The sequence below is a fragment of the Bos indicus genome, chromosome 19, assembly GCF_029378745.1.
Source record: "Bos indicus isolate NIAB-ARS_2022 breed Sahiwal x Tharparkar chromosome 19, NIAB-ARS_B.indTharparkar_mat_pri_1.0, whole genome shotgun sequence".
Lineage (NCBI taxonomy): Eukaryota > Metazoa > Chordata > Mammalia > Artiodactyla > Bovidae > Bos > Bos indicus.
The window spans coordinates 42,501,077-42,571,487 of record NC_091778.1 but is presented as its reverse complement, the minus strand read 5'-3'; the positions used below and the strand labels follow the sequence as shown (position 1 = coordinate 42,571,487).

General features: G+C 41.2%; 9 protein-coding genes across 16 annotated transcripts; 8 read left to right on the top strand and 1 right to left on the bottom strand.

The window, feature by feature from the left end:
* The first annotated feature begins 3,101 nt into the window (after positions 1-3,101).
* On the top strand, positions 3,102-3,731 carry LOC109573472 (keratin-associated protein 4-7-like). Of its 3 annotated transcripts, none has more exons than XM_019980703.2 (2): positions 3,102-3,238; positions 3,356-3,731. In XM_019980703.2, the coding sequence occupies exons 1-2, from the start codon at positions 3,102-3,104 to the stop codon at positions 3,729-3,731; spliced, it is 513 nt and encodes a 170-aa protein (XP_019836262.1). The 3 variants fall into 3 exon arrangements, with proteins under 3 accessions (XP_019836262.1, XP_070630522.1, XP_019836261.2); XM_070774421.1 differs by having other exon boundaries at positions 3,102-3,268; XM_019980702.2 differs by having other exon boundaries at positions 3,102-3,731.
* Positions 3,732-8,284: 4,553 nt separating this feature from the next.
* LOC109573473 (keratin-associated protein 4-7-like) lies at positions 8,285-9,271 on the top strand. 2 transcript variants are annotated; one of them, XM_019980705.2, is made up of 2 exons: positions 8,285-8,421; positions 8,518-9,271. In XM_019980705.2, the coding sequence occupies exons 1-2, from the start codon at positions 8,285-8,287 to the stop codon at positions 8,882-8,884; spliced, it is 504 nt and encodes a 167-aa protein (XP_019836264.2). In that variant the 3' UTR covers positions 8,885-9,271. The 2 variants fall into 2 exon arrangements, with proteins under 2 accessions (XP_019836264.2, XP_019836263.2); XM_019980704.2 differs by having other exon boundaries at positions 8,285-9,271.
* Positions 9,272-14,176: 4,905 nt separating this feature from the next.
* On the top strand, positions 14,177-15,105 carry LOC109573457 (keratin-associated protein 4-7-like). Of its 3 annotated transcripts, none has more exons than XM_019980689.2 (2): positions 14,177-14,313; positions 14,410-15,105. In XM_019980689.2, the coding sequence occupies exons 1-2, from the start codon at positions 14,177-14,179 to the stop codon at positions 14,774-14,776; spliced, it is 504 nt and encodes a 167-aa protein (XP_019836248.2). In that variant the 3' UTR covers positions 14,777-15,105. The 3 variants fall into 3 exon arrangements, with proteins under 3 accessions (XP_019836248.2, XP_070630521.1, XP_019836247.2); XM_070774420.1 differs by having other exon boundaries at positions 14,177-14,343; positions 14,431-15,105; XM_019980688.2 differs by having other exon boundaries at positions 14,177-15,105.
* Positions 15,106-21,117: 6,012 nt separating this feature from the next.
* On the top strand, positions 21,118-21,747 carry LOC109573289 (keratin-associated protein 4-7-like). Of its 3 annotated transcripts, none has more exons than XM_070774419.1 (2): positions 21,118-21,254; positions 21,372-21,747. In XM_070774419.1, exons 1-2 carry the CDS (start codon positions 21,118-21,120, stop codon positions 21,745-21,747), a joined length of 513 nt encoding a protein of 170 aa, XP_070630520.1. The 3 variants fall into 3 exon arrangements, with proteins under 3 accessions (XP_070630520.1, XP_070630519.1, XP_019836012.2); XM_070774418.1 differs by having other exon boundaries at positions 21,118-21,284; XM_019980453.2 differs by having other exon boundaries at positions 21,118-21,747.
* Positions 21,748-34,986: 13,239 nt separating this feature from the next.
* Positions 34,987-35,615, top strand: LOC109573559 (keratin, high-sulfur matrix protein, IIIA3). The gene has a single exon (XM_019980805.2). It carries the CDS (start codon positions 35,024-35,026, stop codon positions 35,420-35,422), a length of 399 nt encoding a protein of 132 aa, XP_019836364.2. The 5' UTR covers positions 34,987-35,023; the 3' UTR covers positions 35,423-35,615.
* A 5,433-nt stretch (positions 35,616-41,048) lies between these two features.
* On the bottom strand, positions 41,049-41,636 carry LOC109573397 (large ribosomal subunit protein uL22-like). The gene has a single exon (XM_070773443.1). It carries the CDS (start codon positions 41,602-41,604, stop codon positions 41,050-41,052), a length of 555 nt encoding a protein of 184 aa, XP_070629544.1. The 5' UTR covers positions 41,605-41,636; the 3' UTR covers position 41,049.
* Positions 41,637-42,956: 1,320 nt separating this feature from the next.
* Positions 42,957-43,571, top strand: LOC109573561 (keratin, high-sulfur matrix protein, IIIA3-like). The gene has a single exon (XM_019980807.2). The coding sequence runs from the start codon at positions 43,004-43,006 to the stop codon at positions 43,400-43,402; it is 399 nt and encodes a 132-aa protein (XP_019836366.2). The 5' UTR covers positions 42,957-43,003; the 3' UTR covers positions 43,403-43,571.
* An 11,742-nt stretch (positions 43,572-55,313) lies between these two features.
* Positions 55,314-55,843, top strand: LOC109573546 (keratin, high-sulfur matrix protein, IIIA3). Its single transcript, XM_019980791.2, has one exon. The coding sequence runs from the start codon at positions 55,361-55,363 to the stop codon at positions 55,757-55,759; it is 399 nt and encodes a 132-aa protein (XP_019836350.2). The 5' UTR covers positions 55,314-55,360; the 3' UTR covers positions 55,760-55,843.
* A 12,971-nt stretch (positions 55,844-68,814) lies between these two features.
* KRTAP2-1 (keratin associated protein 2-1) lies at positions 68,815-69,342 on the top strand. Its single transcript, XM_019980785.2, has one exon. The coding sequence runs from the start codon at positions 68,862-68,864 to the stop codon at positions 69,240-69,242; it is 381 nt and encodes a 126-aa protein (XP_019836344.1). The 5' UTR covers positions 68,815-68,861; the 3' UTR covers positions 69,243-69,342.
* Positions 69,343-70,411: the final 1,069 nt, after the last annotated feature.

Sequence of the window (70,411 nt, the reverse complement as noted above, 5' to 3'; positions counted from 1 at the left end):
ATCACCAACTCCCGGAGTTCATTCAAACTCACGTCCATCGAGTCGGTGATGCCATCCAGCCATCTCATCCTCTGTCGTCCCCTTTTCCTCCTGCCCCCAATCCCTCCCAGTATCAGAGTCTTTTCCAATGACTCAACTCTTCGCATGAGGTGGCCAGAGTACTGGAGTTTCAGCTTCAGCATCAGTCCCTCCAAAGAATACCCAGGGCTGATCTGCTTCAGAATGGACTGGTTGGATCTCCTTGCAGTCCAAGGGACTCTCAAGAGTCTTCTCCAACACCACAGTTCAAAAGCATCAATTCTTTGGTGCTCAGCTTTCTTCACAGTCCAACTCTCACATCCATACATGACCACTGGAAAAACCATAGCCTTGACTAGACTGACCTTTGTGGGCAAAGTAACGTCTCTGCTTTTCAATATGCTATCTAGGTTGGTCATAACTTTTCTTCCAAAGAGTAAAAGTCTTTTAATTTCATGGCTGCAGTCACCATCTGCAGTGATTTTGGAGCCCAAAAAAATAAAGTCTGACACTGTTTCCACTGTTTCCCCATCTATTTCCCATGAAGTGATGGGACCAGATGCCATGATTTTCATTTTCTGAATGTCGAGCTTTAAGCCAACTTTTTCACTCTCCACTTTCACTTTCATCAAGAGGCTTTTTAGTTCCTCTTCACTTTCTGCCGTAAGGGTGGTGTCATCTGCATATCTGAGGTTATCGCTATTTCTCCTGGCAATCTTGATTCCAGCTTGTGCTTCTTCCAGCCCAGCGTTTCTCATGATGTACTACTCTGCATAGAAGTTAAATAAACAGGGTGACAATATACAGCCTTGACGTACTCCTTTTCCTATCTGGAACCAGTCTGTTGTTCCATGTCCAGTTCTAACTGTTGTTGTCCAGTTCTAACCTGCATATAGGTTTCTCAAGAGGCAGGTCAGGTGGTCTGGCATTCCCATCTCTTTCAGAATTTTCCACAGTTTATTGTGATCCACACAGTCAAAGGCTTTGGCATAGTCAATAAAGCAGAAATAGACGTTTTTCTGGAACTCTCTTGCTTTTTCAATGATCCAGTGGATGTTGGCAATTTGATCTCTGGTTCCTCTGCCTTTTCTAAAACCAGCTTGAACATCTGAAGTTCACGGTTCACGTATTGTTGAAGCCTGGCTTGGAGAATTCTGAGCATTACTTTACTAGCATGTGAGATGAGTGCAATTGTGCAGTAGTTTGAGCATTCTTTGGCATTGCCCTTCTTTGGGATTGGAATGAACACCGACCTTTTCCAGTCCTGTGGCAACTGCTGAGTTTTCCAAATTTGCTGGCATATTGAGTGCAGCACTTTCACAGCATCATCTTTCAGGATTTTAAATAGCTCAACTGGAATTCCATCACCTGCACTAGCTTTGTTCGTAGTGATGCTTTCTAAGGCCCACTTGACTTCACATTCCAGGTTGTCTGGCTCTAGGTTAGTGATCATACCATCGTGATTATCTTGGTGGTAAAGATTTTTTTTGTACAGTTCTTCTGTGTATTCTTGCCACCTCTTCTTAATATCTTCTGCTTCTGTTAGGTCCATTTCTGTCCTATATCGAGCCCATCTTTGCATGAAATGTTCCACTGGTATCTCTAATTTTCTTGAAGAAAAAAAATTTCTCTTCAAGAAATTTAGCATAATGCATAGTAAATACTCTACAAATGATAGATATTATTCCTCACCTTATTGAAGATATATGAAACTTATCCACTTACTATATATGTTGATTTTAGTTCTTCATTTAAAAATAACATAGGAAGCTCAGTCCGGTGCTCTATGACAACCTAGCGGGTGGGATGGGATTGCGGTTTGAGGGCGGCTCTGATGGAGGGGACATATATATATACTTATGGCTGAATCACATTGTTGTACTGCAGAAACCTACTCAATATTATAAAGGAATTATCCTCCATTTAAAAAATAAAGACTTAAAAAAATAACTGTCATTCTTTTGAAAATGAAAGTCGCTCACTCGAGTCCAGGTCTTTGCAACCCAATGGACTACCCAGTCCATGGAATTCTCCAGGTCAGAATACTGGAATGGGGGTCCTTTCCCTTCTCCAGGGGATCTTCCCAACCCAGGGTTGAACCCAGATCTCCCACATTGCAGGTGGATTCTTTTCCAGCTGAGCTATCAGGAAAGCCCTTCATTTAACTACTGCCAAACTGTTTCTTATGGATGTGTTTCATACAAGCATCAACAGGAAAAAGATGAGGAGTTATCTGTCAAGTTCTCTTACTACCCAACAGAATTCTTGGATCCATATTTTTGAAGGCTTAATAATGCCAAACTTCTTTGTAATTAATGAATGCTTTTATAATGAAATATCTGTGTACATGTCTGACAACTAAAAGATAAATCAAAACAGCCCATTCTAGTTGCTTAGCCTGGGAGGCATACAGCAAAAATGTGTTTCTTCTATTTAAAAGCTGTGAGTACTGCTAAGGGCTTGAGATGGTGTGAAATCAGACACAGAATTTGAAAATTCCTTGTAGTCTACCTATCTTCCTGACCATCCAAGATGCACACTTAAGATCACATTCATCCATATTATTTCTGGGACATCCTCCCCCAAACATCTTTCTTTCTAATTCCTTTCCAGTGTTTCACCTGACCAGCACTTGTTCCCCTCACCCTTGACAACAAAATATACATGAGCCATATAAGAAATTTTTCTCTCTGAAGTTCAGAGAGCAGTGATAGGAGGGAATATCACATTCCAAAAAAAGATGCTAGAGTCAGATGATAAAAGCTGTATAGGACAATGAACCAACCAGTAGAAAAGGTGACACCCAAAAGAAAGAACTGGGACAGGGCTTTCAATTGGACACACAGGCACTTACCAGGAAAAGGAAAGGTATTATTTTCTCCATTTTGGACTACTGCATGAGACACACACAATTATGTAATTAAATGATCAATTTTCCTAGGGGGTTAAACAATAACAAGGAAATGATGTAATGGTAGCAGCTCTTCAGCAGGATATAAAGGGGGCTGGGGACCAAGAAGACTCTCAGACTCAAGAAGCTCACTTTCCTGGAAACTCACCCAGATCCTCCACCCTCTGACACCATGGTCAGCTCCTGTTGTGGCTCCGTCTGCTCTGACCAGAGCTGTGGCCGAAGTCTCTGCCAGGAGACCTGCTGCCAGCCCAGCTGCTGCCAGACCACCTGCTGCAGGACCACCTGCTGCCGCCCCAGCTGTGGTGTGTCCAGCTGCTGCCGCCCTGTCTGCTGCCAGCCCACCTGCCCTCGCCCCACCTGCTGCATCTCTAGCTGCTACCGCCCCTCCTGCTGTGTTTCCAGCTGTGGTTCCAGCTCCTGCAGGCCTACCTGCTGCATCTCCAGCTGCTGCAGGCCCCAGTGCTGCCAGCCTGTGTGCTGCCAGCCCACCTGCTCTCGCCCCGCCTGCTGCATCTCTAGCTGCTGCCGCCCCTCCTGCTGTGTTTCCAGCTGTGGGTCCAGCTGCTGCAGGCCTGCTTGCTGCATCTCCAGCTGCTGCAGGCCCCGGTGCTGCCAGTCTGTGTGCTGCCAGCCCACCTGCTCCCACATCTCCAGCTGCTGCCGCCCCTCTTGCTGTGGCTCCAGCTGCTGCCTGCGCCCAGTGTGTGGCCGGGTCTCCTGCCACACCACTTGCTATCGCCCCACCTGTGTCATCTCCACCTGCCCCCGCCCCGTGTGCTGTCCCTCCTCTTGCTGCTGAATCTCTGCTTTGAGCATACTGCTTCCTCATTTCCTCCCTCCCCACAAGTGCAGAGATTCTTTTTAAAATGTGGAGGAGTCAAGAGAACTGGTCCCTTGAATTTCATAAACAAACACCAGACATACTGAGCCCACATTCTAACTTCTGTCCAAACTCCCTCCCTTCTAAGTAAGAACACTCAGAATGTTCAAGGAAATTACATTCTCCCAACACTCTTCCCTATTTTTTTAGGACATATGTTTTTCATGCCTTAGGAATTGTCTCCATCACTTGTGGGGCCACTGATTTTTATCTCTCTGACAGGGAAATCCAATGAAGGTTTTTTGGTGTACTCTCTGTTAAAGATTTTCTTATGTCTTGTTATTTCCATGAACCTAAATAAACGTCCTCCTAGTGACACTGAAAATTGAATTTGATTGTTACTCTCTTTCTTTTTTTAAAGTATTTACATTTCATTCCAAAGTAATTGTATTTGCCTGCACTGCCAAACAGCACAAATTAATCAACCTTCAAGAGAGGTCAAATAACACTGGTCACTATTAGTTATGTTCAGAAAATAGATAAATAATCACTTTCTAGTCTTTATGGGGCAAAAGGGTGAAACTGTAGTGATAAAGCATCTATGAATATAATAACAGGAGGAAAGTTTTGGAAAGATTGAACACAATTCATGAGTTTTAACACCACCACCTTTCAGGGTTTTTTGCACTTATTAAAGCAACGGATAGATGTATTTTCTGCTTTGGGTCACATGCCACGAGTGCTTCGTCCACATACACAGTGAAAATGCTAGTCACTCAGCCGGGTCCAGCTCTATGTGACCCCGTGGATTGTAGCCCAGCAGGTCCTCTGTCCATGAAATTCTGCAGGCAAGAATACTGGAGTAGATTGCCATTCTGTTCTCCAGGGGATCTTCCTGCCCGAGGGGTCGAACCCAGGTCTCCTGCATTGCCAACAGATTCTTTATCTTCTGAGCCACAGTGGAAGCCCCTACATATACAGTGGAGTTCTGCTTTATTTTTGTAGCCAGAGCTTCAATAGATTTGATTTATTATTATTATTCAGACTATTCCGTTTATTCTGCTTTATAGAGGGGCTACTTTCAGTGCCCGGAAGGTAATATAAATGATTGAAACAGACTTTATGACAGTTCCTAGGTATTGCTGGAATGTGTGATTTTATGTTCAAGAGAAAAAAGGGAACTTTCTAGTGCCATGCTTAGATGTCCACTGAAACTTTTTCTTAGACTGATTTCTCCAACTGTCCACTTCTGCTCACTTCCCTTCTCTTTCCTTCTACAACTGCTAATCTCACAAGCACTTCTCAATAAATATCCTGTTTACATATTTCAATCTCTGGGTCTGCTTCCTAGGGAACTCAAACAGTCCCCCAAAGCAATTGGTAATTCATAATAATTAATCTGAGAGCTGGAAAGACTGCCTGAAATGTAGTTTTCATCTTTTAGTATATAATATGTACGAGCTTAAACATAAATATAGAAAGCTTATGAAACTGAATCTGTAGCGAGAACTGTGAATTTTATCTAAATTACATATATTCTTTTCTAAAGGTCTTATGTCACTTATACATAAACACATGGCTTTTTAAAAAATTTAAATAGCACAGAAGAATGTGATCAAAATTTAGTTTCCTATCATTAGGCTTTGGCAATCCCATTCAAAACCTAGTTTTACAAATGGAGATACATTCTTATTGAATGCATGTGTATGACATTTATGTCTTTATTCACTAACCCAGCTTTAGCTGTACATTTTTTTGTTCTGATGTTTACTCAAATATTATTTTTTGGCCTTCAGGAAATGTTAATACATTCCTCCAATACCAGGTAAGTGTATTATTTTACAGATTTGTTTACATATTTTTATATTTTAGCACAGATCTGTGAATTCATTTTCCCATTATATTTTATGAAGAAATCGTGCTAAATGCATAGGAAATCCATCAGTTTTCTATATCAGCCAACTTCACTGCTGACAATAATATTCAGTTGATTCTGTGGGATTTTCTAGACACACAGTCATGGCGGCTAATAGCCCCCAGCCTCAGGTAGGTCGCCAGATTCATTCCGCAGTTACCCACAGTGTAACCGCATTATTATAGACGTATGGGCTTTCCTTTCATTCCTGTCTTGCTTTCCCACTTCCTCAGGTGTACTTCCCAGAATCGCCCCCCAAAGTAAACTACTTGCACTCACATCTTTGTCTCAATATATACTTTTAAACCAGGGATGGTCGCTAATTCTCACAAAAGAGAGCTAAATTGGAATGTCCAGAAGTGAAGAGAACCAGTGTCAACATATGTATTCACCTCCTTTCTATCATATCTGCTTCTGTGTTAATACAGTATATGTATGTATGGTGTCCTATAAGTAAGTTGGATTCTGTGCATCAAATTTGAACTTCCACAAATGTGTTTTATCAGATGACACGTTGCTTGCCACTTAAACAAATGTGGTTTTCCTCAAGTATAACCATGATCCCTTTGTTTGGAATGTTTCTCCCACTTTTCTCAACCAGGCAAAACAGACATATTTTTTAAAGGACCATTACATACCCTTAATTTATCCAAAAGCCTTCATTCACTCGACAAACATTTGTCACTAATATGCTCTGTCCCAGGAACAAAATTAAATTTTATAGTTCATGCCCTCAGGGTGTCTGCATTGCAGAGAGTGCTAAATTCAGAGCACAATGCTGTGACAAATTATATTTGAACAGGGTAGGTAATCATTTGGAGGAAGCATACAGGGGAAACCTGGGTTTTGAGAGAGGAATAGGAGTTTGCAGAGATAACGATAAAGATGAAACATGGAATGAAGCAGCTTCAGCAAAGGGTTGCAAGCTTTATTTTTCACCCCTTCTTCAGCTGTCCTAAAACAGCTTAACTTCTGTTTAATCTTACAGAAGTTTTTTTTTTTTTTCTTTTCCTTTTAACGTTTCTATGCTTCTTTGGCCTGTTGCTTAAAGAAGTAGTAAGAAAACACATTATATTATATGCAGCATTACAGATTCAAAACAAATATAAGGTATTCAGCACAATGCTCAGTGAACTCAGCACAGAGTCTAGTGAGTTTAGCATAATGAATAGTAAATATTCTACAGATGATAAATATTATTATTCTTCACCTTTTATTGAAGATGTGTGGAACTTTTCCATGTACTATATATGTCAATTTTAGTTCTTCAGTTAAAAATAACATAGGAAGCTCAGTCCTATGCTCTATCACAACCTAGAGGGGTGGGATGTGATTGGAGTGGGAGGGCAGATCAGAGGGAGGGGATATATATATATACTTATGGCTGAATCACATTGTTGTACTGCAGAAAGCTACAAAACCTTGTAAAGGAATTATCCTCCAATTAAAAAAATAAAGACTTAAAAAAATAACTGTCATTCTTTTGAAAATGAAAGTCACTCAGTCATGTCCAGCTCTTTGTAACCCCATGGACTATACAGTGCATGGAATTATCCTGGCCAGAATACAGGAATGGGTAGTTGTTCGCTTCTCCAGGGGATTTTCCCAACCCAGGGATCGAACCCAGGTCTCCCACATTGCAGGCGGATTTTTTCCCAGCTGAGCTATTAGAAAGCCCTTCTTTTAACTATTGCCAAACTCTTTCTTATGCATATGTCTCATTCAAGCATATACAGGAAAAAGATGAGGAGTTATCTGTCAAGTTCTCTTACTACCCAACAGAATGTCTTGGATCCGTATTATTGAAGACTTAATAATTCCAAACATGTTTATATATAATGAATGCTTTTGTAATGAAATATCCTGTATACAAGTCTGACAACTAAAAGATAAACCAAAATATCCCCTTCTGGTTGCCTAGCCTGAGAGACATACAGCAAAAATGTGTTTCTTCTATTTAAAAGCTGTGAGTACTGCTAGCAGTGCTTGAGACAGTGGAATGAAATCAGACACAGAATTTGAAACTTCCTTGTAGTGTAACTATCTTCCTCACCATCCAAGATGCCCACATAGGATCACATTCATTCATATAATATGTGGAACACCCTCCCCCCAAACATCTTTCTTTCTAATTCCTTTTCATGTTTAACCTCACCAGCACTTATTCCCCACAGCCTTGACAACAAAATATGCATGAGTCATATAAGAAATTTTTTCTCTCTGAAGTTCAGAGAGCAGTGATAGGAGAGAAGATCACATTTAAAAAAAAAGTGTTAGAGAGTCATACGACTAATGCTTTCTAAGCATTGAACCAACCAGGAATAAAGGTGACACCCACTAGGGAAGGCTAGGACAGGGCTTTCAATTGGATACACAGGTGCTTACCAGGAAAAGGAATGGTATTATTTTTTCCATTTTCGAATACTGGATAAGAAACACACAATTATGTAATTAAATGATCAATTTTCCTAAGAGGGTAAACAATAACAAGGAAATAATGATGTCATGAGAGCAGCTCTTCAGCAGGATATAAAGGGGGCTGGGGACCGAGAAGACTCTCAGACTCAAGAAACTCACTTTCCTGGAAACTCACCCAGAACTTCCACCCTCTAACACCATGGTCAGCTCCTGTTGTGGCTCCGTCTGCTCTGACCAGAGCTGTGGCCGAAGTCTCTGCCTGGAGACCTGCTGCCGCCCCACCTGCTGCAGGACCACCTGCTGCAGGACCACCTGCTGCCGCCCCAGCTGTGGTGTGTCCAGCTGCTGCCGCCCGGTCTGCTGCCAGCCCACCTGCCCTCGCCCCACCTGCTGCATCTCTAGCTGCTACCGCCCCTCCTGCTGTGTTTCCAGCTGTGGTTCCACCTGCTGCAGGCCCCAGTGCTGCCAGCCTGTGTGCTGCCAGCCCACCTGCTCTCGCCCCGCCTGCTGCATCTCTAGCTGCTGCCGCCCCTCCTGCTGTGGGTCCAGCTGCGGTTCCAGCTGCTGCAGGCCTACCTGCTGCATCTCCAGCTGCTGCAGGCCCCGGTGCTGCCAGTCTGTGTGCTGCCAGCCCACCTGCTCCCGCATCTCCAGCTGCTGCCGCCCCTCTTGCTGTGGCTCCAGCTGCTGCCTGCGCCCAGTGTGTGGCCGGGTCTCCTGCCACACCACTTGCTATCGCCCCACCTGTGTTATCTCCACCTGCCCCCGCCCCGTGTGCTGTCCCTCCTCTTGCTGCTGAATCTCTGCTTTGAACATACTGCTTCCTCATTTCCTCCCTCCCCACAGTTGCAGAGCTTCTTTTTTAAATGTGGAGGATTCAAGAGAACTGGTCCCTTGAATTGATAAGCAAACACCAGACATAATGAGCCCATGTTCTATCTTCTCTCCACAGTCCCTCCCATACAAATGAGATCACTCAGAATCTCCCAGGAAATTACAATTTCTAAACACTCCTCCCTTTTTCTTCAGGATATCTCTTAATCATGCTTAAGGAATTTGTCTCCATCACTTGTGGGTCCACTGATTTTTACCTCTGATATGGAAATACAATGAAGATTTTTTGGTGTACTCTTTGGTAAAGATTTTCTTATGTCTTGTTATTTCCATGAACCTAAATAAATGTCTCCCTATTGGCACTGAAATTTGAATCTGATTGTTAGTCTCTTTCTTTTTTAAAAAGGATTTACATTTCAACCCAAAGTAATTGAATTTTGCCTGCACCTGCCAAACAGCACAAATTAATCAACCTTCAAGAGAGGTCAAATGATACTGATCACTACTAGTTACGTCTAGAAAATAAATTAATCATTTTCTAGTCTTTATGGGGAAAGGAGGTGAAACTGAAGTGATAGAGCATCTATGAAGATAATAACATGAGAAAAGATTTGGAAAGATTGAGCACAATTCATGATTTTTAACAACACCACCTTTCAGGGTTTTTTCACCTACAAAAGCGGCAGATAGATAGATTAGTAAAGTCTATGTATTTTCTACTTTGAGTCACATACAGTGAGACCTTCGTCCACATATACAGTGAAAATGTTAGTCACTCAGCTGGGTCCAACTCTATGCGACCCCGTGGATTGTAGCTCAGCAGGCTCCTCTGTCCATGAAATTCTGCAGGCAAGAATACTGTAGTGGGTTGCCATTCCATTCCTCTGGGGATCTTTCTGCCCCAGGGATCAAACCCATGTCTCTTGCATTGCGGGCAGATTCTTTATCTTATGAGCCAACATGGAAGCCCCTACAGGTATACAGTGGAATTCTGCTTTATTCTGGTAGCCAGAGCTTCAGTAGATTTGGTTTATTATTATTATTACTATTCAGAATATTCAGTTTATTCTGACTTACAGTAGGGCTACCTTCAGTGCCAGGCAGGTGATATAAATGAATGAAACAGACCTGGTGACAGTTCCTTGGTATTGCTGGTGACTGTGATTTTATGTCCAAGACAAAAAAAGGGACCTTTCCAGTACCATGCTTAGATGTCCACTGAAACTCTATCCCAGCTTGATTTCTCCAACTGTCCACTTCTGCTCACTTCCCATCTCTTTCCTCCTAGAACTACTAGTCCCAAGAGCACTTCTCGATAAATACTCTGTTTGCTAATTTTCACCTCTGTGTCTGCTTCCTAGGGAACTCAAACAGTCCCGAAAAGCAATTTGTAATTCACAACAGTTAATCTGAGAGCTGGAAAGACTGCCTGAAATGTAGTTTTCATCTTTTAGTGTATAGTAAGTAGAAGCTTAATCATAATCCAAGAAAACTTATGGAAATGAATCTGTAGAGAGAACTGTGAATTTTATTTAAAGTACTTTTATTTTTTTATAAGGATTTTATGTCACCTATACACACACATGCTTTTTTTTAAAATTTTGAATAACACAAAAGAATGATCAAAATAGTTGCCCATCATTTGTCTTTGCCAATCCCATTCAAAACCAATTTTTACAAATGGAGATACATTCTTATTGAATCTTTTTGTATGACATTTGAGACAGTAAGGAGAGGGAGAGGGTGGGATGATTTTGGAGAATGGCATTGAAACATGTATAATATCATATAAGATATGAATCGCCAGTCCAGGTTCAATGCAGGATACAGGATGCTTGGGGCTGGTGCACTGGGATGACCCAGAGTGATGGTTTGGTTCAGGATGGGGAACACGTGTACACTCATGGCAGATTCATGTTGATCATGTATGGCAAAACCAATACAATATTGTAATTAGTCTCCAATTAAAATAAATAAATTTAAATTAAAAAAAATAATAAAATAAAAATTTTGAATAACACAAAAGAGTGATCAAAATAGTTACCCATCATTTGTCTTTGCCAATACCACTCAAAACCAATTTTTACAAATGGAGATACATTCTTATTGAACGCTTTTGTATGACATTTATGTCTTTATTCAGAAACCCAGCTTTACTTGTACATTTTTTTTGTTCTGATATTTATTCAAATATTATTTTTTAGCCTTCAGGCAATGTTAATACATTCCTCCAATACCTGGTAAGTATATCATTTGACAGATTTGTTTACATATTTTTTATATTTATTGTTGAGAACTGTGAATACATGTTTCCTGTTAGATTTTATGAAGAAATATTGCTAAGTGCATAAGAAATCTATCAGTGTTCTAAGCCAGTCAACTTCACTGTTAACAATAATATTCAGGTGATTCTTTGGGATTTTCTAGACGTATAATCATGGTGGTGAATAGCCCCCAGCCTCAGGTATGTCCCCGGATACATTCCTCAGTTACCCACAGTGGCAACCTCATTATTAACCCAGACTTACGGGTTTTTCTTTCGTTCCTGCCTTGCTTTCTCATTTCCTCATGTGTACATCCCAGAATCCACCTCTTCCCCCCGCCTCCGCCAAGTGAACTACTTGCACTCACATTTATGTTTCAATATCTATTTTGGGTGCAATTGAAACAAAGACAATAGACGTTCAGCAAATATTTTTTGTTGATTGATACTAAACCAGTGGTGGTGGTTAGTTCTCCCAAAAGAGAGCTAAATTGGGATGTCTGCAAGTGAAGAGAACCAGTGTCAACACTTGTGTTCTCCTCCTTTCTATCATATCTGTTTCTTTGTTAATGCAGTATATGTATCCATGGTGTCCTATAAGTATGTACGATTCTACGGATCAAAGTTGAACTTCCACAAGTGTGTTTTATCAGGTGACATGTGGCTTGCCACATAAACAAATGTGGTTTTCCTCAGGTGTAACCATGACCCCATTGATGGAATGTTTCTCCCACTTTTCTCTACCAGGAAAAAAGACATATTTTTTAAAGGACCATTATATACCTGTAAGTCATCCAAAAGCCTTCATTCACTCGACAAACATTTGTCACTCATGTGCTCTGTCCCAGTAACAAAAATAAAATTTATAGTTCATGCCTTCAGGGTGTCTGCATAACAATAGTGGAATGACAGAAAGTAACTGTGGTGCATCAGAGTGCAAAAAAACAGAGCACAATGCAGAGACAAATTGCATTTGAACAGGGTAGTTAATCATTGGGAGGAAGCAAGTAGCGTAAACCTGGGGTTTTGAGAGAGGAATAGGAGTTTGCAAAGGTAATGACAAAGATGAAACATTCCAGGAAGATGACATGGCTTCAGAAAAGGTTTGCAAGCTTTATTTTTTACCTCTTCCTCAGCTGTCCTAAACAGCTTACTGCTACTGCTAAGTCACTTCAGTCGTGTCCGATTCTGTGTGACCCCATAGATGGCAGCCCACCAGGCTCCCCCGTCCCTGGAATTCTCCAGGCAAGAACACTGGAGTGGGTTGCCATTTCCTTCTCCAATGCATGAAAGTGAAAAGTGAAGTCGTGTCCGACTCTTAGTGACCACATGGACTGTAGCCCACCAGGCTCCTCCATCCATGGGATTTTCCAGGCAAGAGTACAGGAGTTCTGTTTAATCTTACACAAATTTTTTTTTGCTCTTAACGTTTCTATGCTTCTTCGGACTATTGCTTAAAGAAGTAGTAATAATACACACTGTACTATATTTTGCTTTAAAGATTCAAAACAAATATAAGATATTCAGCACAATGCTCAGTGAACTCAGCACAATGCCTGGTAAATTTAGCATAATGCATAGTAAATACAAATGATAAATATCATTATTCCTCACCTTTTATTGAAGAGGTATGGATATATGTTGATTTTAGTTCTTCATTTAAAAATAATATAGGAAGCTCAGTCCGGTGTTCTCTGACAACCTAGAGGGGTGGGATGGGATTGGGGTGGAGGGCAGATCAGAGGGAGGGGACATATATATACTTATGCCTGAATCACATTGTTGTACTGCAGAAAGCTACACAACCTTGTAAAGGAATTATCCTCCAATTAAAAAATAAAGACTTAAAAAAATAACTGTCATTCTTTTGAAAATGAAAGTTGCTCAGTCATGTCCAGCTCTTTGTGACCCCAGAGACTATATAGTCCATGGAATTCTCCAGGTCAGAATACTGGAATTGGTAGCCATTCCCTTCTCCAGGGGATCTTACCAACCCAGAGATCGAACCAAGGTCTCCCACATTGAAGGCAAATCCTTTACCAGCTGACTTATCAGGGAAGCCCTTTTTTAAACTATTGTCATGCTGTTTCTTATGCATGTGTCTCATTCAAGTATCTACAGGAAAAGGATGAGGAGTTATCTGTCAAGTTCTCTTACTACACAACAGAATTCTTGGATCCATAGTTTTGAACGTTTAATCATTCCAAACATGTTTATATACAGTGAATGCTTTTAAAATGAAATATCCTGTGTACAAGTTTGACAACTTAAAGATAAATCAAAACATCCCATTCTGGTTGCCTAGCCTGGGAGACATACAGCAAAAGTGTGTTTCTTCTATTTAAAAGCTGTGAGTACTGCTAAGGGCTTGAGACAGTGGAGTGAAATCAGACACAGAATGTGAAACTTTCTTGTGGTCTACCTATCTTCCTGACCATCCAAGATGCACACTTAGGATCACATTCATCCATATTATTTCTGGGACATCCTCCCGCAAACGTCTTTCTTTCTAATTCCTTTCCAGTGTTTCACCTGACCAGCACTTGTTCCCCTCACCCTTGACAACAAAATATACATGAGCCATATAAGAAATTTTTCTCTCTGAACTTCAGAGAGCAGTGATAGGAGGGAATACCACATTCCAAAAAAAGATGCTAGAGTCAGATGATAAAAGCTGTATAGGACAATGAACCAACCAGTAGAAAAGGTGACACCCAAAAGAAAGAACTGGGACAGGGCTTTCAATTGGACACACAGGCACTTACCAGGAAAAGGAAAGGTATTATTTTCTCCATTTTGGACTACTGCATGAGACACACACAATTATGTAATTAAATGATCAATTTTCCTAGGGGGTTAAACAATAACAAGGAAATGATGTAATCGTAGCAGCTCTTCAGCAGGATATAAAGGGGGCTGGGGACCAAGAAGACTCTCAGACTCAAGAAACTCACTTTCCTGGAAACTCACCCAGATCCTCCACCCTCTGACACCATGGTCAGCTCCTGTTGTGGCTCCGTCTGCTCTGACCAGAGCTGTGGCCGAAGTCTCTGCCTGGAGACCTGCTGCCAGCCCAGCTGCTGCAGGACCACCTGCTGCAGGACCACCTGCTGCCGCCCCAGCTGTGGTGTGTCCAGCTGCTGCCGCCCGGTCTGCTGCCAGCCCACCTGCCCTCGCCCCACCTGCTGCATCTCTAGCTGCTACCGCCCCTCCTGCTGTGTTTCCAGCTGTGGTTCCAGCTGCTGCAGGCCTACCTGCTGCATCTCCAGCTGCTGCAGGCCCCAGTGCTGCCAGCCTGTGTGCTGCCAGCCCACCTGCTCTCGCCCCACCTGCTGCATCTCTAGCTGCTGCCGCCCCTCCTGCTGTGTTTCCAGCTGTGGGTCCAGCTGCTGCAGGCCCCGGTGCTGCCAGTCTGTGTGCTGCCAGCCCACCTGCTCCCGCATCTCCAGCTGCTGCCGCCCCTCTTGCTGTGGCTCCAGCTGCTGCCTGCGCCCAGTGTGTGGCCGGGTCTCCTGCCACACCACTTGCTATCGCCCCACCTGTGTTATCTCCACCTGCCCCCGCCCCGTGTGCTGTCCCTCCTCTTGCTGCTGAATCTCTGCTTTGAACATACTGCTTCCTCATTTCCTCCCTCCCCACAGTTGCAGAGCTTCTTTTTTAAATGTGGAGGATTCAAGAGAACTGGTCCCTTGAATTGATAAGCAAACACCAGACATAATGAGCCCACGTTCTATCTTCTCTCCACAGTCCCTCCCATACAAATGAGATCACTCAGAATCTCCCAGGAAATTACAATTTCTAAACACTCCTCCCTTTTTCTTCAGGATATCTCTTAATCATGCTTAAGGAATTTGTCTCCATCACTTGTGGGTCCACTGATTTTTACCTCTGATATGGAAATACAATGAAGATTTTTTGGTGTACTCTTTGGTAAAGATTTTCTTATGTCTTGTTATTTCCATGAACCTAAATAAATGTCTCCCTATTGGCACTGAAATTTGAATCTGATTGTTAGTCTCTTTCTTTTTTAAAAAGGATTTACATTTCAACCCAAAGTAATTGAATTTTGCCTGCACCTGCCAAACAGCACAAATTAATCAACCTTCAAGAGAGGTCAAATGATACTGATCACTACTAGTTACGTCTAGAAAATAAATTAATCATTTTCTAGTCTTTATGGGGAAAGGAGGTGAAACTGAAGTGATAGAGCATCTATGAAGATAATAACATGAGAAAAGATTTGGAAAGATTGAGCACAATTCATGATTTTTAACAACACTACCTTTCAGGGTTTTTTCACCTACAAAAGCGGCAGATAGATAGGTTAGTAAAGTCTATCTAATTTCTGTTTCGGGTCACATACAATGAGTCTTTCGTCCACGTACACAGTTGATATGTTAGTCACTCAGCCGTGTCCAACTCTATGCGACCCTGTGGATTGTATCCCACGAGGCTCCTCTGTCCACGGATTCTGCAGGTAAGAATACTGTAGTGGGTTGCCATTCCATTCTCCAGGGGATCTTTCTGCCCCAGGGTTCAAACCCAGGTCTCCTGCATTGTGGGAAGATTCTTTATCTTCTAAGCCACCATAGAATCCCCTGTACATACAGTGGAGTTCTTCTTTATTCTGGTAGCCAGAGCTTCAGTAGATTTGGTTTATTATTATTATTATTATTATTACTATTCAGAATATTCAGTTTATTCTGTCTTATAGTAGGGCTACCTTCAGTGCCAGGCAGGTGATATAAATGAATGAAACAGACCTAGTGACAGTTTCTTGGTATTGCTGGTGACTCTGATTTTACGTCCAAGAGTAAAAGGGGACCTTTCCAGTGCCATGCTTAGATGTCCACTGAAACTCTATCCTAGCCTGATTTCTCCAACTGTCCACTTCTGCTCACTTCCTTCCCTTTCCGCCTAGCAGTACTAATCCCAAGATCACTTCTCAATAAACACCCTGTTTGCTAATTTTCATCTCTGGGTCTTCTTCCTAGGGAACTCAAACAGTCCCGAAAAGCAATTTGTAATTCACAACAGTTAATTTGAGAGCTGGAAAGACTGACTGCAACGTAGTCATCATCTTTTAGTATATAATAAGACTTCCCTGGTGGCTCAGATGGTAAATCATCTGTCTACAATGCAGGAGACCCGGGTTCAATCCCTGGTTTGGGAAGATCTCTTGGAGAAGTAAATGGCAACCCACTCCAATATTCTTGCCTGGAAAATCCCATGGACGGAGGAGCTTGTTAGGCTACAGTCCATGGGGTTGCAAAGAGTCAGACAAGACTGAGCGATAATATATAAGTACAAACTTAAACATAAACATATAAAACTTATGGAACTGAATTTGTAGAGAGAACTGTGAATTTTATCTGAAGTACTTTTATTCTTTTCTAAGGATTTTATGTCACTTATACACAAACACATGCTTTTTTCAAAAAAAAATTGAATAACACAAAAGAATGTGATCATAAGTGAGTTGCCCATCATTTGTCTTTGCCAATCCCATTCAAAACCAATTTTACAAATTGATATACATTCTTATTGAATCCTTTTGTATGACATTTATGTCTTTATTCACAAACTCACCTTTTTTGTACATTTTTTTTCTGATGTTTAATCAAATATTATTTTTTGGCCTTCAGGCAATGTTAATACATTCCTCCAATACCAGATAAGTGTACTATTTGACAGATTTGTTTACATATCTTTTTATATTTATTGCTCAGATCTATGAATTCATTTTGCCATTACATTTTATGAAGAAATATAAAAGTGCATAAGAAATCTATCAATTTTCTAAGATAGCCAGCTTCACTGTTAACAATAATATTCAGTTGATTCTGTGGGATTTTCTAGGCATATAACTGTGGCAGCTAATAGCTCCCAGCCTCAGGTAGGCCCCAGATTCATTCCTCAGTTACCCACCATGGCAACTGCATCATTGACTCAGACTTTTGGCTTTTTCTTTCTTTCCTGTCTTCCTTTCCCACTTCTTCACGTGTACTTCCGAGAATTGCTGCCCCAGGTGAACTACTTGCACTCACATCTTTGTTTCAGTATCTACTTTGGCTGCAATTCAAACAAAGACAGTAGATGTTCAGCAAATATTTTTAGCTGATTGACATTAAACCAGTGATGGTGGTTATTTCTCAGAAAAGAGAGCTAAACTGGGATGTCTGGAAGTGAAGAGAACCAGTATCAACATTTGTACTCACCTCCTTTCTATTATATCTGTTTCTGTGTTAATACAGTATCTTTATCCATGATTACCTGTAAATAAGTTTCATTCTATAGATCAAATTTGAACTTCCTCAAATGTGTTTCATCAGGTTACACGTTGCTTGCCACTTAAACAAATGTGGTTTTCCTCAAGTATAACTATGATCCCTTTGTTTGGAATGTTTCTCCCACTTTTCTCAACCAGGCAAAACAGACATATTTTTTAAAGGACCATTACATACCCTTAATTTATCCAAAAACCTTCATTCACTCGACAAACATTTGTCACTAATGTGCTCTGTCCCAGTAACGAAATTAAATTTTATAGTTCATGCCCTCAGGGTGTCTGCATCACAGAGAATGCAAAATTCGGAGCACAATGCAGGGACAAATTGTATTTGAACAGGGTAGTTAATCATTTGTAGGAAGCATTCAGGGGAAAGCTAGGGTTTTGACAGAGGAATAGTAGTTTGCAAAGATAATGACAAAGATGAAACATTCCAGGAAGATGAAGCAGCTTCAGCAAAGGCTTGCAAGCTTTATTTTTCACCCCTTCTCAGTTGTCCTAATATAGCTTAACTTCTGTTTAATCTTACACACAAGCTTTCTTTTTTTCCTTTTAACATTTCTATGCTTCTTTGGCCTATTGCTTAAAGAAGTAGTAAGAATACACTCTATATTATATGCTGCATTACAGATTCAAAACAAATATAAGATATTCAGCACAATGCTTAGTGAATACAGCACAATGCCTAGTGAATTTAGCATAATGAATAGTGAGTACTGCACAAATGATAAATGTCATCATTCCTCACCTTTTATTGAAAATGTATGGAACTTATCCACATACTATATATGTTGATCTCAGTTCTTCATTTAAAATAACATAGGAAGCTCAGTTCAGTGCTCTATGACAACCTAGAGGGGTGGGATGGGATTGGGGTAGGAGGGCAGCTCAAAGGGAGGGGACATATATATAATTATGGGTCAATCACATTGTTGTACTGCAGAAACCTACACAACCTGGTAAAGGAATTATCTTCCAATTAAAAAATAAAGACTTAAATAACTGTCATTCTTTTGAAAATGAAAGTCATTCAGTCGTGTCCAGCTCTTTGTGACCCCATGGACTATACAGTCCATGGAATTCTCCAGGTCAGAATACTGGAATAGGTAGCCATTCCCTTCTCCAGGGGAACTTCCCAACCCAGGGATTGAACCCAGGTCTCCCACATTGCAGGCAGATTCTTTTCCAGCTGAGCTATCAGGGAAGCCCTTGTTTTAACTATTGCCAAACTGTTTGTTTTCATACCATTCATGGGGTTCTCAAGGTAAGAATACTGAGGTAGTTTGCCATTCACTTCTCCAGTGGCCCATGATTTGTCAGAACTCTCTACCATTACCTGTCTGTCTTGGGTGGCCCTACACAGCATGGCTCATAGTTTCATTGAGTTAGACAAGGCTGTGGTCCATGTGATGAGATTGGTTAGTTTTCTGTGTTTGGTTTTCAGTCTGTGTGCCCTCTGATGGAGAAAGATAAGAGGCTTATGGAAGCTTCTTGATGGGAGAGACTGACTGAGGGGAAAACTGGTCTTGTTCTGATGGGTGGAGCCATACAATTTTCTGTTGATTGGCAAGGCTATGTTCCCTCTGTGCTATTTACCTGGGGCCAAACTATGATGGAGGTAATGAAGATAATGGCTTCCTCCTTCAAAAGGTCCCATGCACACACTGTTACACTCAATGCCCCCAAGTCTGCAGCAGGCCACCGCCAACCCACACCTCTGCCAGAGACTCCTGGACACTCACAGGCAAGTCTGGGTCAGTCTCTTGTAGTATCACTGCTTGTTTCTTCTGGGTCCTGGTGCACACAAGGTTTTGTTTGTGCCCTCCAAGAGTCTGTTTCCCCAGTCTTGTGTAAGTTCTGGTGGCTCTGTGGTGGGGTTAATGGCGACTTCCTCCAAGGAGACTATGCCATACTTCCTCCAAGGGGGCTATGCCAGGTCTTCTGTACCCAGAGCTCCTGCCCCTTCAGCAGTCCACTGCTGAACTGTAACTGCTCAGGAGACACTCAAACACAGTTCTGTCTCAGTCTCTGTGGGGTCTTTAGGTCCTGGTGTGAACAAGGTATGTTTGAGCCTTCTAAGCATCTCTAGCATGTATGGACAGTGATTCTAAATGCAATTTTGCCCCTTCTACCATCTTTCTGGGACTTTTCCTTTGCCCTTGGACTTGAGGTATCTCCTTAAAGTCGTTCCAGTGCCACACAGCCACCACTACAGCATCAGCTACCATCTTGCAGGTGCTTCTCTGTCCTTGGATATGGGGTATCTCCTCACAGTCACCCCAGCACCACATAGCCAATGCTCCAGGGCTTACGGACTTGCTGGAGCTGCTGCGTGCCAAAGAATTGATGCTTTTGAACTCTGGTGTTGCAGAAGACTCTTGAGAGTCCCTTGGACAGCAAAGAGATCCAACCAGTCCATCCTAAAGGAAATCAGTCCTAAATATTCATTGGAAGCACTGATGCTGAAGCTGAAACTCCAATACTTTGGCCCCCTGATGCGAAGAACTGACTCATTTGAAAAGACCCTGATGCTGGGAAAGATTGAAGTCGGGAGAAGAAGGGGATGACAGAGGATGAGATGGTTGGATGGCATCACCGACTCAATGGGCATGAGTCTGAGTAAGCTCCAGGAGTTGGTGATGGACAGGGAGGCCTGGCATGCTGCAGTCCATGGGGCTGCAAAGTGTCAGACATGACTGAGTGACTGAACTGAACTGACTGAATCTGTTTCTTATGCATGTGTCTTAGTCAAGTATCTACAGGAAACAGATGAGGAGTTATCTGTCAGGTTCTCTTACTACCCAACCGAATATCTTGGATACATATTTTTGAAGGCTTAATCATTCCAAACATGTTTATATACAACGAATGCTTTTATAATAAAATATCCTGTATACAAGCTTGACAACTAAAAGATAAATCACAACATCTCATTCTGATTGCCTAGCCTGGGAGACATACAGCAAAAATGTGTTTCTTCTCTTTAAAAGCTATGAGTATTGCTAAGTGCTTGAGACAGTGGAGTGAAATCAGACACAGAATTTGAAACTTCCTTGTGGTCTAACTATCTTCCTGCTCATCCAAGATGCCCAGGTAGGATCACATTCATCCATATTATTTGTGGGACATCCTCCCCCCAAATATCTTTCTGTCTAATTCCTTTTCAGTGTTTCATCTGACAAGCCATGTTCCCCTCACCTTTGACAACAAAATACACATGAGCCTTATAAGAAACATTTCCTCTCTGAAGTTCAAAGAGCAGTGATAGGAGAGAATATCACATTCCAAAAAAAAAAAAAATGTTAGTGTCATATGACTAATGTTTCATAAGACATTGAACCCACCAGGAGCAAAGGTGACACCCACTAAGGAAGAACTGGGACTGGGCTTTCAATTGGACACACAGGAGCATACTAGGAAAAGGAATAGTGTTATTTTCTCCATTTTGGAATACTAACTGAGAAACACACAATTATGTAATTAAATGATCAAGTTTCCTAGGAGGGTAAACAATAACCAGGAAATAATGATGTCATGATAGCAGCTCTTCAGCAGGATATAAAGGGGGCTGGGGACCAAGGCAACTCTCATACTCAAGAAACTCACTTTCCTGGAAACTCACCTAGAACCTCCACCCTCTGACACCATGGTCAGCTCCTGTTGTGGCTCCGTCTGCTCTGACCAGAGCTGTGGCCGAAGTCTCTGCCTGGAGACCTGCTGCCGCCCCACCTGCTGCAGGACCACCTGCTGCAGGACCACCTGCTGCCGCCCCAGCTGTGGTGTGTCCAGCTGCTGCCGCCCGGTCTGCTGCCAGCCCACCTGCCCTCGCCCCACCTGCTGCATCTCTAGCTGCTACCGCCCCTCCTGCTGTGTTTCCAGCTGTGGTTCCAGCTGCTGCAGGCCTACCTGCTGCATCTCCAGCTGCTGCAGGCCCCAGTGCTGCCAGCCTGTGTGCTGCCAGCCCACCTGCCCTCGCCCCACCTGCTGCATCTCTAGCTGCTGCCGCCCCTCCTGCTGTGGGTCCAGCTGTGGGTCCAACTGCTGCAGGCCTGCTTGCTGCATCTCCAGCTGCTGCAGGCCCCGGTGTTGCCAGTCTGTGTGCTGCCAGCCCACCTGCTCCCGCATCTCCAGCTGCTGCCGCCCCTCTTGCTGTGGCTCCAGCTGCTGCCTGCGCCCAGTGTGTGGCCGGGTCTCCTGCCACACCACTTGCTATCGCCCCACCTGTGTCATCTCCACCTGCCCCCGCCCCGTGTGCTGTCCGTCCTCTTGCTGCTGAACCCGCTGTCTTGTGACCACTCTCTCCACTTACCTCTGTCCCACATATGTAGATCCTTTTTTGTGCTGACCCATAGGACTCATGGAGTCTAGCTGACATCACTCAGTTAGTTGAATCTCATGATTACAGTGGGTCCACCACTGTTCTTCTGACTCTGTGAACATATTCTGGCTCATTTATAATTCTTCCTTGTCATATTTTCCTTTCTATATCAGCACCAAGTAAGAATTAATTTGCAATCCATCAGATAAGAAATTATCTCAGTCCTCTCAATGTTTCATTCTTCCTGATATTTTGGTCATGATCTGCAGGTGGTCCACCAGGTGGCTATTATCTGCAGCCGCTGAGTGGCACTGACTTGACACCCTGAGATCAGGGGTGGGGGGGTCCAATTTACCCTTTATTTTCTCCTCAAGTGAATTTCTTTTGTTTTGTCATGTCTCTGCTTTCTAATAAACTTCTCTGCACATAAAAATTCACTGGTATTTTTTCCTATTATTTTCATGATCATTTTACTTACTAACTAGACAATTTATATTGTATATGAAGATACAGGAAGAATAACCCATGTTGAAATCACTTTGACAATAGATGCTACATCAGATATAGATGATTTAAGATTTTAGAGCAAAACTGGCATGTATGTATATGTGCATGTGCATGTGGCTTAATATACTAAATTAGGGCAGAGTAAATCAAACCACATTATACCCTTTAATAGCACTAGCTCCCTTTTGGGAAAAAAGGATAAAATTTCTGAGTGTGGAGTACATGTCAAAGAAATTTTTAAAAATTGCCTGTAAAGAATTTAATGTATTCAATTCCTTTCACTTAATAAACAACATTTCCAAGTTATAATCATAGATGGGTTATATGTTCCATTGAGTTCAGTTGAGGAGATACCATGTTTCATTGTATTAAAAAAAAAAAAACATTTTATTAAGGTCTGATTGCTGTATTAAAAAGTTATATATGTTTAATGAATACAACTCAATGAGTTATATATTACTGTATATTTTTCAGCTTTTATTTTATTTTTTAAAATTTAAATTTATTTATTTTAATTGGAGGCTAATTACCTTATAATATTGTATTGGTTTTGCCATACATCAACATGAATCCGCCACGGGTGTACACGTATTCCCCATCCTGAACTCCCCTCCCACCTCCCTCCCCGTACCATCCCTCTGGGTCACCCCAGTGCACCAGCATCCTGTATCTTGCATCAAACCTGGACTGGCGATTCATTTCTTAATATGATATTATACATGTTTCAATGCCATTCTCCCAAATCATCCCACCCTCTTCCTCTCCCAGAGTCCAAAAGACTGTTCTATACATCTGTGTCTCTTTTGCTTTCTCTCCTACAGGGTTATCGTTACCATCTTTCTTTTTTATTTTTTTTATTTTTAAACTTTACAATATTGTATTGGTTTTGTGTTACCATCTTTCTAAATTCCATAATATGCGTTAGTATACTGTATTGGTGTTTTTCTTTCTGGCTTACTTCACTCTGTATAATAGGCTCCAGTTTCACCCACCTCATTAGAACTGATTCAAATGTATTCTTTTTAATGGCTAATACTCCATTGTGTATATGTACCACAGCTTTCTTATCCATTCATCTGCTGATGGACATCTAGGTTGCTTCCATGTCCTGGCTATTATAAACAGCGCTGCAATGAACATTGGGGTACATGTGTCTTTTTCAATTCTGGTTTCCTTGGTGTGTATGCCCAGCAGTGGGATTGCTGGGTCATAAGGCAGGTCTATTTCCAGTTTTTTAAGGAATCTCCACACTGTTCTCCATAGTGGCTGTACTAGTTTGCATTCCCACCAACAGTGTGAGAGGGTTCCCTTTTCTCAACATCCTCTCCAGCATTTATTGCTTGTAGACTTTTGGATCACAGCCATTCTGACTGGCATGAAATGGTACCCCATTGTGGTTTTGATTTGCATTTCTCTGATAATGAGTGATGTTGAGCATCTTTTCATGTGTTTGTTAGCCATCTGTAAGTCTTCTTTGGAGAAATGTCTATTTAGTTCTTTGGCCCATTTTTTGATTGGGTCGTTTATTTTCCTGTAATTGAGCTGTAGGAGTTGCTTGTATATTTTTGAGATTAGTTGTTTGTCATTTGCTTCATTTGCTATTATTTTCTCCCATTCTGAAGGCTGTCTTTTCACCTTGTTTATAGTTTCCTTTGTTGTGCAGAAGCTTTTAAGTTTAATTAGGTCCCATTTGTTTATTTTTGCTTTTATTTCCAATATTCTGGGAGGTGGGTCATAGAGGATCCTGCTGTGATGTATGTCAGAGAGTGTTTTGCCTATGTTCTCCTCTAGGAGTTTTATAGTTTCTGGTCTTACATTGAGATCTTTAATCCATTTTGAGTTTATTTTTGTATATGGTGTTAGAAAGTGTTCTAGTTTCATTCTTTTACAAGTGGTTGACCAGATTTCCCAGCACCACTTATTAAAGAGATTTTCTTTTCTCCATTGTATATTCTTACCTCCTTTGTCAAAGATAGGTGTCCACAGGTGCATGGATTTATCTCTGGGCTTTCTATTTTGTTCCATTGATCTATATTTCTGTCTTTGTGCCAGTACCATACTGTCTTGATGACTGTGGTTTTGTAGTAGAGCCTGAAGTCAGGCAGGTTGATTCCTCCAGTTCCATTCTTCTTTCTCAAGATTGCTTTGGCTATTCAAAGTTTTTTATATTTCCATACAAATTGTGAAATTATTTGTTCTAGCTCTGTGAAAAATACCATTGGTAGTTTGATATTTTTTAGAAAATATGCCAGATCTGGATGGTGTGCTGTGTTTCTGAGTATATCTCTCAGAGTTTTCCTTGTAATTCAAATGTCTCCTCACTTAACAAATGTCTCTTCACTTAACAAATGTCTCCTCACTTAACAATTCAAATGTCTCCTCCTCCTCACTCACTTAACATAACTTAAATATCTCCTCCTAGGAGGTTGGAATTTCAGAGTTCACTTTTTAACGATTCTTTTAATTGATGCTAATTTGTAGTTTTGAGTAGTTCTCAGTTGGGGTACACACTGACTCAGGGTGGGGGGCACATTGATACTGAATTCTACAAAGAAGATTGAAACCTGCCCAATGAGTAAGTAATGGCAAGATTTCCAAACCCCTGATTTAGAATTTGAAATAGCAACACCTTTGGATAATGTCCACTCCAGTATTTTTGGGTTTCCTTGTGGCTCAGCTGGTGAAGAACCCGCCTGCAATGTGGGAGACCTGGGTTTGATTCCTGGGTTGGGAAGATCCCCCGGAGAAGGGAACAGCCCCCAACTCTAGTATGCTGGTCTGGAGAATTCCATGGACTGTAGAGTCCATGGGGTCGCAAAGAGTGGGACACGACTAAGTGACTTTCACTTTCACATTTGGATAGTGTCAGAAATTACTTTCCAAAATAATGTTCTATGACTTGTCTATAAAAATATTTTAAAATTGAACTAAAAGTTAAAGCATCATTATAGCATCAAACATTCTCAACTACTAAAACACTTTCTATGCTGGCTACTTCCAGGATGAGGAAAGTAAGGGGAGCTCATCTGAAGGAAACACACAGACCACCTTCTTCACAAGGGTAATTATCACTAGAAATAAACTGAATATATATCGTCTCAGTTGCCAGTTGCTATATTACAATCCATGCCAAAGTTTAATAGCCAAACACAGCAACAATTTTTTATTTCTCACAATTCTGTGCATTGACTGGGCATTCTGATGATCTTTCCTGTTCTCACTCATACCACTGTGCTGATCTCAAAATTTAACTGGGATTCAAAGTTCCAAGATTTACATGTCTGGTAGTTGACTCTTCCAGGAAGGAAAGGAAAATGCTTGAAGACTTCTTAAGGCTTAGATTCCAGAACTCATATAACACTATTTCCACTGTATGCTATTGGTCAAAGCAAGTCCTAAGGCCAAACTAGACACAAAGAGTAAGGAAACAAAATCTACCTCTTGATGGGAAGAATTGCAAGACATGCTGGCCAGTTCAGGGCTGAGGCAGAATGCGGAAGCTCTACTAAGTCAATGTCAGTCCTGAGGATCCCTTCCTTCCTGTCTTCCACTTATTTGAATATAAATAAGAACATTGATTCATGTAGGTGATATGGATTCCCACCTCTATGAATTACAATGAGAAAGTTTTGGCTGCAATTATTGGCAGAGATGGGGCTCCATGTAATGACAGCTCTTCATATTTAAGAGAAGAGAAATAAGGAAAATTAGAACTTCCAGACTGCAGAAGGGCCCCAAGTGTGCACCTGACATTAGTTGCTCACGGGTTGTGAAAATTTGTCACCTTCCTAGTAACAAAATCACTGCAGATGGTGACTGCAGCCATGAAATTAAAAGACGCTTACTCCTTGGAAGAAAAGTTATGACCAACCTAGATAGCATATTCAAAGCAGGGACATTACTTTGCCAACAAAGGTCTGTCTAGTCAAGGCTATGGTTTTTCCTGTGGTCATGTATGGATGTGAGAGTTGGACTGTGAAGAAGGCTGAGCACCGAAGAATTGATGCTTTTGAACTGTGGTGTTGGAGAAGACTCTTGAGAGTCCCTTGGACTGCAAGGAGATCCAACCAGTCCATTCTGAAGGAGATCAGCCCTGGGATTTCTTTGGAAGGAATGATGCTAAAGCTGAAACTCCAGTACTTTGGACACCTGATGCAAAGAGTTGACTTATTGGAAAAGACTCTGATGCTGGGAGGGATTGGGGGCAGGAGAAGGGGACGACAGAGGATGAGATGGCTGGATGGCATCACTGACTCGATGGATGTCAGTCTGGGTGAACTCCGGGAGTTGGTGATGGACAGGAAGGCCTATCGTGCTGCGATTCATTGGGTCACAAAGAGTCGGACACGACTGAGCGACTGAACTGACTGACTGAGTAACAAAAGAGACTGTATGACCCCTATACACTTGAGATTTGATATGATGGAAAAAGCCAAAAGAGATTTTTTACTTAAAAAAGCAAAAGTGAAAATGTCAAGAGGGAATGCTGCTCTTGCAATCTGTCCCACCTTCTCCTTCTCCCACTGTGCCCGCAAGTCCATTCTCTATGTCTGCATCTCTATTCCTTCCCTGCAAAGAGACAATAGCATTGACATATATACACTACCATGTGTAAAATAGGTAGTTAGTGGGAAGCTGCTGTATAGCACAGGGAACTCAGCTCCATGTTCTGTGAGGACCTAGAGGGCTGAGATGGTGGGGAGGGAGATTCAGGAGGGAGAGGATATATGTGTACATAGAGCTGACTCACTTTGTTGTACAGCAGAAACGGACACAACACTGTAAAGCAATTATAGTCCAATAAAAATAATAATAACTAACAAAACTACAAACTACCAGCCAAAAAAATAAAGGTCAAGTGGCAGAGAGTGCCATCTCTCTCACTTCTTCTATCAAGAGACTAAGACTATTGAAGCTTTGCAGAAGACATGGAAAGAGACTCTGACGCAAAAGAGTTCATTGTTATTGGCTTGATCTCAAAAGACATAGAACCCAGAACATCTTCTTGATTTAGGAGGAGGTATGGCAGTTGGACAAATTCTCCAGTCATCTCCTGCTAAAGCTAATATTTACTATGGATTAATGGAATATTTACTCTCCAGTGCCCTCCATCCCCTATCCCCCATCCCAGCTGAAAAAGCAATTTCACCGAAGGAAAGTCCCTAAAAGACTTTGGAAGCCACCATTTTCACCATTATACAGATGAACTGTGTGGTTTCTGGTGTTAGGTAACCACATGGTTGAAGGAGTGGAGGAAAGTATTATTTGTCATCATAACATCAAACTGACAAGAGTAGAACCCCCAGTATTCAGGGGCAACCAAGACCAATAGTTGGTTAGTAAATAAAAAATACAGTCATAGAGTGCTTCCACACCCAAGGAACGCGAAAGTTCTAAGGCAAAAACAATTCCTGAAGAACATTAACTCATGATAAATAATGACGCGTCACAAGAGGAAATGGATCTCCACTGGTTCACCCTCATAATGGTTTAGACCTTGCTGTTGCTGGGAGTCCCAGGGATTTCTCTGGCCCAAGACAGATGATTTTCTCAGCCTGGTATTCCTACACCATAGCAAAGAGTAAAATTGGATTTTAAACTCATTTATATTGCAAACAGTTCTACATATAGATTTTGTTTTCCTTCTATCAACATTCACATAGAATAAGATTCACTGGGCTTCTCTTGCTAAGAATTTCCAGTTCTGGCTATCTCAGATGAGAGATCCTTCCAGACTCTTTTGTAATCTTTTGGGCCCAGTAAGGGAGTTAAAACCCTAGCCCAGAGTCATTGGTTCATATCCTGAAGAAGCTTCAGCATCAGTTCACAGATTGAAAAATTTGGTCTGAAGTTCCAGCTTCATTTTGGAATCTGGAAATTTTTGTTTTCTTTCTTTTTTAAGTTTTATTAATTTCTATACTTTTAATTGGAGGATAATTTCCTTGCCACAAAAAGTTGGACACGACTGAACAACTAACATTTTCAAAATTTCTTTACAATATTGTGTTGGTTTCTGCCATATATCAGCATAAGTCAGCCATAGGCATACAAATGTCCCCTCCCTCTTGAAACTCCCTGTCACTTCCCACCCCATCCCACTCCTCTAGGTTGTCACAGAGCACTGGGTTTGAGCTCCCTGCATCACACAGCAAATTTTCACCAACTATCTCTATTACATATGGCAGTGTATATGTTTCAGTGCTGTTCTCTCTATTCATCCCACCTTTTCCTCCCCCAACTGTGTCCACAAGTCTGTTATCTATATATGCATTTCCACTGCTACCCTGCAAATAGGTTCATGAGTACCATCTTTCTAGGTTCCATATATATGTGTTAGTATATGATATTTGTTTTTCTCTTCGACTCACTTCACTCTGTGTAATAAGCTGTAGGTTCATCCACCTCATTAAAACTGACTCAAATGTGTTCTTTTTATGGCTGAGTAATATTCCACTGTTGGAGAAGGAAATGGCAACCCACTCCAGTGTTCTTGCCTGGAGAATCCCAGGGACGGGGGAGCCTGGTGGGCTGCCGTCTATGGCGTCGCACAGAGTCGGACACGACTGAAGCGACTTAGCAGCAGCAGCAGCAGTATTCCATTGTATATATGCACCATAGTTTCTTTATCCATTCTTCTGTCGATGGGTATCTAGGTTGATTCCATGTCCTAGCTTTTGTAAGTAGTGCTGCAATGAACATTGGAGTACATGCGTCTTTTTGAATTACAATTTCCTCAGAGTATATGCCTAGTGGTGGGATTGTTGGGTCATATGGTAGTTTTATTTCTAGTTTTTTAAGGAATAGCCATACTGTTCTCCATAGTGGCTGTATCAGTTTACATCCCCAAAACAATACAAGAAATTTATTATTTTAAAAATTATATCCAGGGACTTCCTTGGTGGTTCAGTTTAAGACTGCGCTTCCACTGCAGGGGACACAGTTTAATATATGAAATGAATCGCCAGTCCAAGTTTGATGCATGATACTGGATGCTTGGGGCTGGTGCACTGAGACGACCCAGAGGGATGGTATGGGGAGGGAGGAGGGAAGAGGGTTCAGGATGGGGAACACATGTATACCTGTGGTGGATTCATGTTGATGTATGGCAAAACCAATACAATATTGTAAAGTAATTAACCTCCAACTAAAATAAATAAATTTATATTTAAAAAAAAAAAGAAAAAAAATCCCTGGTTGGGAAACTAAGATCCTGCATGCCATGGCACAGCCAAAAAATGAAAGTGATGTGGAGAATGGGAATTCTTTTGCAGTCCAGTGATTAGGACTCAGTGCTTTCACTGCCATGGACTTAGGTTAGATCCTGCAAGTCACTCAGTATGGTCAACAAATAAATAAATAAAACAAAAAATTATATCCAGAATCCATATATATACATATATATATAGTCAGGGGGGAGATTTCATATCAATTTGGTATCCGTGCTGCTGAAGTCCTTCAATTAACTTTCCCAAGAGAAAATTTTGTCTGCTAGTCATTGAAATAATTGGTACACAATGAAATAGGATTTCTAATGAAATATTTGATTAAATCAATAGCTGCTTTCATAAAATCAATGCCATTCCCACACTTTTGCCTGTTGAATACCTAATCAAAGACAAACTATTAGGAGACAGATAACATGAATTTCTTATGGAGAAACCAAGCAGCCCCTGTTTAATCAATGACATTTCTTGGTTGATCAGGATGAAAAGAGTAAGTAAAACGAAAGTCACCCACATGAATGGAGATCCAGAGGATGAAATCCAGTTGGACTTTCTAAAAGTCTTTATTCAAGCTTCATAACAAAGGTTATAAAGTAACTAATTTGCACTCTGGCAGATTAGATCACTCTTCACTAATATTTACTGTCTGCCTCTCCTGCGTCTTTGGGAGACGTGTCCTCTCCCCATTTCCTAGCCATGATTTGGACTTCACCATGTGACTTGCTTTGGCCAATGGGATACTAGAAGACACAACCCTAGCCAAGATTTGGAATGTGTTTGCATGATGGGAATTCCTCCCTTGCGCTGTCAGAAATAGGGTTACTAGGTAAAATGCAGGATTCCTCATTAAACTGGAATTTCAGATAAACAACAAATAATTTTTATGTAAGGATGCCCTATGCATACTTACATATACTTACACTAAAATATTATATACTTACAGTAAAATATTATTTGTTGCTTATTTGAAATTCAAATTTAACTGAGGGATGTGTATTTTTATTTGCTGATTCTGGAAACATGAATTCAGAAGGAAGTCCAAAACTAATCCATGGCCAGAAACCAAGACCAGCCTTAAAAATCAGCCAAACTCAACTGAACTGCGGACAAGTGGCCAAGAAACAAATACTTGCTGTTGTATGTTATAAGAGTTTGTGGTTGTTTGTTATGCAGCAAGAGTTGACTAATTCAACTGTGGTGGCAATGAGAAACTAGTAAATATATCAATTGGTATGAAAAGATTAACCAGATAGTTTTCCATAAATGAAATAACAATAGGGGAATGCCCAAGTGTTTTGCTGGACTTGATTTTATCTCAACTTTCTGGAAGACTAGATTAATAATAATCTCCAGGTTTATAGATAAAACTAAGTTCTTATGATTTGTCGCTGATGGTCCAGGCAGGATGTCTGCCTCTGTGAGTTCCTGTGGCTGAACACTGTTTGAGAGCCCCACTACTGGTGTCCCCATAACCAGGGAGAGCCACAGGCACACCCTACCTCCCCAGGAGACACTCCAGGACCAGCAGTGCTCCACGGCCCAGAAGAGAAGAGCTGGGAAGCAGGCTTTGGGGGACCCGGTCAACAAGAGAAAGTTCCTGCCCACAAAACTCCAGCACAACAGCCCCAACGTGGACTGCAAGGAAAGGCTGCTGACCAGACAGAGGGGGAGAGTCAGGATAACCCCCTGGAGACCAACCATCACCCCAGCACATGGAGCAAAGAGGAGGGGCCCCAACTTTGCTTCATCTTTGGCACCACAGACCCAGTCTTACTTTATGGAGAATGTGCAGTTTGTGTAGTGGGAAAAGCACACGCTAATGTGTAAGCAGAGCCAGATATTCATTTCCCTCATCATGCACTAGTGAGGACAGGTTTTCCTTCCATAGCTGTGGAGACTCCAAACACAATCCACAGGGCATCTTCAACCCCAAGCCAATTGCAGGAGCACAGGTTTGGACTGTCCCTCTTTCTGAAGAACATGAAAGGTATCAAGCCTCACAGTTGAAGAGTATCTTGACTACTTAATGGATTGGGTGTATAATGCCTGGAAAAAAAAGAAAAACCCTGCAAAATAAGCTTTAAGACATTTATGATATGCCATATGAGATGCAGTCTCTATTTTGAAATTTTGTTTTATTTTTTACTGAAGTTTAGTTGACTTGCAATATTATATTGGATCAGCATGGTGATTCAATATTTTTATAGATTATACTCCATTACAGGTTATTGGTTATGGTCCTCTGTGTTGTATGATATATCCTTGTTGCTTATCTATTTTATACAAAATAGTTCGTATCTCTTAATCCCCTGAAAGGGAAAGTGTTAGTAGCTCAGTCATGTCTGACTCTTTGTGACTCTATGGACTGTAAGCCTGCCAGGCTCCTCCATCCATGGGATTTCCTAGGCAAGAATACTGGGAGTGAGTTGCCATTTCCTTCTCCAGGGGATCTTCCTGACCCAGGAATCGAACCTAGGTCTCCTTTATTGTAGGCAGATTCTTTATTGCCTAAGCTACCAGGGAAGCCCCTTGATCCCTACCCCTAATTTTATTTTGAAATGCTAGGATGGGCTTCTCCCCAGTTCATGGTAACCCCACTAGTCCCTGATAGACATAGCGCTTTCAGGAACAGGACCACCACAGACCACTTTGTGCATGAGGCTGAAATCGAAGGACATGCAAGATATCTCAATAGTTTATTTAAAAATAAATGCAAATATTTTTAAAAGCACTTAAGAATAGTAAAAAGTGAAATTATTCATCTTAAAGTGAAGAAAAATCCCATTGGATTTTGTAAGCATGTTTGTTAAAACGTAAGTTTAAGGGTCAGACATACTTGGGATGAACCCAGACTCTTGAGAGCTGTGTTATTCCAATTATTTAAGAACTGTATAACCTTGGGCAAACTACTTAAACTCGCTGAGGTTCAATTCTTTATCTACAGAAGTAATAATATGTAACTCATTTGATTGCTATGATGACTAATAAGACAGGTAAAGATACCTATTATAGTCCCTGGAATGTACATGTGTGTGCGTGTGTGTGCACGCACATGCTCACTTGCGTCTGACTCTTTGAAAACCCACAGACTTAGTCCACCAGCCTCTGCTGTCCATGGAATTTTCCACGTAAGAATACTGGAGTGGGTTGCCATTTCCTACTCCAGGGGATTTTTCTGAACCAGGGATCAAACACACCTCTTCTGTGTCTCCTAGTACTCGATACATATAGTAACTTAAAGCTCTTACATACTGAGAAGAAAAACCAGTGCTCACAGCATCAGCAAACAAAACGATACATCCAGAGGGAACTATTATAAACTGTTCTTAGGGGAAAATGCGTATAAGCTTCCAGTAAGGGCCTAGTTAAGAAATTCCTTGTAAAACTGTGATACATTAATTCGAAGGACTGTTGAGGCCAAAAATTTCCACAGAATGTAAGTCATAAATAAAAATGTTATTTGTAAGCAAATCAGAATATATTACCCTTATATCAAATTAAAATGTGACTTTGCCCACAATATTTTATGTAATTCTAGCCACATTATGTCAGAGAACATTTAGTCTGTACAGTAAAAATCAACTAATATTATAAAAGGAGCCAAGAGAGTATCTTGGCATGAGGAATATAGAGAATGAACTTGATATAATTCACATTCGTGATATCTTTCATGATATCATTGAAGGAAAAATAAAACTGATACCCTCATGACAACAACAAAAAGCCTCCTCCTTGTAGCTCAAGGGGGTAATTTTAGGACAAATGACATTTTAAAAGCATTTGATTAGTGATTTGCAAGCTCTTGGCCCTTTTTTTTCCATTTAGCACATGGCTGACAGGACAGGATTCTTTTTTTTTTTTTTTAATTCAAAGATAAAGTGTAAATGTACTTCATACATAAGATTCAAATTTATAGAACTCATCATAAAGGGTAAAGTATAGGGTGAAGGTACAATTAAAAAACAGTAAGAGGAATTAGACAAGTGCATATGTCACAGAGCCACAATGTGCTACCAAGGGAAGCCAGACTATACTTTGCTGCTGCTGCTGCTGCTAGGTCGCTTCAGTCGTGTCCGACTCTGTGCGACGCCATAGACGGCAGCCCGCCAGGCTCCCCCGTCCCTGGGATTCTCCAGGCAAGACTATACTTTAAGACCTGGGAAAAAGCGGTTCCCCCACCCCATCCCAGCTCTAATAAGTCAACCTCTATTGATTCTCTGTGCTGGTGCACAGATCTGGCCTAGCTTGCAAGCCCTGAGGCCCTTTTGGATTATCTGTCATTGGGGTAAATTGTTTCCTAATTCATTTTTAGTTGGGGACTTCCCCGGTGGTTCAGGGGTAAAGAATCTGGGTCGAGAAGATGCCCTGGGGAAGGAAATGGCAATCCACTCCAGAATCCCATAGACAGAGGAGCCTGGCGAGGACTCCAGTCCATGAGGTCACAACTTAGCGACTAAACAATGGCAACAATCACTCTAAGTGATCCCTACTTGAGATTGTCAATTATATTCCAGTAAAACTGGGGAAGGAAAAAATACTTAAGATATTCTCTCTCCTGTCTGACAACTGTATCATCTGCAAAGCCTGATAAACAGAAAAGTCACAGTAGATGTTGTTTACTGAGGAATGAGGAGACTGGGACCCCATGAGGTGACCATGGTGAAACCACATGACCCTTTTCATAAAATGAGGAGATATATGTATAAGTTCTCTGCCATCTCTTCGCAGAATCTACACATGCAATGACAACCCCAAGAAATTACACAGATAAAAATTGCAATGGTTGCTTGATGAGGGTTTTATCATTAAGGTAGAGGTTGAGTTTGGTTTGGAAGGTGAGGAGGGTACAGAATCCACTAGGACCACCCAGGCCCTCCTGGGGAGGAGTGATTAAACCATGTGGCAGCCATCCTGGGTGCCATGTAGCCCTCCTCATATGGAGAACCACAAACCTGCCTTTCAGTGAGTCATGGAGGAGACACCCGGGAAACAGGTGACACTGGGCTGGCTGGAGTGCTACTGTGAGCCTGTTAGCTTCATGTGCATGGTTGCAAATACCAGGTCACTGTTTGGGTGGCAATTATGGGAGTCTTTGAAGTCCAGAAATAAAATGCTAACTACAGGGCCAAAGGATAAAGTAATTAGATACTAGCATAATTTGGAAAACACATTCTTTTTTATATGGATTGCATATTTCAAAGGAAATTTCACTAGCTTCAAATCATGTGGCTAGATTTGGTGACTATAAACAAAACAAGAAAACAGAAAATATCTGTGGGGTGTGTGCGTGGGTACAGGGGTAGAGGGTTACCAAAACTGGTATTAGTCAATGCTAAATCCTCACTTGATTGGCCAGAATATTAACAAGGAATGGCATGAGTCTCTGGGGATCATCAGCTCCTGGCCAGGGTATATAAAAGGCCCCGAGCACGGGGAAGACACTCACACCTGAGAACACTCAACTCCTCTCACCACTTCAACCCCACTCAGCCCCACACACCACCATGACCGTCTCCTGCTGCGGCCCCACCTTCTCCTCCTCCAGCTGTGGCGGAGGCTGCCTCCAGCCCTGCTGCTACCGTGACCCCTGCTGCTGCCGCCCAGTGTCCTGCCAGACCACCGTGAGCCGCCCCGTGACCTGCGTGCCCCGCTGCACGCGCCCCATCTGCGAGCCCTGCCGCCGCCCGGTCTGCTGCGACCCCTGCAGCCTGCAGGAGGGCTGCTGCCGCCCCATCACCTGCTGCCCCACGTCCTGCCAGGCCGTGGTCTGCCGCCCCTGCTGCTGGGCCACCACGTGCTGCCAGCCCATCTCTGTGCAGTCCCCGTGCTGCCGCCCCACCTGCTGCCGGCCCGCCCCCTGCCGCACCACCTGCCGCACCTTCAGGACCTCCCCCTGCTGCTGAGACCCCACTTTCTTATAAAGCAACATCCTGGAGCCTAAGCATCCACTCTGCATTTTAATTACGCTGAAAGAAAAATAGACATTTTTTCATAAGGTGACAATAGTCATTTTTATATTTTACCATTTGGATATATAAGCAGATGTCCAGTCAAACGTGCAGGTGTCTCCATCAGCAGAAGTCACAATGGATGCTAAATCCATCTTTAAAAGTCCCCAGAGTGGGTGTTGCAAAGCCATTCTGAATTCCAGAGGCTGCTTAAACTCTCCCCTCCATCTTTTGAATGTATTGCCTGCTTATTTTTCAATAAACTAATTTTTTCCTGTAACACCCCCGCTTCCTGATTCATTCATTAGTGCATGTTTATGAGTGTACACAGATGAGCAAACAATGAAAAGGAAGAGAGATGGAGAGGATGAAGGAGACAGGAGAGGGAAAGAAGAGGTACAGGGATCCAGGTATGAGTCTTAGCAAGTGGTACAGGACTGTGAGACAGTCCTCAGACTGCCCACGTGCGTAGGAAGTCTGAGCACACTAGGTCCTCCGTGGCTTGTCCTTTGCCCACATCTCCAGGTTCATGTCTCAACACTCCCCAACTGTATTTCACTCTAAACAACTCTGAACTTCTCACAGTAACTGACACAAGTCATGAAGTTCCATGTCTTTGCTTTTGTCATGTTCTTCATTTAATCTGGAATATTTTTTCATCTACCCCTTCCCTCCACCCTCTCCATCTACCTAACCCTGAGTCATTTCCAAGATTCAGCTCAGTCCTCTCCAATTTTTCTGTTCTAAGCCCTCCATCATGTATGGATGTGAGAGTTGGACTGTGAAGAAAGCTGAGTGCCGGAGAATTGATGCTTTTGAACTGTGGTGTTGGAGAAGACTCTTGAGAGTCCCATGGACTGCAAGGAGATCCAACCAGTCCATTCTAAAGGAGATCAGTCCTGGGTGTTTTTTGGAAGGAATGATGCTAAAGTGCTGAAACTCCAGTACTTTGGCCATCTCATGTGAAGAGTTGACTCATTGGAAAAGACTCTGATGCTGGGAGGGATTGGGGGCAGGAGAAAAAGGGGATGACGGAGGATGAGATGGCTGGATGGCATCATGGACTTGATGGACGTGAGTTTGAGTGAACTCCAGGAGTTGGTGATGGACAGGAAGGCCTGGCGTGCTGCAATTCATGGGGTTGCAAAGAGTTGGACATGACTGAGCAACTGAACTGAACTGAACTGAAGCCCTCCATCACACAAACACACATGCATAACATGCACGAACACACATGCACACACCCACAAGCTAGGTTAGGTGCCCCTAAGTTGTGCCAATAACATCCTATACTTCCTTCCCTCTTCACAAGGCATAGTATTGAGATTATCTACTTCTCTACCTCAAATGAAGGGGCCACAATTTGCCTGGTTCCCATTACTGAGGTTGATGTTTAGAATATAGCTGGTAGTCAATTTCTATTTATTGAATCAAAATACATTAGAAGGGAATTGTCTTTATGAAAAGAATTCTAAAAGCTATATATTTACTTAAAGCAAAAAATTCATCAGTTTAACTTAAATTTTCTGACCTCCAGTTTTCCCTGTCTACAAAATGAGAAAATTAATATTTATAAATGTAAAGAGGCAGAGTAGGGATCAAGCCCAAAAAAAAAAAAAAAATAAAAAGATTGCCGGGAGAAATCTCAATGACCTCAGCTATGCAGATGACACCACCCTTGTGGCAGAAAGTGAAGAGGAACTAAAAAGCCTCTTGATGAAAGTGAAAGAGGAGAGTGAAAAAAGTTGAAAAGTTGGCTTAAAACTCAAAAAAAATAAAATAAAATAAAATAAATGTAGATTTCTGGATAAGTTAAGCAACTTAATGTTTATAAAGTGCCTGGCACATAGGAAGCACCCCTACTGTTACCAAACCAATTTTGATCTGCTCACTCATGCACAGTAAAACAAATCTTTTGACACTGCATTGTGGTGAAGAAAAGTGCAGAGTTGATTGCAAGGCAACCAACATGGAACCAAGCAAGGAGAATGGGCAGCTTGGGCTCAAAAGACCTGAACTCCCCAGTGGCTCTCAGGGAAGTGTTTTTAAAGGCAAGGTGAAGAGGAGGGTCTTGGGTCCAGGATCAGCTCATACTCAGTTTTCTGATTGGTTGATAGTGAGGTTAACAGGGTGATATTTCAGGAATCTGCCTTCAACCTTCTGATTCTAATTGGTCTGGGGTCTCTGTGTGTGTGATCAGCATGCAATTAATTTCTTCTACCTGATGCGGGGTTTAGTGTCTGCAAAACAACTGAAGGGTATGGCTCAGAATAGTATCCTTGACAAGGAACTGAAAGTCCTTGACTTTGTTTTATGGCTGAACTATCATGATTTTGTCTTGCTTGACTGTCTTTCTTTGTTTCTGTATTTCTCATTTCTTCTATTAAATTTGCTCTTTGGAACTTGGGGGAGGCTTAGGAAGCTAAAGCTTTTCTGCAAACAAAAAGCAGACGGGGACAAGGAGGAATTTGTTCCTGGGAAGGCCCCACAGCGTCCTGGCCTGTTTCAATACCATTCATATTTGTTGAACATTTGATCATCGCTATAACAAACAGGCTCAAAAGATGTGCTACTTATTACACATCATGTTATTTTAAGTTGGAAGGCATTCAGGGGAAGACTTTTTTCAGGATAATCCATAACCACTGCCAGAGACTAAATTCCTAATAAATACAATAAAGACGGCACAAAAAAATTCATGATTAGGTCCAGGCTATTTCAGGATGAAAGGGCTCTTTAAAGGCTGATTTACAGTATGCAGGAAAGAGTCCTTGATGGCAGGATTTATGAATATGAATAGGGGTTTATCATCAGGGGTAATAAGAACTGGGGATATATATGCATTTGATAGTTACACTTTCCCTTTCACCCTAACCCAAAGGAATTAAACACAAAGCTGTAGGAGACTCCAAAAGATTACTTGTTTAGTCTTCCTTAGATTTAAGGAGATAAATACTTAAACCACTTAGAAGAGATATTTTTTTTTTTTAATTCGAGAAATAAATCCCAGTAGTTCCCTGATCACACAGGCCTTTTGTCTTTTCCAACTAAAATATTTTCTCTTTTCAACTAATAATACCCGTATCTTCTGTCGTCTACATTTTGTGGATTTTATAATAAATTTGGATTATGAAGAACATCAGAGACTGTTATTACAGATGAGGAAACTGGGGCTGCTAGTGTTAAAGTATTTGCTCTAAATTACAAAATTGACAGGTGGTGGAGAAAGAATTTATTTTTTAACTTTTCATTTTATATTGGAGTATAGGCAATTAATAATGTGGCGATAGCTTCAGGTGGATGGCTAAGGGACTCAGCCATACATATATACGTATCCTTTCTCTCCCAAACTCCCCTCCCATCCAGACTGCCACATAACACTGAGCAGAGTGCCCTTTGGTATACAGTAGGTCCTCGTTGGTTATCCCTTTTAAATAAAGCAGTGTGTACATTTCGATCCCATTCTCCCTATCTCTCCCTGCACTCCTTCCCTCCTGGTATCCATAAGTATTCCATTCTCTAAGTCTGTGAGTCTGTTTCAGTTTTGTAAGTAAGTTTACTTGTGTTATTTCTTTTTAGGTTCTGATATCTCTCTTTCTCTGTCTGACTTATTTCTCTGTCTTCCCCATCCTCCTCCTGCCCTTTTTCCTTCAATCTTCCCCACTCCCATCTCTGACACTTATGAGTGGAGGCTATTTTAAGGATCATTTTGGAGAACACAGAATGCATTTTCTATTTTCAGAACTTGCAAAATGTCCTACCATCCAGGGCGCCCAAACTAGTTTCTAAAAAAACATAACTCATGACACTCATAACAAAACACAACTCATGAAACTATTGAGGTAAGGGCATGGCTTTTTCTGGCCATCAGAAAGAGTCATCATCACTACATGCTTCTTCAATCCAACTAAAAAATCCCATAATTTATCACCACCTTAGATAATGTTTACTTTCTTCTACTCTAACAATTATGCTCGTGCAGAACATCTGGAATTTGCACAATGTAACTAAAAAAGCCCATGAGATAAAGGCCAGGGACACATCCCTTTTCTAACAAACTTAGGTCCATTAGTGTGCTATAGCAAGGGAGAGCACACAGCATTAGAAACACAGGACATCCCACCAAGTGAAGGTAAAGGTTTTTATAGGATTTTGAGGAATGGGAAAATTCAGGTAAAATTACGTGAAATGGTAGGTTCAAAGCCAAATGCGGCTTTGTTTTTTTTTTTTTTTTTCTCTCATTTTTTTAAATTTTATTTTTAAACTTTACAATATTGTATTAGTTTTGCCAAATATCGAAATGAATCCGCCACAGGTATACCTGTGTTCCCCATCCTGAACCCTCCTCCCTCCCCATACCCTCCCTCCGGGTCGTCCCAGCAGCGCTGGGCAGTGAAGTGGACTTACTGTCTCCTTTCTCTGGAAACCACAGTTAAGATAACTGCGGAATGTGGTATCTGAAAATCTCGTATCTGATTCTCTGCCCCCTGGATTGGATATTGAGACTGCTTTTGTGTTAAGGTGATTACGGTCCTATCCAAGCAATAGTGGGATGTCCCCTTATTACTTGGGATTCCCAGGTGGCTCAGTGGTAAACAATTCGCCTGCCAATGCAGAAGATGCAAGAGACACAGGTTCCAGCCGTGAGTCAGGAAGATCTCCTGGAGTAGGGAATGGCAACCCACTTCAGTATTCTTGCCTGTAAAACTCCACGGACAGAGGAGCCTGACAAGCTACAGTCCATGGGGCCACAAAGAGTCAGACACGACTAAGCATAACACAGCCCTTATTACTATTGTTACTTCAAATAGCAAAGTTTCTGACAGTCCATGATCACAGAACACAAGATTTCTTAGGACTATGTCCGTTTGTCAGTTAAAATAAGCAATGAGTTTACAGATGTATTCCTATTCCTAATGTTTGAATCTCTGTATATAATCATTAGGTAAAGAATCTGCCTGCCAATGCAGTAGGTGCGGGAGACTCAGGTTTGATTCTTGGGTGGGGAAGATTCCCCGGAGGAGGAAATAGCAACCCATTCTACTAGTCTTCCCTGGGAAATCCCATGGACAGAAGAGCCTGCTGGGCTACAGTTCATAGCATCGCAAAAGAGTTGAACACAATTTAGTGACTAAACAAACAACAATATATTCTAAGCCGAATAACAATATGCTAAAATAATCCATAAATTAAGCGAGTTCTTATTTTATTTCCCTATATGAGACAGAATTTTTGATTACTACTACTACTGTTCACTCTTTTAAAGTGACTCAGAGTTGGAAAAAGACCAGGAGTTATGCATCAGTGTTTGTACTCAAAAGATGGTGTGCAGTATTGCTGAAGCTTTGCCACTCTTTTACCTGTACATCTCTGGAGAAATCACTTCACCAATTTGGCCTTCCACAAATTGGGATAGACTATCATGCATCAGAAACTCAAAGGCCTTTAAGGACCAGAATTATGGTGGACAGAAGTGTGTCAACTACCTCAGCAACCTTTGTTCAATGTTATCTTTTTTTGGCATTTATTTATTTATTTTTTTTATTTTTTTTACTTTTATTTGCATTTATTTTTTGCGGCATTTATTCCCGGGCCATAAGTTTTTGTTTCTTCAGTTTCTTCTGGGATATCTTTTTCTTCTGTGCAACCTCCTCTTCTGGTTTAGGAACAATCTGTTCTTTTTCAGGAAGGATCATCTCAATGTGGCATGGAGAGCTCATGTAGGGGTTGATCCGACCGTGAGCTCTGTAAGTCCTGCGCCGCATCTTGGGGGCTTTGTTCACCTGGATGTGCTCAATGACCAGAGAATCTACATCTAAGCCCTTAAGTTCAGCATGACTCTCTGCATTTCTGCGCATGTGCAGTAACAATTCAGCACTCTTTCTGGGCCACCGACCCTGCGTCCAGCCCCACTGTTTGGCCTGTGCACACCCAGCAGCTCCACCGTTGTAGCGACGGAATGGCACACATTGCTTCTTTAAAGTGACATCCTTCAGATACTTGGTGGCTTTTCGGATATGCATACCCTTTATGGCCTGGGCAGTTTCACGAGTGTTCTTAAAGTGAACACGAAGATTTGAACCTCTTGATTTGCATGATTTTGTGGGGTTTTCTGGGTCAAGTGAATAGCGCACCATTTTTAGGGGTCACCTCAGGCCGCTTACCTAGCATTTATTTATTTAATGTCACATTTTTTGAAGTATAGTTGGTTTACAATGTTATGCCAATAGAAAAGAGTACACTGTTATTTTTAACCTTTTTTCCAATTTACATTTATTTTCTGTACCCCTATTTTTCTTAGCTGAGACTGAAAAAGACAAAATAATCTTATCAATTACCAGTTCACTTACTTCCCTTTGTCATTTTTAAAATTTTTATTTTTTTTTTTGGCTGTACCATGTGTCATCTGGGCTTTTCTTTCACCAACCAGGGATGGAACCCATGCCCCCTGCAGTGGAAGCACAGAGTCTTAACCACTGGACCACCAGGGAAGTCCCTCCCCTTGTCTTTCTTAGAAGCCTACCTTCACACTTGATATGTAAGCAAGCAAAATCCTCAGCCAACAAACCAAAGCATCTACAACAGCAAGATAATTAGTCCCTTTATAAATATTTTAATGTGTGTAGAAGAACTCAGTACAAGTGCTTATGTCACACCTAGGAAGCAAGAAATATTCCAATTTCAGTGTTATTCCTAAGACTCAAGAAGGAATACTCAGAAAGGCATAATATGAATAAAATCTTTACTTCGTTTGGCCTTACTGTTGCATGAAAAGTTTGTCTCCTTTAACTGGCTTCCCTGCCTTTGTCTTACCTTTCTAAAAATTGTAGTTACTCTGTGATAAGAAACTACAGTATAGCACTATTTACTTAGTAAGGGTCCCATATGTTGCTATGAAGTGATAGGCCAGTTCAGGCCACTAAACAGCATTACTTGAGTGACTTAGGTGGTTATTTCCTGATAAACAAGGTGAAATAACACATTATTTTACAGAAGCACTGGGCCATTTGTTCCATTGCAGAAGCAGTACACATCACCTTTTACAAGCCATTTTGGTTTTCCAGAAACTCATCCTTCATTTCAGCGTCAATCAGAAACCAGGCTTACAACTCATGAACCTTATAGTCCCACGCTTAGTCATGGATGATGAACAGAGGAAAGTGTGATGGTGGCAACACTGGATTCCTCAAACTTTCAACTTGTCTGTCACATGACATGGTCTGGAAGGATTAGCTATTCAATGAGTAATTTTTCAGATGATGTAAATCATTAAGTATTCATTTCAAGGGGAAAAGCAGACAGGAAGAAACAAAAGCACCTATCAGCAATGCTGGTATTGCTGCCTCAGCAGTTGAATCCACCAATCTGGGGTTCTCATTTCAATGGGCAACCACAACTCCAGGAAACAGCTTGTCATGGGGATCATCATCTCCTGGCCAGGGTATATAAAGGGCCCAGAGCAGGAGGAAGACACTCACACCTGAGAACACTCAACTCCTCTCACCACCTCAACCCCACTCGGCCCCACACACCACCATGACCGTCTCCTGCTGCGGCCCCACCTTCTCCTCCTTCAGCTGTGGCAGAGGCTGCCTCCAGCCCTGCTGCTACCGCGACCCCTGCTGCTGCCGCCCAGTGTCCTGCCAGACCACCGTGAGCCGCCCCGTGACCTGCGTGCCCCGCTGCACGCGCCCCATCTGCGAGCCCTGCCGCCGCCCGGTCTGCTGTGACCCCTGCAGCCTGCAGGAGGGCTGCTGCCGCCCCATCACCTGCTGCCCCACGTCCTGCCAGGCCGTGGTCTGCCGCCCCTGCTGCTGGGCCACCACGTGCTGCCAGCCCATCTCTGTGCAGTCCCCGTGCTGCCGGCCCACCTGCTGCCGGCCCGCCCCCTGCCGCACCACCTGCCGCACCTTCAGGACCTCCCCCTGCTGCTGAGTAGCCCTGCAGGAAATCACCCCAGGTATTCAGAAACATGTGCCAGCCCTTCCGACCCTGCTGGATCAGATGAGAGATACTACTTTTGAAACCTATCTGCCTGCAACAATTAACTGAGCAGTAACTCTTGATCCCTTTTCCCCCACAAATATGTACCTAAATCTGGCCTTCTTTGACGGTCTTTAGAAAAATTCCAGCTTTCAGGATTTGAATTCTTGGCTTTAAAAAATGAATAAACAAAGATTAAAATTGCTCTTGAATAGAGCCCTAGTCCACTGACTCATCATCACTTCTCTACTATTTCAAGATGAGATATTTTTCTAGGATAATATTACATTTATCCAGGGGCTGTGCATGGTAAAATAATAAATTTTTGTTTCTCAGACGCAAATGTGTTTCTTTATTGTTTATTAATCTTCAAAAGTTCATTTTTTTAGCTTATGTTATAATACGGGGGGTCAGAAGAAACAAGTGAAGAAAGATTTTCCAAGGGCCATTATTTTTTAATTTTAGGAACAATTCATGCACAAGGTCTCTAGTTTTAATAGCAATCCAGATAATTCAGAACCTCTTACATGAACCACCTTCATATTTCAAGTCAAAGTTTTCATTCATGCTGAGGAAGTGGAGAGTTGATAGGAAGTCTCTCTGATCCCAAACTTGACTAATGAATCATTCTCACATCTGTGATAAGGGGGAGGAAACCTAAGTCCTAAATATTCATTGGAAGGACTGATGCTGAAACTGAAGCTCCAGTGTTTTGACAACCTGATGCGAAGAGCCAATTCATTGGAAAAGATCCTGATGCTAAGAGAGAGACTGAAGGCAAAAGGAGAAAAAGGCAGCAGAAGATGAGCAGTTAGGTAGCATCACCGACTCAATGGACATGAATTTGAGCAAACTCTAAGAAATAGTAAAGTACAGAGTAGCCTGGCGTGCTGCAGTCCATGGGTTCACAAAGAGTGAGACACAACTTGGCGACTGAACAACAACAGCCTAAGTCAGAATCCCATTTGTTCCCTGACCTAGAAAACTGTGCCGTAATTAATATCAATTGGTACCTGGAATTCCTAACCACTGAAATGCCTGTCCTAAAGAACCAGTATGCCATATTTTCCAGAATCCCTCCAGCCAAGGAAGGAGAAATGTAGCTTGGCTAGAACCATTTCTAATTTAGAACTCTAAACAACTTTACTATACAAACCATGCCAATGTATTTGAAATAATAACATTAATCCACAGTAGATCTGTTTTTGTGGCTTTTAAATACTTGTAAGCTGGTCAGGAAACTAGCCACTATTGTTATCCTGAGAAATAATGTATTGACTTCCTGACATCTGATCTTAAAGAGTTTTTGGAATATGCTGTTTATACACCTGGTCTCATCTACCTGCCCAGCTACAGGAATCAGGCAAGGAAATCTTTGTGAAGACCCAGATCTTGACTGACTTTGTTCACTGCTGGATTCCCATTGATCAGCACAATACTTGACACATAGTATATCATCAGAAATTAATTACTACATAATTGAATGAATAAATTCTAAGGGTTGGAAGACAGAAAGATTTCATTACACCCCAGTTCTCTTCTCAGGCTGGACATGTGCATTCTTATAGTAAAACAAGAAGCCACAGCTTAAAGAGAAGTAGTTTTCTTGGAATAAAGTTTTCTCAACAAGTAGCTCATTATTTTTAAAACCTTTACATTGTCAGTATGTACAATGGAATTTCCTCTTAATTAAGTTTGACGCTTTTGTTGTTCAGTCGCTAAGTCATGTCCGACTCTTTGTGACCCCATGGATTACAGCACACTAGACTTCCCTGTCCTTGCTCAAATGCATGTCCATTGAGTCAGTGATGCTACTTAACTGTCTCGTCCTCTGCCTCCCTCTTCTCCCTCTTCTTTTGCTTCCAATCTTTCCCTAGCATCAGGGTCTTTTCCAATGAGTCAGCTGTTCGTATCAGGTGGTCAAAGTATCTGACAATTTACTGGTTGACAGTTCAAAACTCCAGTTTCTATCTATATATTCTTGATCGTTGTTTTTTATTAATAATTTTAAAAATTAATAAATTCTCTCACTACACTTTGTTTTCCTTTTTTCAGAATTTTCCTCCTTAACCTTCTAGAGACTTGCTCATCTTGTAGTGTTTTCTCAGATGTAGAATGTCCTGTTTGATCCCAAGCTCATCATTATTATTGGATCATGTTTGTTGCACTGTAACACCACACCCTGGCCAGCCACAGTGGCTGGTGCAGGTCTGGATAAGCCTGCAAGGGATTCTGTGGGCAGAATGCTTGAAAAGAAGGCTTAAATTGCAGCCTTCAGTCACAGATCTAGAACAGACTTGATTGTAAAGCACGGGTCAGAACCAAGCAAATCCAGAGGCAGAGGGAAAAAAAAAACAAAACTGCTGAGTGACATGATTTTCCTGCAGACCCTGACAATTTGAAATAATTGAACATCACAAGGGGTCTGTAAGCAGAAGGAAGCCTGGTACATGAGGGGACACTGAAGCAAGAGACAGCAGGGTAAAGGCAAAGCAGGCTTGAGACCACCTAGGGCTGTGGGACCTATACCTGGGGGGTTCATCATGCTGGCAGGCTGCTACCTTCATCTAGATGGTGGTTCTGTTGATAGTGCCTCAAGATCACTCAACTATGTCCAACTTTAATACTTTTTCCTTAAAGTGTGTTTTGGAATTCTGAGAAGGCTCTGTGGGAGATAATTCCTCACATTCCTGAGGATACTAATTAAGACATAGAGTTCTTCCAGATAACTCTCAAATTTAGCCATTTCACACACAACAATTTAAAAAATAATTTGTCATTAAAATTCCTAAATAAAGCAGAAATTCCTTATTGACAGGAAATGAGGTTTCCACAATTTCATTCTTCAACTCCTTAGGCTTACAATGTTGCCATAGATTGGAATAACTAATAACTGCTGGAATAACTACTGGCTCCAACACTAGCAGATGGCTTTAGGCAAGTCACTTATCTGGCTTTATGCGTGAAATAAGAGATATAACAATAACTGCCTCATAGGATTTCTTTTTTTTTGAAGTATTAATTTACAATGTTCTATCATTTTCAAGAGTACAGCAAAGCAGTCCAATTACACACACACACACACACACACATATATATATATATATATTCTTTTTCAGATTACTTTCCCTTATAAGTTATTATAAGATATTAAGCAGGGGGAGGAGCTAAGATGGCGGAGGAGTAGGATGGGGAGAACACTTTCTCCCCCACAAATTCATCAAAAGAACATTTAAACGCCAAGTCAATTCCACAAAACAACTTCTGAATGCCGGCAGAGGACATCAGGCACCCAGAAAAGCAACCCAAGTCTTCGAAAGGAGAGTGAAGAAATACAGTTTCACCCACCAGAACACCGACACAGCTTCCCTAACCAAGAAACCTTGACAAGCCACCTGTACAAACCCACACAGAGCAAGGAAACGCCACAATAAAGAGAACTCCACAAACTGCCAGAATACAGAAAGGACACCCCAAACTCAGCAATCTAAACAAGATGAAGAGACAGAGGAATACCCAGCAGATAAAGGAACAGGATAAATGCCCACCAAACCAAACAAAAGAGGAAGAGATAGGGAATCTACCTGATAAAGAATTCCAAATAATGATAGTGAAATTGATCCAAAATCTTGAAATCAAAATGGAATCACAGATAAATAGCTTGGAGACAAAGATTGAGAAGATGCAAGAAAGGTTTAACAAGGACCTAGAAGAAATAAAAGAGAGTCAATATATAATGAATAATGCAATAAATGAAATTAAAAACACTCTGGAGGCAACAAATAGTAGAATAACAGAGGCAGAAGATAGGATTAGTGAATTAGAAGATAGAATGGTAGAAATAAATGAATCAGAGAGGACAAAAGAAAAACAAATTAAAAGAAATGAGGACAATCTCAGAGACCTCCAGGACAATATTAAACGCTACAACATTCGAATCATAGGGATCCCAGAAGAAGAAGACAAAAAGAAAGACCATGAGAAAATACTTGAGGAGATAATAGTTGAAAACTTCCCTAAAATGGGGAAGGAAATAATCACCCAAGTCCAAGAAACCCAGAGAGTCCCAAACAGGATAAACCCAAGGTGAAACACCCCAAGACACATATTAATCAAATTAACAAAGACCAAACACAAAGAATAAATATTAAAAGCAGCAAGGGAAAAACAACAAATAACACACAAGGGAATTCCCATAAGGATAACAGCTGATCTTTCAATAGAAACTCTTCAAGCCAGGAGGGAATGGCAAGACATACTTAAAATGATGAAAGAAAATAACCTACAGCCCAGATTATTGTACCCAGCAAGGATCTCATTCAAATATGAAGGAGAAATCAAAAGCTTCTCAGACAAGCAAAAGCTGAGAGAATTCAGCACCACCAAACCAGCTCTCCAACAAATACTAAAGGATATTCTCTAGACAGGAAACACAAAAATGGTGTATAAACTCGAACCCAAAACAATAAAGTAAATGGCAACGGGATCATACTTATCAGCAATTACCTTAAACGTAAATGGGTTGAATGCCCCAACCAAAAGACAAAGACTGGCCAAATGGATACAAAAACAAGACCCCTACATATGTTGTCTACAAGAGACCCACCTCAAAACAGGGGACACATACAGACTGAAAGTGAAGGGCTGGAAAAAGATTTTCCATGCAAATAGGGACCAAAAGAAAGCAGGAGTAGCAATACTCATATCAGATAAAATAGACTTTAAAACAAAGGCTGTGAAAAGAGACAAAGAAGGTCACTACATACTGATCAAAGGATCAATCCAAGAAGAAGATATAACAATTATAAATATATATGCACCCAACACAGGAGCGCCACAATATGTAAGACAAATGCTAACAAGTATGAAAGGAGAAATTAACAATAACACAATAATAGTGGGAGACTTTAATACCCCACTCACACCTATGGATAGATCAACTAAACAGAAAATTAACAAGGAAACACAAACGTTAAACGATACAATAGACCAGTTAGACCTAATTGATATCTATAGGACATTTCATCCCAAAACAATGAATTTCACCTTTTTCTCAAGCACACATGGAACCTTCTCCAGGATAGATCACATCCTGGGCCATAAAGCTAGCCTTGGTAAATTCAAAAAAATAGAAATCATTCCAAGCATCTTTTCTGACCACAATGCAGTAAGATTAGATCTCAATTACAGGAGAAAAACTATAAAAAATTCCAACATATGGAGGATGAACAACACGCTGCTGAATAACCAACAAATCACAGGAGAAACCAAAAAAGAAATCAAAATTTGCATAGAAACTAATGAAAATGAAAACACAACAACTCAAAACCTGTGGGACACTTTAAAAGCAGTCCTAAGGGGAAAGTTCGTAGCAATACAGGCATACCTCAAGAAACAAGAAAAAAGTCAAATAAATAACCTAACCCTACACCTAAAGCAACTAGAAAAGGAAGAAATGAAGAACCCCAGGGTTAGTAGAAGGAAAGAAATCTTAAAAATTAGGGCAGAAATAAATGCAAAAGAAACAAAAGAGACCATAGCAAAAATCAACAAAACCAAAAGCTGGTTCTTTGAAAGGATAAATAAAATTGACAAACCATTAGCCAGACTCATCAAGAAACAAAGGGAGAAAAATCAAATCAATAAAATTAGAAATGAAAATGGATAGATTCAATGCAATCCCTATCAAGCTACCAACAGTATTCTTCACAGAGCTAGAACAAATAATTTCACAATTTGTATGGAAATACAAAAAACCTCGAATAGCCAAAGCGATCTTGACAAAGAAAAATGGAACTGGAGGAATCAACCTACCTGACTTCAGGCTCTACTACAAAGCCACAGTTATCAAGACAGTATGGTACTGGCACAAAGACAGAAATATAGATCAATGGAACAAAATAGAAAGCCCAGAGATAAATCCACGCACATATGGACACCTTATCTTTGACAAAGGAGGCAAGAATATACAATGGATTAAAGACAATCTCTTTAACAAGTGGTGCTGGGAAATCTGGTCAACCACTTGTAAAAGAATGAAACTAGAACACTTTCTAACACCATATACAAAAATAAACTCAAAATGGATTAAAGATCTCAACGTAAGACCAGAAACTATAAAACTCCTAGAGGAGAACATAGGCAAAACACTCTCTGACATACATCACAGCAGGATCCTCTATGACCCACCTCCCAGAATATTGGAAATAAAAGCAAAAATAAACAAATGGGACCTAATTAAACTTAAAAGCTTCAGCACATCAAAGGAAACTATTAGCAAGGTGAAAAGACAGCCTTCAGAATGGGAGAAAATAATAGCAAATGAAGCAACCGACAAACAACTAATCTCAAAAATATACAAGCAACTCCTACAGCTCAACTCCAGAAAAATAAATGACCCAATCAAAAAATGGGCCAAAGATCTAAATAGACATTTCTCCAAAGAAGACATACAGATGGCTAACAAACACATGAAAAGATGCTCAACATCACTCATTATCAGAGAAATGCAAATCAAAACCACTATGAGGTACCATTTCACACCAGTCAGAATGGCTGCGATCCATAAGTCTACAAATAATAAATGCTGGAGAGGGTGTGGAGAAAAGGGAACCCTCTTACACTGTTGGTGGGAATGCAAACTAGTACAGCCACTATGGAGAACAGTGTGGAGATTCCTTAAAAAACTGGAAATAGAACTGCCTTATGATCCAGCAATCCCACTGCTGGGCATACACACTGAGGAAACCAGAAGGGAAAGAGATACATGTACCCCAATGTTTATCGCAGCACTGTTTATAATAGCCAGGACATGGAAGCAACCTAGATGTCCATCAGCAGATGAATGGATAAGAAAGCTGTGGTACATATACACAATGGAGTATTACTCAGCCATTAAAAAGAATACATTTGAATCAGTTCTAATGAGGTGGATGAAACTGGAGCCTATTATACAGAGTGAAGTAAGCCAGAAGGAAAAACACCAATACAGTATACTAACGCATATATATGGAATTTAGAAAGATGGTAACGATAACCCTGTATACGAGACAGCAAAAGAGACACTGATGTATAGAACAGTCTTATGGACTCTGTGGGAGAGGGAGAGGGTGGGATGATTTGGGAGAATGGCATTGAAACATGTGAAACGTCATGTATGAAACGAGATGCCAGTCCAGGTTCAATGCACGATGCTGGATGCTTGGGGCTGGTGCACTGGGACGACCCAGAGGGATGGTGTGGGGAGGGAGGAGGGAGGAGGGTTCAGAATGGGGAACACATGTATACTAATTAAATAAAAATTAAAAAAAAATAAAAAAAAAAAGTCAGGAAATTAAAAAAAAAAATCATACCTGAACAGCCTAAAAATAAATAAATAAATAAATAAAACACACACACACACAAAAAAAAAAAAAAGAAAGAAAATGGAGAGGTCACAACAGACAACACAGAAATACAAAGGATCATAAGAGACTACTATCAACAATTATATGCCAATAAAATGGACAACGTGGAAGAAATGGACAAATTCTTAGAAAAGTACAACTTTCCAAAACTGGACCAGGAAGAAACAGAAAATCTTAACAGACCCATCACAAGCACGGAAATTGAAACTGTAATCAAAAATCTTCCAGCAAACAAAAGCCCAGGTCCAGACGGCTTCACAGCTGAATTCTACCAAAAATTTAGAGAAGAGCTAACACCTATCCTGCTCAAACTCTTCCAGAAAATTGCAGAGGAAGGTAAACTTCCAAACTCATTCTATGAGGCCACCATCACCCTAATACCAAAACCTGACAAAGATCCCACAAAAAAAGAAAACTACAGGCCAATATCACTGATGAACATAGATGCAAAAATCCTTAACAAAATTCTAACAATCAGAATCCAGCAACACATTAAAAACATCATACACCATGACCAAGTGGGCTTTATCCCAGGGATGCAAGGATTCTTCAATATCCACAAATCAATCAAAGTTATACACCGCATTAACAAATTGAAAAATAAAAACCATATGATTATCTCAATAGATGCAGAGAAAGCCTTTGACAAAATTCAACATCCATTTATGATAAAAACTCTCCAGAAAGCAGGAATAGAAGGAACATACCTCAACATAATAAAAGCTATATATGACAAACCCACAGCAAACATTATCCTCAATGGTGAAAAATTGAAAGCATTTCCTCTAAAGTCAGGAACAAGACAAGGGTGCCCACTTTCACCATTACTATTCAACATAGTTTTGGAAGTTTTGGCCACAGCAATCAGAGCAGAAAAAGAAATAAAAGGAATCCAAATTGGAAAAGAAGAAGTAAAACTCTCACTATTTGCAGATGACATGATCCTCTACATAGAAAACCCTAAAGACTCCACCAGAAAATTACTAGAACTAATCAATGATTATAGTAAAGTTGCAGGATATAAAATCAACACACAGAAATCCTTTGCATTCCTATACACTAATAATGAGAAAACTGAAAGAAATTAAGGAAACAATTCCATTCACCATTGCAACGGAAAGAATAAAATACTTAGGAATATATCTACCTAAAGAAACTAAAGACCTATATATAGAAAACTATAAAACACTAGTGAAAGAAATCAAAAAGGACACTAATAGATGGAGAAATATACCATGTTCATGGATTGGAAGAATCAATATAGTGAAAATGAGTATACTACCCAAAGCAATTTATAGATTCAATGCAATCCCTGTCAAGCTACCAACGGTATTCTTCACAGAGCTAGAACAAATAATTTCACAATTTGTATGGAAATACAAAAAACCTCGAATAGCCAAAGCGATCTTGAGAAAGAAGAATGGAACTGGAGGAATCAACCTACCTGACTTCAGGCTCTACTACAAAGCCACAGTTATCAAGACTGTATGGTACTGACACAAAGACAGAAATATAGATCAATGGAACAAAACAGAAAGCCCAGAGATAAATCCACGCACATATGGACACCTTATCTTTGACAAAGGAGGCAAGACTATACAATGGATTAAAGACAATCTCTTTAACAAGTGGTGCTGGGAATACTGGTCAACCACTTGTAAAAGAATGAAACTAGAACACTTTCTAACACCATACACAAAAATAAACTCAAAATGGATTAAAGATCTCAACGTAAGACCAGAAACTATAAAACTCCTAGAGGAGAACATAGGCAAAACACTCTCCGACATACATCACAGCAGGATCCTCTATGACCCACCTCCCAGAATATTGGAAATAGAAGCAAAAATAAACAAATGGGACCTAATTAACATTAAAAGCATCTGCACAACAAAGGAAACAATTAGCAAGGTGAAAAGGCAGCCTTCAGAATGGGAGAAAATAATAGCAAATGAAGCAACTGACAAACAACTAATCTCAAAAATATACAAGCAACTCCTACAGCTCAACTCCAGAAAAATAAATGACCCAATCAAAAAATGGGCCAAAGATCTAAATAGACATTTCTCCAAAGAAGACATATAGATGGCTAACAAACACATGAAAAGATGCTCAACATCACTCATTATCAGAGAAATGCAAATCAAAACCACTATGAGGTACCATTTCACGCCAGTCAGAATGGCTGTGATCCATAAGTCTACAAGCAATAAATGCTGGAGAGGGTGTGGAGAAAAGGGAACTCTCTTACACTGTTGGTAGGAATGCAAACTAGTACAGCCACTATGGAGAACAGTGTGGAGATTCCTTAAAAAACTGGAAATAGAACTGCCTTATGATCCAGGAATCCCACTGCTGGGCATACACACTGAGGAAACCAGAAGGGAAAGAGACACGTGTACCCCAATGTTCATTGCAGCACTGTTTATAATAGCCAGGACATGGAAGCAACCTAGATGCCCATCAGCAGATGAATGGATAAGAAAGCTGTGGTACATATACACAATGGAGTATTACTCAGCCATTAAAAAGAATACATTTGAATCAGTTCTAATGAGATGGATGAAACTGGAACCTATTATACAGAGTGAAGTAAGCCAGAAGGAAAAACACCAATACAGTATACTAATGCATATATATGGAATTTAGAAAGATGGTAACAATAACCCTGTGTACAAGACAGCAAAAGAGACACTGATGTATAGATCAGTTTTATGGACTCTGTGGGAGAGGGAGAGGGTGGGATGATTTGGGAGAATGGCATTGAAACATGTATAATATCATGTATGAAACTAGTCACCAGTCCGGGTTCGATGCACGATACTGGATGCTTGGGGCTGGTGCACTGGGACGACCCAGAGGGAGGGTATGGGGAGGGAGGAGGGAGGAGGGTTCAGGATGGGGAACACAGGTATACCTGTGGAGGATTCATTTCGATATTTGGCAAAACTAATACAATATTGTAAAGTTTAAAAATAAAATAAAATTTAAAAAAAAGATATTAAGCATAGTTCCCTGTGCTATACAGTAGGTCCTTGCTGTTTACATATTTTACATAGAGTATTGTGTATATGTCAATCCCAAACTCCTAATTTGTCCTCTGCCTGCTAGCCAGGCTTCCCCAGATGGCGCTAGTGGTAAAGAACCCACCTGCCAATGCAGGGGACATAAGATAGGCAGGTTCAATCCCTGGATCGGGGAAGATCCCCAAGGAGGGCCTGGTAACCTACTCCAGTATTCTTGCCTGGGAAATCCCATGGTCCATAGGGTCACAAAAAGTCAGACACGACTGAAGCAACTTAGCACAGTACAACACAGCACCCGCTATCCCCTTTGGTAACCATAAGTTTGTTCTCTAGTGTCATAAGATTTTTTGAAGAATAAATTAATCCATTTATTTCTTTTAGTATAATGCTTAGAATTTGGTTAGAACGCAATGATTCTGGCTATCATGAAAATTACATAAAATTTACCATGATTTGGAAAGATACAACTAATGGAAATTAATAAGCATGTACCTAAGACCAAAAAAAGCTAAACACATAGTAACAGTAGAATGGTGCTTTCCAGAAGCTGGGTTTATATTCCACATTTTACACGTAAGATACCAGATAATTGACTTGACTATGGTCCTTTAGCTAGGACCAATATTTGTGTTGGAAACAATATTTATGGGATGTCAGGGGGGAAAGGGGAGATTTTTTTAAAGTTACACTGAAGATGTCCAGGGGCTGGGGAGAGAGGGTCATGGGGAGCCATTGTTTAATGGGTACAGGATTTCAGTTTTGCAAGATGAAAGAGTTCTGGTGATGAAGAGTGCTGATGGTGGCACAGCGATGTGGGTGTACTTAATGCCACTGAACTGTACACACAAAAAATGATTACAACAGTAAATTTTATGTTATGTGTATTTTAGCACTAAAAAACTTGGGGGGAAAGCTACTGATGATAGTTTACCTAAGATGCATTCCTGTAGCTGCAAAAAGTAGACAGAAAACTTCTTCTTTTGCTGACAAACAAAATATCTCTATAGTATTTTTCTGAACTTGCTTTGCCCATGAAGCTTAACAGTGTTAAAGGATACTCATAAGTTGGGGAATTCACTTCCACTATTAGTAAGAACATGACAACCAGTCTCATGTTATCAAAACATCAATTGGCAAAAGCATCACTGAATTATGAAGATAATTGGACACTTTGAAGTCAGGGTCATTAAATTCATATTTGAACCATAAATAGAAAAATATAATGAGTCTTCATTAAATAAGGAAAACAGTCTTTTATGAGTACTTGAGCATCTGGAAAAAATGTCTAGGGAACTTACTAACCTTGCCAAGGCTATTTCAGAAGGAATAAACAAATACAAGGAAATGATTATGTGTCGTGGGGGCCATCATCTCCTGGCCAGGGTATATAAAGGGCCCAGAGCAGGAGGAAGACACTCACACCTGAGAACACTCAACTCCTCTCACCACTTCAACCCCACTCAGCCCCACACACCACCATGACCGTCTCCTGCTGCGGCCCCACCTTCTCGTCCTTCAGCTGTGGCAGAGGCTGCCTCCAGCCCTGCTGCTACCGTGACCCCTGCTGCTGCCGCCCAGTGTCCTGCCAGACCACCGTGAGCCGCCCCGTGACCTGCGTGCCCCGCTGCACGCGCCCCATCTGCGAGCCCTGCCGCCGCCCAGTCCGCTGCGACCCCTGCAGCCTGCAGGAGGGCTGCTGCCGCCCCATCACCTGCTGCCCCACGTCCTGCCAGGCCGTGGTCTGCCGCCCCTGCTGCTGGGCCACCACGTGCTGCCAGCCCATCTCTGTGCAGTCCCCGTGCTGCCGGCCCACCTGCTGCCGGCCCGCCCCCTGCCGCACCACCTGCCGCACCTTCAGGACCTCCCCCTGCTGCTGAGCAGAGCTTCCTAGGCGCGCATCATCATTAGGTAGATGGCGGGGTCTATCCTGCTGTCCCACAGCTTCACAGCAGAACCACCTCATTTCTTGAGAAGCCCATTCCTCCTCTCTTCAAACTAGGCGGCACCCTTTTCAAATGATGAAAAATATCCTGTCCTCCCACGACCCCTGCTCACTCCTATATTGTGTTGTTGGTTCTCTAATAAACTTAACACTTTCGGCATAGAAATCATGGTGTCTGTGATATTTCCTTTCATTAGATTCTGTCTCTATTTTCCAGAGATATCCAAAGCAAGATAGGAAATAATCCTCTTGTTCTTCTCTAAAATAGCCAAAATCTGGGTAGTTTCCTCATTATCATTGTAAATGGCATTTATAAGACACAGTAGCTGATTACGAAGATAGGAACAGCTACGTCTCCAAGTCACCAATGCCTACAGTTCAGACGGGTAGGTACCAAACACCTGAGAAATGGTCTTCAGTAGTGACCAGTAAGGAGTCTACATCGGGTTACCACTTATATTCCCAGTCTGAGTATTCATTCACGGAAATGACACCTGTTAGCACAGCATAGGGAGAAGGCAATGGCACCCCACTCCAGTACTCTTGCCTGGAAAATCCCATGGACGGAGGAGCCTGGTAGCCTGCAGTTCATGGGGTCACTACAAGCTGGACACGGCTGAATGACTTCACTTTCACTTTTCACTTTCATACATTGGAGAAGGAAATGGCAACCCACTCCAGTGTTCTTGCCTGGAGAATCCCAGGGATGAAGGAGCCTGGTCGGCTGCCATCTATGGGGTCGCACAGAGTCAGACATGACTGAAGCAACTTAGCAGCAGCAGTAGCAGCACATCATAGAAAGAGGCAGAAGAAACTTTGAGCAGCATCTGGCCAATTGTCCATTTTTGAAGTTAAAGAGCTATATGGCAAACAAATACAATATTGTAAAGTTAAAAATAAAAATTTTTTAAAAAAGAATTTCCTCAAGTTAAAGAGCAATGAGTAATGAAAGATCAAATAAGTTTCTTTCTTTTTTAATATTTATTTATGTATTTGGCTGCATGGGTCTTAGTTGCCGCGTGCAGGATCTTTCTTTGTGGACCACAGACTCTCTAGCTGTAGCCTGTGGGCTCAATAGTTGGGGCACACAGGCTTAGATGCTCCGCTGTACATCGATCTTAGTTCCCTGCCCAGAGATTGAACCCATGTTCCCTGCATTGCAAGGCAGATTCTTAACCGCTGGACCACCAGGGAAGCTCCCTATGTTTCTTAATGTAATTATAACTACTGATGTTCAGAAAAGACCCAAGAGAATGTAAGGTCCCTGATATTAAGCCTTTAGGCCAAACATTTCACCTTAGTATGATCAGAAACACGTTCCTCTGCCCAAGGGAACTGTTTTGTATTTTGTGACCAAGTATGACTACTTCTTCATGTAATACACTCCCTTCTATATATTACAGATCTGATTATTATTTAGACTATTATTCACAATGTCAACTAGTGTGGATATTAAATCCACACTGGCTTTTGAGAGTTGCTTATCTTGATGCTCAGGAATTGGCCATTTATGGCATCTTCCAGTCAAATAAATCACTGCCTATCTACAGGTATTTATTGAATATCTACTATGAATAGGGCACTGAGTTGACTTGCCCTGAAGGAAGATAAAGGAATAAAACAGAGTTCCTGCTTCAAAGAGGTTATAATCTACTTAGGGAGATGAGATATAAATAAGAAAAAAGTCAAATAATACGTAATATCAGCATTACCAAAAATAGTTGAAGACTGTAAACCTATTAGGAAACTGCATACAATTGTCCTGTCACTTTTAAGTAAAAAATAAGTAAGCTATAAAATATTAAACTATCTTATGAAGAAAAAGTGTGTTCTGTATGTCTGTGTCTGTGTGTTTTTATACCTAAAAATATACCTGGAACATTATGCAACAAAAATCTAACAGTCACTGGGAATTAATATTTTCTTCTTCATATGTTTCTTAATTATTTTAAAAAATGAACACACATTTTACTTTTAATGAAATGGACTATTAAAACATATCTATTCTGGGGGAAATTATTTAAAACTTTCTTATGATTATGCTAGGCTTTTTAAAAACATATTTATCAAAGTCTAAATGAATTTAAAGCAGATAAGTTAGAGAGCATCTGTTTGTACTCCTAAAGAAGTCTTTTATTATATATAGAAGAGTATGCCATTATGTTGTAAATAGTGGACTTCTCTGAGGTCTTTAAAATGTGATCAAATTATTAAACATTGAAATCATATTTTAACTTTTTAGGATCATCCCAATGGCATAAAGTAAGGTCCACTTTCAATATGTACCAATAAAAATTGTTAAAAATTGCTGGCTGTTTTTGATTACATGTGCAATTGCTTTTCTCCTTTTGTATAGCAACTGAGAATTGAGAACACAAGATGGTATTTTTCATGTTAAAATTTGCTCATAATGTGGTTGTTGAATGATACTGTTAAATAAAGCCCTAGCATTCATTATGCAAAATGTGTTGTCCATCATCACTAAGAACCTGTCTAAATTTTAAGCCTTTTCTTTTATGGTTGTTTTTTAAGACCTCCCTCTGTTGCATGGGCTGTGGGACTCTCTATAGGGTTAGTGTCACTATCCACAATTCTGACACATGTTCTTCTCATCTGTTCTACAGTAGCCTGACTCCCCTTTACATAGGGTTGGTGCTCAAATAGAGGGAATTCTAATATCTTCCTTCAAGATATTTTTATTTTACATGATTGATGAAATCCCCCACTGAATAATCCTATTTAATATGTATTTTTTGGTGATGGAGCAGAGAACTGGCTACTTACCATATCAAACACCATTCATCTTTGTTCTAAATTCAAAATTTAGAGCTTATAAAGCACCACTGAAACAATACCTATTAAAATATATTTACTAACTCAATAAATATAAGACACTAAGTGCCAGGCACTGTTCTTAGTGCTTGACAAAATTATTAGCTCATTTAACCTTCACAACAACCTTGATTACACATCTGTTATTATCCCATATGGCCCAAAGACACATAGTCGGTAAGTTGCAAAGTTTTCGATGAGTGTTGTCTGGTTTTAGAATAAGTGGCATCAGAAAATAGCACATGACTTGCCACCAGTGTCAAATCACAGAGCTCAGTGGTATGAATTATTCACACATGACCCATTTTTTCTCTGCCAGGAAATGAAACTTGGGTGTGGGGTAGGATGAGTATCCTCGGCTGAAAACACTGGAATTATTTACTGAAGGGGTCATGGCCTCTCATTCTTTGTATATCTTTATAAAAGAAAGAAAAAAGTCATCTTAGAACAGTTTTGGATCAGAAGTGTTTAGAGTAGAGAAATGAGTCTTCTTACCTGAGATTATCCTCTGAAGAGGTTCTCCTTGCCCAAAATGTGATGATTATGAAGACACCTCACCCCCAGCAACAGGAAAATTTGATTATTAGACAATGTGCCTTGAGAAGAATAAAGCACAAGCAATAAAAGCAAAAATTAGCAGATGGGACTACATCAAACTAAAAAGTTTCTATGGAGCAGAAGAAACCATCTACAAATGAAAAGGCAACCACTAAATGGGAGGAACTATTTGCAAACTGTGTATCTGATAAGCAGTTAGTATCCACAGAACACAAGGAACTCCGACAAGTAAATAGCAACAGACTAAAACAAAAGACAGAAGAAAACCAATTCACTTAAAAAATAAGCAGAGGATTTGTAAACATTTTTTCAAAGAAGGCATATAGATGGTCAACAAGTACATGTTGAAAAGATGTTCAACATTGCTAATCACCAGGGCAATGCCAATCAAAACCACAGTGTGATATCACCTCACACCTGTTAGAATGGATATTCTCAAAAAGACAAGAGATAACAAATGCTAGTGTGATGATATGGAGAAAAGGGAACTTTGGCACCCTGTTATTTGGGGGGGGGGGTGTGTAAATTGCTACAGCTACTATGGAAAACAGTTCGGAGGTTCTTCAAAAAACTGAAAATAGAACTACTCTATGATCCAGCAATTCCACTTCTTGGTATACATCCAAAGAAGATGAAATCACTATCTCAAAGAGATTTCCACATTCTCATGTTCACAACAGTAATTTACAATAGCTAAGACACTGAGACAACCTAAATGTCCAACAGATGAATGACTAAATAAAATTAGTTGTTAATTAGGCTATATTATATATATATATATATATACACATACACACACACACGTATATATATAAAATAGTCACAAAAATAAGGAAATCCTGCCTTTTGTGATAACAGGGGTGAAACTTGAAGGCATAATGCTGAATGAAATAAGTTGGACATGAGAAAAGCATATATTGCAATGATTTCACTTATACATGGAATTAAAACCATCAGACTCAAAGAAACATAGAGTAGAAAAGTAGTTACCAAGGGCTGAGGGGTAGAAGAAATGAGATTTGGGTCCAAAGGCACAAACTTTCAGTTATGAGATGAATAATTCCAAGGATCTAATGTACAGCATGGTGACTATAGTTAACAATACTATGACTGACCCTTGAACTACTCTGGGGTTAGGGGCACTGACACTCTGCACAGTCAAAATCCAAGTACAATTTATATTCTGCCCTCCATATCCAAGACTTCATATCTATGGTTCCTCTGTACTTTCAGTTCCTCCATATCCATGATGAAACCAACCACAGGTCATGTGTCACTATAGCATTTATGACTGAAAACGATTTCCATATAAGTAGACCCATGCAGTCTAAACCTGTGTTGTTCAAGAGTCAACTGCATAATGTATACTTGAAAGGTACTCTGAGAGTACAGCTTTAATATCCTCATCATAACAACAATAATGAAATGACAATTAGGTAAGGGAAAGAATGTGTTAACTAGCCTTACTGTGGTAAACGTTTTGCAATATAGACATATATCAAATCATCACAACATGCACCTTAAAATTACACAGCTATATGTCAGTTAAGTTCTGTTGCTCAGTCATGTCTGACTCTTTGTGACCCCATGGACTGCAACACACCAGGCTTCCCTGTCCATCACCAACTCCCAGAGCTTACTCAAACTCATGTCCATCCAGTTGGTGATTCCATCCAACCATCTCACCCTCTGTTGTCCCCATCTCCTCCTGCCTTCAATCTTTCCCAGCATCAGGGTCTTTTCCAAAGAGCTGGTTCTTTGCATCAGGTAGCCAAAGTATTGGAGCTTCAGCTTCATCAACAGTCCTTCCAATGAATATTCAGGACTGATTTCCTTTAGGATTGAGTGGTTTGATCTCCCTGCAGTCCAAGGGACTCTCAAGAGTCTTCTCCAACACCACAGTCCAAAACCATCAATTCTTCAGCATTCAGCTTTCTTTATGGTCCAAATCCCACATCCATACATGACTACTGGAAAAACCATGGCTTTGACTAGATGGACCTTTATTGGCAAAGTAATGTCTCTGCTGTCTAGGTGGATCATGGCTTTTCTTCCAAGGAGCAAGTGTCTTTTAATTTCATGACTGTAATCACCATCTGCAGTGATTTTGGAGCCCAAGAAAATGAAGTTTCTCACTATTTCCATTGTGTCCCCATCTATTTGCCATGAATTGATGGGACCAGATGCCGGATCTTTGTTTATTGAATGTTGAGTTTTAAACCAGGTTTTTCACTCTTCTCTTTTACTTTCATCAAGAGGTTCTTTAATTCCTCTTCACTTTCTGCCATAAGGGGGGCATCATCTGTTATTGATATTTCTCCTGGCAATCTTGATTCCAGCTTATACTTCATTCACTCCAACATTTCACATGATGTACTCTGCATATAAGTTAAATAGGCAGGGTGACAATATATTGTGTTGATGAATTTCTTTTCCAATTTTGAACCAGTCCATTGTCTCATGCCTGGTTCTGTTTCTTTTTTACTTTTTTTTTTTTTTTTTTTGGATGGATAATTGCTTTACAGAATTTTGCTCTTTTCTGTCAAACCTCAACAAGAATCAGCCATAGGGATACATATATTCCCTCCCTTTTGAAACTCCTTCCCATCTCCCTACCCATCCCACCCCTCTAGGTTTTTGACCTGCATAAAGATTTCTCAGGAGTCAGGTAGGTGGTCTGGTATTCCCATCTCTTTAAGATTTTCCCACAGTTTGTTTTGATCCACACAGTCAAAATCAAACCTAAACAGTCAATGAAACAGAAGTAGATGTTTTTCTGGAATTCTCTTATCTTTTCTATGATCCAGTGGATGTCGGCAATTTGATCTCTGGTTCCTAAGCCTTTTCTAAAACCAGCTTGAACATCTGGAAGTTCTCAGTTCATCTACTATTGAAGCATAGCTTGGAGGATTTTCAGCATTACTTTGCTAGCGTGTGAGATGAGTGCAATTCTGCTGTAATTTGAACATTCTTTGGCATTGCCCTTCTTTGGGATTGGAATGAAAACTGACCTTTTCCAATCCTGTGACCACTGCTGAGTTTTCCAAATTTGCTGACATACTGAGTGCAGCACTTTGGGGACTTGAAATAGCTCAGCTGAAATTCCATCACCCTCACTTAGCTTTGTTTGTAGTGATGCTTCTAAGGCCCACTTGACTTCACATTCCAGGATGTCTGGCTCTAGGTGAGTGTTTCCACCATCATGGTTATCTGGGTCATTAAGATCTTTTTTGTATAGTCTTTCTGTGTATTCTTATCACCTCTTCTTAATATCTTCTGCTTCTGTTTCTGTCCATTATTGTGCCCATCTTTGCATGAAATGAAAGCGCAGGCGGCTGCGACCACACACAAGCGCGGCCGAGAGGAGCTACCCTACGTCCGAGGTCAGAGGCAGAAGCCGGGAGGACCCCATGCCCGAGGGGCGGTGGCCAGGAGGAGGTACCCCACATCCGAGGTCAGGGGCAGCGGCCGAGAATGCCAGGCTGCGACGGTGTAGGAACGGCCGAGAGGAGCTACCCCATGTCCAAGGTCAGGGGTGGCAGCTGAGAGGAGCTACCCCATGTCTGAGGTCAGGGGTGGCATCTGGGAGGAGATACACGACCCCCGCAACCCCGGCCCGAGGCCAGGGGCAGCGACTGGGAGGAGCTACCCCACGTCCAAGGAGCAGTGGCTGCGCAGGTGCAGGAGGGCCTAGAGGAGCTATTCCACGTTCAAGGTCAGGAGGGGCGGTGGTGAGGAGATACCCCTCATCCAAGGTAAGAGAAACCCAAGTAAGACGGTAGGTGTTGCAAGAGGGCATCAGAGGGCAGACGCACTGAAACCATACTCACAGAAAACTAGTCATTCTAATCACACTAGGACCACAGCCTTGTCTAACTCAATGAAACTAAGCCATGCCGTGTGGGGCCACCCAAGACAGACGGGTCGTGGTGGAGAGGTCTGACAGAATGCGGTCCACTGGAGAAGAGAATGGCAAACCACTTCAGTATTCTTGCCTTGAGAAACCCATTAACAGTATGAAAAGGCAAAATGATAGGATACTGAAAAAGGAACTCCCCAGGTCACTAGGTACCCAATATGCTACTGGAGATCAGTGGAGAAATAACTCCAGAAAGAATGAAGGGATGGAGCCAAAGCAAAAACAATACCCAGTTGGGGATGTGACTGGTGATAGAAGCAAGGTCCGATGCTGTAAAGAGCAATATTGCATAGGAACCTGGAATGTTAGGTCCATGAATCAAGGTAAATTGGAAGTGGTCAAACAGGAGATGGCAAGAGTGAACACCGACATTCTAGGAATCACCGAACTGAAATGGACTGGAATGGGTGAGTTTAACTCAGATAACCATTATATCTACTACTGTGGGCAGGAATCCCTTAGAAGAAATGGAGTAGCCATCATGGTCAACAAGAGAGTCCAAAATGCAGTACTTGGATGCAATCTCAAAAATGACAGAATGATCTCTGTTCGTTTCCAAGGCAAACCATTCAGTATCACAGTAATCCAAGTCTATGCCCCAACCAGTAACGCTGAAGAAGCTGAAGTTGAATGGTTCTATGAAGACTTACAAGACCTTTTAGAACTAACACCCAAAAAAGATGTCCTTTTCATTATAGGGGACTGGAATACAAAAGTAGGAGGTCAAGAAACACCTGGAGTAACAGGCAAATTTGGCCTTGGAATACGGAATTAAGCGGGGCAAAGACTAATAGAGTTTTGCCAAGAGAATGTACTGGTCATAGCAAATACCCTCTTCCAACAACACAAGAGAAGACTCTACACATGCACATCACCAGATGGTCAACACCGAAATCAGATTGATTATATTCTTTGCAGCCAAAGATGGAGAAGCTCTATACAGTCAACAAAAACAAGACCAGGAGCTGACTGTGGCTCAGATCATGAACTCCTTATTACCAAATTCAGACGTAAATTTGAAGAAAGTAGGCAAAACCACTAGACCATTCAGGTATGACCTAAATCAAATCCCTTATGATTATACAGTGGAAGTGAGAGATAGATTTAAGGGACTAGATCTGATAGAGTGCCTGATGAACTATGGATGGAGGTTCGTGACATTGTACAGGAGACAGGGATCAAGACCATCCCCATGGAAAAGAAATGCAAAAAAGCAAAATGGCTGTCTGAAGAGGCCTTACAAATAGCTGTGAAAAGAAGAGAAGTGAAAAGCAAAGGAGAAAAGGAAAGATATAAGCATCTGAATGCAGAGTTCCAAAGAGTAGCAAAGAGAGATAAGAAAGCCCTCCTCAGCGATCAATGCAAAGAAATAGAGGAAAACAACAGAATGGGAAAGACTAGAGATCTCTTCAAGAAAATTAGAGATACCAAGGGAACATTTCATGCAAAGATGGGCTCGATAAAGAACAGAAATGGTATGGACTTAACAGAAGCAGAAAATATTAAGAACAGGTGGTAAGAATACACAGAAGAACTGTACAAAAAATATCTTCACGACCAAGATAATCACAATGGTATGATCACTAACCTAGAGCCAGACATCCTGGAATGTGAAGTCAAGTGGACCTTAGAAAGCATCACTACGAACAAAGCTAGTGCAGGTGATGGAATTCCAGTTGAGCTATTTCAAATCCTGAAAGATGATGCTGTGAAAGTGCTGCACTCAATATGCCAGCAAATTTGGAAAACTCAGTAGTGGCCACAGGACTGGAAAAGGTCAGTTTTCATTCCAATCCCAAAGAAAGGCAATGCCAAAGAATGCTCAAACTACAGCACAATTACACTCATCTCACACACTAGTAAAGTAATGCTCAAAATTCTCCAAGCCAGGCTTCAGCAGTAGGTGAAACATGAACTTCCTGATGTTCAAGCTGGTTTTAGAAAAGGCAGAGGAACCAGAGATCAAATTCCCAACATCCACTGGATCATGGAAAAAGCAAGAGAGTTCCAGAAAAACATCTATTTCTGCTTTATTGACTATGCCAAAGCCTTTGACTGTGTGGATCACATAAACTGTAGAAAATTCTGAAAGAGATGGGAATACCAGACCACCTGACCTGCCTCTTGAGAAACCTATATGCAGGTCAGGAAGCAACAGTTAGAACTGGACATGGAACAACAGACTGGTTCCAAATAGGAAAAGGAGTACGTCAAGGCTGTATATTGTCACCCTGCTTACTTAACTTCTATGCAGAGTACATCATGAGAAACGCTGGACTGGAAGAAGCACAAGCTGGAATCAAGATTGCCGGGAGAAATATCAATAACCTCAGATATGCAGATGACACCACCCTTATGGCAGAAAGTGAAGAGGAACTCAAAAGCCTCTTGATGAAAGTGAAAGTGGAGAGTGAAAAAGTTGGCTTCAAGCTCAACATTCAGAAAACAAAGATCATGGCATCTGGTCCCATCACTTCATGGGAAATAGATGGGAAACAGTGGAAACAGTGTCAGACTTTATTTTTTGGGCTCCAAAATCACTGCAGATGGTGATTGCAGCCATGAAATTAAAAGATGCTTACTCCTTGGAAGAAAAGTTATGACCAACTTAGATAGCATATTCAAAAGCAGAGACATTACTTTGCCAACAAAGGTCCATCTAGTCAAGGCTATGGTTTTTCCAGTGGTCATGTATGGATATGAGAGTTGGACTGTGAAGAAAGCTGAGCCCCGAAGACTTGATGCTTTTGAAATGTGGTGTTGGAGAAGACTCTTGAGAGTCCCTTGGGCTGCAAGGAGATCCAACCAGTCCATTCTGAAGGAGATCGGCCCTGGGATTTCTTTGGAGGGACTGATGCTGAAGCTGAAACTCCAGTACTTTGGCCACCTCATGTGAAGAGTTGACTCATTGGAAAAGACTCTGATGCTGGGAGGGATTGGGGACAGGAGGAGAAGGGGACGACAGAGGATGAGATGGCTGGATGGCATCACTGACTCGATGGACATGAGTCTGAGTGAACTCCAGGAGTTGGTGATGGACAGGGAGGCCTGGCGTGCTGAGATTCATGGGGTTGCAAAGAGTCGGACACGACTGAGTGACTGAATTGAACTGAACTGAATTCTGTGAAAAATGCCCTTGGTAATTTGATGGGGATTGTACTGAATTTGTAGGTTGCTTTGGGCAGTACAGTCATTTTCACATTGACTTCTTCCAAGCCAAGAACATGGTGTGTCTCTCCCTCTGTGTCTTCACTTGCGTTCATCAGTCTTATTGTTTTCTGTGTACAGGCCTTTTGCCTCCTGGGGTAGGTTAATTCCTAGGATTTTATTCTTTTAGCTACAATGGTAAATGAGATTGTTTCCTTAATTTCTCTTTTGATCTTTCATTGTTAGTGTATGGGAATGGAAGAGATTTCTGTGTATTAATTTTGTATCATGCAACTTTACCAAGCTGCTTGATTAGCTCTAGTAGTTTTCTGGTGGCGTCTTAAGGATTTTTTATGGATAGTATCGTGTCATCAACAAACAGTGACAGTTTTACTTCTTTTCCAGTTTGAATTTCTCGTATTTCTTTTTCTTCTCTGTTTGCCATGGCTAGGACTTCTAAAACTATGTTGAATGAAAGTGGTGAGAGTGCATACCAGTCAGAATGGCCATTATCAAAAAATCTACGAACATAAATGCTGAAAAGGGTTTGGAGAAAAGGGAACCCTCTCACACTGTTGGTGGGAATGTAAATTGATACAACCGTTACAGAAGACAGTATGAAGATTCCTTCAATAAGAAGGAATAAAACTACCATATGGCTCAACAATCTCACTACTGGGCAAATACCCTGAGGAAACCATAGCTGAGGAAAAAGACACATGTACCACAGTGTTCACTGAGGCACTGTTTACAATAGCTAGGACATGGAAGCAACCTAGATGTCCATTGACAGATGAACGGATAAAGAAGCTGTAGTACATATATACAATGGAATATTGTTGTTCAGTCACCAAGTCACGTCTGATTCTTCGTGACCCCATGGACTGTAGCAAGCCAGGCTTTCCTATCCCTCACCATCTCCCAGAGTTTGCCGAGGTTCATGTCCATAGAATCGGGGATGCCATCCAACTATCTCATCTTCTGTCACCCTCTTCTCCTTCTGTCTTCAATAATTCCCAGTATCAGGGTCTTTTCCAATGAGTCAGGTGTTCACATTGGGTAGCTAAAATATTGAAGCTTCAGCTTCAGCATCAGTCCTTCCAAAGAGTATTCAGGGTTGATATCCTTTAAGACTCACTGGTTTGATCTCTTTGCTTTCCAAGGGACTCTCAAGAGTTTTCTCCAGCACCAAAGTTTGAAAGCATCAATTCTTTGGAGCTCTGCCTTCTTTATTGTCCAGCTCTCATATTTGTACATGACTACTGGAAAGATCATTGCTTTGACTATATGGACCTTGGTCGACAAAGTGAAGTCTTTGCTTTTTAGAATATGTACTGCCAAAGCAAGCACTATCCATTCTTTTTTAGATTCTTTTTTCATATAGGTCATTACAGAGTATTGAGAAGAGTTCCCTGTGCTATACAGTAGGTCCTTATTAGTTATCTATTTTATATATCAGATCAGATCAGATCATAGTGGTGTGTTTATGTCAATCCCAATCTTCTAATTTATTCCTCCTCCACTTCCCCCTGGCAAACAAGTTTGTTTTCTACGTCTATTATATAGGGAAAAAACCTCTGCCTTATTACTTCATAGTTGTAGCAACCATGTCAAAGTATAGTAAGAAAAATTTTATTACACAATTCCATATCACATACACAAGAAAGACAAGTATAAAAAATATATCTCAGGGAAAACCAATATTAAGAAAAACCAGAAAAATCAGAGTTGCCACAACGTGAGCTGGAAAAAAGGGGAAAAAAATAGATGTCAGTCTTGGGTATTTTATTCTAATACTCAGTGTATGAAAGTCAACTTTAACCTTTTCAATACAAATACATGAGCTGCAGTACTATTCAAGGCATGTACATTTCACTATGCTGTTCAGTCGCTCAGTTGTGTCCAATTCTTTATGATCCCATGGACTGCAACATGCCAGGTTTCTCTGTCCTTCACCATCTCCCAGAGCTTGCTCAAACTAATGTCTATTGACTCGGCAATGCCATCCAACACCACAGTTCAAAAGCATCAGTTCTTCTGTGCTCAGCAGTCCAACTCTATATCAAGCGAAACACAAACGTTTTCCCAAGGAATCCACACCAAAGACCATGTCTAACACCTGTCTGATTCACATGCAGGCTTTTCTGGGAATCTCTTGGGGGTCAAGGGTAGGATCTAGTCAGTGGTCTAGAAACTCTTATGCCTTTAATGTCTTTAAAAATTGTAGCCCCTTCAGCACCATTTTGCCCAGGTTTTGTCAGATGCCATCTACTCAAAATAAGCATCAAGAGCTGCTTCACCTCCAATGTTTCAGAGTATTTAGATTTTGATGATGAACAGCATGAATACATCCATATTTAGGGACGCAACAGATGTTCTTTAATGAGATTATGAGTATGTCACCAACAATGCAACCATTAGTCAAAACAAATTTCTATTTAATTGAGCAAACAATAAACAAGAGGCATCATCATCTCCTGGCCAGGGTATATAAAGGGCCCAGAGCAGGAGGAAGACACTCACACCTGAGAACACTCAACTCCTCTCACCACCTCAACCCCACTCGGCCCCACACACCACCATGACCGTCTCCTGCTGCGGCCCCACCTTCTCCTCCTTCAGCTGTGGCAGAGGCTGCCTCCAGCCCTGCTGCTACCGCGACCCCTGCTGCTGCCGCCCAGTGTCCTGCCAGACCACTGTGAGCCGCCCCGTGACCTGCGTGCCCCGCTGCACGCGCCCCATCTGCGAGCCCTGCCGCCGCCCGGTCTGCTGTGACCCCTGCAGCCTGCAGGAGGGCTGCTGCCGCCCCATCACCTGCTGCCCCACGTCCTGCCAGGCCGTGGTCTGCCGCCCCTGCTGCTGGGCCACCACGTGCTGCCAGCCCATCTCTGTGCAGTCCCCGTGCTGCCGGCCCACCTGCTGCCGGCCCGCCCCCTGCCGCACCACCTGCCGCACCTGCTGAGCAGTGCACTGCCTGCGCAGAGCAAGCAACCAGCCGTCTGAAAAAGTTCTGCCCCCATTTCTCTACCTGACAAACCTCTTGCCCTGAGCCCTTAAGACCTCACATCAACTAGGAACTGGAGATGCAGGTTCATCTATTAAGGCTTGGGCTGTTCTCAAGTAATAGTAACAACTTCCTTCTCCCCTTCTTAGATCTTAAGTCTTGCAGCATGTTTGTTTTCTAATAAACTTCTCTTTTTTGGCCCAGCAAACTCAACTTTGGTTTTACTTATTCTATTTTTTGCATTAAATGTAAGCATAACAAAAATAGACTGATTGCCTACTGTCTGCAAACCATAGACTGTATTAAAGTTGGGTTAATGTCACCCTATTCAAGGAATTTCCAGGAGATGAAACAAACTCACAGTAATTAACCAATGATTAGAATATGAAAATGTACAACACACTGTCAACAGAGAAGTTGCTATCGATTGGGGAGAACAAGAAAGATTGAAAAAGAAGCTAACATTTCATATGAGTTAAGATTTAGGTGTCCAGATCTCAGGGAAGATGGCATTTTCAATAATGCAAACAGTATTGACAAAGGTATAGAGAAGTTGTTCAGAGATGATTAGAGTGGGATATAGGTAAAGTAATAATGGAAACTCATTTTAGAAAGTTGGTGTGCTTTTAGAACTAGCCAAAGGAATATGCCATTTATTCAACAAACACAAAGAACTGTTGAAAGCCTTAGGGCAGGGGAATGGCATGGCAGGAGTTGGGCATAAGGATGATTTCTGTGGTAGATGTTTATAAAAACAAAGGGCCAAAGGCTAGACATAATAATGACTATACAGAAGCAATCAAGAGACCACTGCCATGGTCTAAGTGATACACAGTAAGAGTTAACTGAGATATTACCATGGAATAAAAAAGACACAAAGAATATGGCAGACATAGAAACCCAGGTGGAGAATGAACCAATCTGAATTTAGGAAACAAGAAACAACTAGGAATAAAATACTTAGAAATTGCAGATCTATGGGAAACTCTTCTGGTCAGAAGATGCTTAAAACAATTTTTAAATATTTGTACTTACTTGCTGTGTGTTTAAAATCACACAGAAATGTTAGAAGAAAACAGAGAAAAGTTAGAAAAACTCAAGTGAGTTTTACTAACTTTAATTGATCC

Excerpts from the sequence above, each read along its gene's own strand:
- LOC109573559 (XM_019980805.2), top strand. The coding sequence starts at position 35,024 with ATGACCGTCTCCTGCTGCGGCCCCACCTTCTCCTCCTCCAGCTGTGGC.
- LOC109573473 (XM_019980704.2), top strand. The coding sequence starts at position 8,285 with ATGGTCAGCTCCTGTTGTGGCTCCGTCTGCTCTGACCAGAGCTGTGGC.
- LOC109573472 (XM_019980702.2), top strand. The coding sequence starts at position 3,102 with ATGGTCAGCTCCTGTTGTGGCTCCGTCTGCTCTGACCAGAGCTGTGGC.
- LOC109573546 (XM_019980791.2), top strand. The coding sequence starts at position 55,361 with ATGACCGTCTCCTGCTGCGGCCCCACCTTCTCGTCCTTCAGCTGTGGC.
- LOC109573457 (XM_019980688.2), top strand. The coding sequence starts at position 14,177 with ATGGTCAGCTCCTGTTGTGGCTCCGTCTGCTCTGACCAGAGCTGTGGC.
- LOC109573289 (XM_019980453.2), top strand. The coding sequence starts at position 21,118 with ATGGTCAGCTCCTGTTGTGGCTCCGTCTGCTCTGACCAGAGCTGTGGC.
- KRTAP2-1 (XM_019980785.2), top strand. The coding sequence starts at position 68,862 with ATGACCGTCTCCTGCTGCGGCCCCACCTTCTCCTCCTTCAGCTGTGGC.
- LOC109573561 (XM_019980807.2), top strand. The coding sequence starts at position 43,004 with ATGACCGTCTCCTGCTGCGGCCCCACCTTCTCCTCCTTCAGCTGTGGC.
- LOC109573397 (XM_070773443.1), bottom strand. The coding sequence starts at position 41,604 with ATGGTGCGCTATTCACTTGACCCAGAAAACCCCACAAAATCATGCAAA.